This window comes from Acomys minous, assembly GCF_964271855.1.
Source record: "Acomys minous genome assembly, chromosome: 19".
NCBI lineage: Eukaryota > Metazoa > Chordata > Mammalia > Rodentia > Muridae > Acomys > Acomys minous.
This window is the reverse complement of record NC_140499.1, coordinates 20,334,393-20,406,481: the sequence shown is the minus strand read 5'-3', so window position 1 is coordinate 20,406,481 and position 72,089 is coordinate 20,334,393.

Genomic DNA, 72,089 nt, shown 5'->3' with positions numbered 1-72,089 from the left:
CATAAGGAAGGATGCTCAGCATCTTTAGTCAGCAAGGAACAACCAAGCCACAGTGAGGCGTGACTACAGAATGGCTAATATTAAAAGGCTGGCAAGGCCTTCTCAGACTGGAGATTGTAAGTCTACATGGTTTACAGAGAGGCTTTCATTTGTACATGGACATATTATACAGCAGTTCCTGCGAAGAACGAAAACAGTCCATCCTACAGGGAAACTTCCTAAGACAAGCAAACAACCCAAAATCCTTCCAGGAAGTCCTGGAATGCACTAAACACCTCCCTCTAGTTGTGGTGAGAATGGAAAGATGGCCCACCTTCTGAAAACTCTGTGCCATCTCCTACAAAGGTAAAGCAGGCCAGCAAAATGACATACAAGGAAAAGCACCTGCTACCAAGCATGATGACCAGAGTACAATCCCCGGGACCCACATGCTGGAAGGTGAGGCCCTTGCTCTTCCAAATTGTCTTCCAATCTCTATCACACATGCGTTCCCCACCACTGTGCTAAATAAATGAAAAGTAATGTTTTTAATTAAAATGTAATAAAGCCAAGCAAACGAGGCTTAGGATATTCCTTAGTGGGAAGATAAAGGTTTAGTGGATTTCAAGGACTTCCGGAAGGTATTTTCAGTTGTTTACTTCCTGTCTAGCATTCTCAAGGCCTTAGATTTTAACCTCCAGCAACACAGACAAACAAATACAATACATAAATAAACACAAACATACATGTACCATATGGCCCACCAATTACACTTTCACATTTACCCGAGACACGAAAAACTAACATCCCTATAAAAGCCAATAGCAAATGTTTTAGCAGCTATCTTTGTAATAGACCCAAACTAGAGGCAACCCAGATGTCCTTCAATGAATGAATAGTAAAAAACAAACTAGTGCACCACAGCACAGACATCCCTCAGCAGTAAGCAGAAACAACCTGCTCCCGTGTGTGTATGAGTCTCTAGGGATGTGTGCTGAAGGAAAAGGGTAGCGAAAGGTTTCGTACCACATGCCTGCATTTATGCAGCCCTGTTGAAATGACAAAATTACAGACAGGGAAAATAGATCAGTGGCTGCCAGGAGGTAACAAGGTTGTCTAGGCTGGAGAGAAGGGCGTGTGGCGATGAAAAACAACAGGAGAGACCTTGTAATGACCAGGTTTCCATCAATCTCAACTGTATCCATGGCAGTATCCCAGCTGTCATGTTGTGCTATAGTCGGTACTGTGGAGGAAAGTAGATGGAGCGAACACAGGCTCTCCCTGTTCAAACTGCATGGGCATCTACAATTCCATCACGATTAGACGTGTGATTTACAACACACACACTGAAATGTTGCTAAGAATTAGCTTAAAAGGCAAAGGGATCTATCCCTATGTCAATCAAAGGAGTCAGGCACATGAAGGATTCACCGGGCCGTGGGCATGTTGATGCATACTGCCGAGACCTCTGCTCTATGGGAGGAGAACAGAAAGTTCCATGCCACAGAAGAGGGGCAAGCAGAATTGCACAGGTAGAGAGACCAGAGAAGCTGAGATGAGAGAAAATACACCCACCGCCCTTTACAAATGTTCTCTCTGAGCCAGGAGTGGTGGTGCATGCCCTTAATCCCAGCACTCAGGAGGCAGAGGCAGAAGGATCGATGTGAGTTTGAGGCCAGCCTGATCTACAAAGTGAATCCAGAACAGCCAAAGCTACAAAGAGAAACCCTTTCTCGAAAAACCAACCAAACAAACAAACAAGCATTCTCTCTCTAGAGTCTGGTCTCTACACAGATGAGCAAACAGGAAGAAGACAGTGCACTTTCTGTGGTAGAGACCACCAGGGACTTCCTGAGGGCAACAGGAAACTCACCTAAATTTTATTTAATAGGATTTCTCCAGTCCAGTGCTGGAGACCCCACCCTGCATGCCCTCTACGTTCCCAGAATCCCCTGCAGGCCTCCCTCAACAGAGCAAAGCACTTCAGTAGTTACTCAGTATGCTCCTGCCCCACTTCCTGTTGTGGGGCAAGTCTACTAGGTCAGGCTGCAAGGCTGCAACATTCATCTTAGTTTTAAAAACATGAGAGGGACACTGTTGGCAAGGATCCAAGAGTAATGAATTCTGTGTTCTAGAAAAACAGAGAAAAAGAACTATTTTCAACTTGAAAGTAAAAGCTGGCAGGGAACCAGCAGAGTGGAACCCTCTGGGGCCAGTGGAGGAGGGGGGGGGGGGAGAAGCAAACTGGTTAGTTAACTTCTAGGTCTCTAAAGTGGGCAGATTCCACCAGAGCAAACAAGGCCCTTTCAGATTTGAAGAGATTTAGTTGCCATCCAAGAACAAGAAAACCAAAAAAATGTTACATAAAGGCCTTCTCAGGTGAGGATTCCGTAACCCAAACACTGGGACTCTAAAGCTAAGCCTAAAGGAAAAGAAAACAGGAAGGATGTGTGTTTATTTAGCTATATATTATAATACCAACTGTTTACTGCATCAAGATATGAATTTTCTTTTGCACCATGAGAGACAATGGTTGATGCTTTTGTTTGTTTGTTTGTTTTCTACACAGGGTTTCTTGTGTAGCTGTCCTGGACTGACTTTGTAGACCAGGTTGAGTTGATTTTTTTTTAATGTCTATATCTAAGAAAACGCAGAGCCAAGAATCTTTAGTAGGTAACAAAGTAGGGACCTTCTATTTTCCTTGATAAAATGACAAACTTCATTTAGGTGTTAAAACTAGGGAATTCATAACAGCTTAATAACAGTCTCGATCACTTTGGTAACAAAGGAAAAAGATTAGCATATACAAGTAAAATTCGAAGATCATCATCATCACCATTGTCATCTCTGATTTGTTTGATCCTCTTCTCTCCCCAAATTGTTAGCTGCAAACCACGAGCAAGGCACACAAGAGCAAAATCAGGATCGTGGCGGCTAAGCACAGTGATGTACATCCGCTAATTCCAGCACTGAGCGGCTGGATGAGGGTGGACCAACCCCAGTGGTTGGTATCTTTACAAGAAAGTGGAAGAGACTGTGGGGGCGGGGCAGGGATGGAACACAGGAAGTCACAGAGAGACACCAAGAGGGAGCATCAGAAATGAAGTAACTCAGCTACAGGGAAAGCGAAGGGCAGCCCACCCACAGCTGCCCAAAGCTAGAGTCCTTCTGGCCTTCAGGGGGATGAGGGCTGTGTTGACATCTTGATCTTGGACTGAAATAATTAATTTACATCACTTGTATTGTTTGTTTTCCAGTCAGGTCCCCTGTAGGCTAAACTGGCCTCAAAATCTCTGTGTGACCAAAGGTAACATTGAACTCCTGCTCTCCGTTTCTCAGGTGCTGGGATGACTAGCAAGTGTCAAATACTGGGCTACATTCATATTGTTTTAAGACTCCAAGTGTATGGTAAAGTTTATATTATAGTTGGTCAAGAGGTGCTCCGTCCCCTGTCTGTCCCGTTCCCTATCTGTCTCTTGTCCCTTCCCTCGGCACTGGGACTTGAACCCAGGGCCTCCTGATTATTAGGCAGGCACTCATGGATGAACCCTATTCCCAGGCTCCCACGCCGCCCCCCATACCCATTTCTTTTATTCCTGTTATTTTTCATTTCGAAACAGGTCTCTAGGTTGTCCAGACTGGCCCTGAACTCTCTCCGTAGCCCAAAGTAGACCTAGAATTTCTGATCCTTCTGTCTCAGCTTCCTAAGTAGCTGGGGTTATACATTTGTGCCACTAGGCCTGGCTCAGCCAGCAAAACTTAATGGTCAAAACAAACAGACAAAAACCCATCTCAATTTTGCTCAAGGAAAAAAAGGAAATTATTGTAAAGCACTTAAGCGATTTTAGGGAGCCCAAAGGCAGAAATGCCTCTGAGCCTCTTGAGGGTCCAGAATCAGTGGCCTCCAGGACTTGCTCTTCACTTTATATCTGCTTCATTACCCCTTTCTTCTTCTCCCCCCCCCCACCCCCCACTTCCCCTCTCTTCCTCTAGTTCTCAGGATCAAAGCCATCAAGAGACCTGGAGTTTGCCTTTGACATCCAAAAAGAAATCGACTGCCTTTTCTCATTTGCAGCTCTAAAAAGCACCAAGGAAGAAGCCATGGGCTTCTTGGGTGAGAATTCCACCAGCAGTTAGTGGTCAACAGGTGTGCTCTGATACTCTGAGATTCTCACAGAAACCACGGGCTGGAAAGGAGAAGGGAAGGAAACCACTCACCCCTCTTAAAAACCCAACTCAGAGCCGATTGATCGTGGTGGTCATGGTGGCACATGCATTTAATCCCAGCACTCGGGAGGCAGATTCAGGTGGATCTCTGTGAGTTCAAGGCCAGCCTTGTCTACAAAATGAGTCCAGGACAGCCAAGGCTACACAGAGAAATCCTGTCTCAAAAAATAAAAATAAAAAACAAAAAACAAGACAAAAACAAAAAACCAACAACAAAACAAAAAACAAAAACAAAAACAAAGAAAACAAAACAAAACCAAAAACAAGCTGGGTATTATGACACACACCTTTAATCCCAGCACTCTGAACTGCAGAGGCAAGCGGATCGCTGGGAGTTCCAGGACAGACTGGTATACAAAGTGAGTCTAGGACAGCTAGGACTACAACAGAAACCCTGCCTTAAAAAACAAAAAACAAAAAGCAAAAGCAAAAAACAAAAAACAAAAAAAAACCAAAAAAACTAAAACCAAAAAAACAACCCCCAAAACAAAATTAAACAAAAACTTACTTAATATGTACAGTTAGTTTCAGTGTCTATATGAAAACGTATATATTAATGCATCTTGGACCTCAGTGTATGCAGTTCCTGGATCCAAACCATACCTTGCCACATGACATAAAATAGAACAGCCCTCTCCAGCCACCACCCCTGGACCTGAATCTTAGTGCCCAGGAGAAAGTCTCTCCCAGAATCCTAGCTGTTCACAACCATGGGAAAGAGCGGGAGACAGAGCAGGTGGACCTATGAGAACAGAGCGTGAGCTTTCTGACCAAGCTGCAGAGGAAACGCTAAGAGATCAAAGGCTGATGGCTGCGTAGACAATCTAGGCTTCGGAAGGGAAAGTTAAGGAGACACAAAGGTCCCCTAAAACAGCTAGGCCCCCTATTAGGAAACAAATCAAAAGTGTTGGTCAGTTGCAAGTTAGTGGACTTAAGACCTGCACCCTTGGCCCCACTGCCTTAGGCCACACCCAGAAACACTGAGGTTGACGGCTGCTGCTATTTAGTTTTGAAAAGTGTTTCTAAACTTTGCAAAATCAAAGCCCTAGAAAAATTTTGTTAGTTTATAAATTAAACATACATTTTATAGATGGGGCTAAATTTAAACAATCATTTTAAGAGGGCATTTGATTGATGTTTGGTCACATTTACAAATTCCCTTAATTGGCCTACTTTAAATATTTTAGCTGCATTTATAAATTTAATATATTCAATTTATTTTGTTGAGTACTTCAGTTATGTGACTAACAAATTTCTGAGTACTTAAGTGATTCACATATAGCCAATAAATTAATCTTATAAATATGTTAATCTTACATTCTTATACATGTCTAATATTGCATTTACATTTTGAAATAGTTCCACTTGAAATCACAAATGTAAATCAATTACTTACATTATACATCTTAAATAAGGGCTGCTTGTCTAACATATTTCAAGAGGCCACATTCGTTGAAATATTACAAATACTTGAATCACTAAATATACAGATTTCTTTACACAAAATACTAATACAATGTGTGTGATTTACTTAAATATTTATATAGTCATCATAAACCTTCCCAGTGTTAAAAAAAAAGTTATTGGTTTATTTTTAAGTTTATTTTTCAAGTTATTTTCAAATGTACTTGAATTGTTCATTAAACCTGAAGCCACAGACTTATGGGGTAATGACAATGGCACTATTGCCAGTATAGGTCTTTTCTCCTGTTCTCTTTCTTCTCCTCTCCCTTCCCCTCCTCTCCCCTCTCTTCTCCTGTTCCCTCCCCTCCTTTCTATCCTCTCCTGTTTTGAGATAAGATTTCACCATGTTAAGGCTGACTTCAAACTTGCAACTCTCCTATCCCATAGTCCCAGGTACTAAGAGTGTAGGCACCATGCCTGGCCCACTTATTCTGTCTGTCAGTCAGTCTGTCTGTCTGTCTGTCTGTCTGTCTCTCTCTCTCTCTCTCTCTCTCTCTCTCTCTCTCTCTCTCTCTCTCTCTCTCATCCTGGTTGTCCTTGAACTCAGGCAGTTTTGAAATCCTAATTCTCTTGAGTGACCTCCTGAGCGGAGGTGTGCCACCAAAGCCAGCTCATCCAGTGCTGTAGATGGAAACCGGGGTGTCAGGCAGGCACGCACCAACTCCCTCCCTCATACTATATATATATATATTTTTTTTTTTTAATCACCAGAGATGATTTTATTCTGTAATAGTATTTTTTTAAAGACTGTGTCCAAATGCAAACAAAAAAGCAAGAAGTGTTGGTATAACAGGAGTGACCTATCAGGAGGGCCGTTACTAAACACGTCACAGAGCAGTGGACAATCGGCATAGTCCTCCAGCCACAGAACCATCGCAAGCATAGACTAGGCTATATGCCATGGATAGCGTTTAAGTCTGTCAGATCATCAAGTGTACAGCACTTCCGCCTTCTACTCTTACCGTGTGGCAAACATAAGACAGACAGGACTTATAGGCAGGCTCTGGAAAGGTCCCCCGTGACTCTCACTTGCCAGCCGCCACTCCCTGGGAGGACCTACATAACCAAAAGTGCATTGTGGGAGTGGCTGTGAATTTTGAAGTCAGGTCCTAAATGACACTGCTGCCTATGCCCTGTAGTCTTAGGTCATTTGCCCCTGTGGAGGCTGGCTGCTCACAGCCCTGTGGCATGGTCAGCTGAGGAGACTACTCCAACCCAGTCAGCTTCTGCGTGACTACCACTCCGGAGAGCAGGTCTTCCAGCTCCAGGCAAGCCTTCGCATAGGCATAGCCACGGCCCACATCCCAACAGTGGTCTCACAAGAGACACCAATTCAAAACTGACCAACTTTATCTCCTTCACCCCTCCCGAGATCCCAAACAATGAACTTCCCCTAAATTCTTTATCTATAGAAGGCCTGTCTACATTTGGGGTTCATTTATTACATAACGAAAAATAACTGATGAATGGTCACATCGGGCTGGCTAGAGGCTCCGAGGGCAAAAGCTGTTGCCACCAAGCCTGAGGACCTTAGTCTGATCCCTAGTATCCACATGGTAGAAGAACAGAGACTTGCAGGTTGTTGCTGACCTCAAACACCTAAAAAGGCTTTAAAAACGAGGGCACACTGACCTCTACACAGACACCATGGCATGGGGGGTGGCACCTCCACACAGGCACCGTAGCATGGGCGGGGCATCTCCACATGGACACTGTGGCATCATGGGGCCACAGCCACACACACATCTCAGCACAGCACAGGGGAGGGCTACACAGAAATAAAAAGTGCACATCCCCAAATCTAAAATTATGTATTTCTTTTCTAGGTAAATTAGCCCCTATAAACCTTCACTCACACACTAAAACCATTTACGTGATTAAACAATTGCCCAGGCCTTGGGTGCCCGGCCATGCTCGTGATCCTAGCACTTAGAAAGTGGCAACCAGAAGACTGTGGGTTTAAGGCCAGCCTGGGCAGCATAGAAAGACCCTCTCTTAAAAATCAAAACTTTGGTTTGGGTTGGGTTGGGTTGAGTGAGGGTCTGTATATGTAGACCTGTTTGGTTTTAAACTTTAGCATAGAACTCTACATATTGCTGTCTTTTAGAAAATTAAAAAACCTTTAAAAAATTTTGTCCTTTATTCACTTTTTCTCCTTCTGAGTGTACAAGTGTCGCAGCAGGTGTGGAGGTCAGAAAACAGCCTTCGGAAGAGACTTCTCTCCTACCACATGGGCTCTGGAGATACAGCACATACCATCAGGCCCAGCACTGGCCTTCTTTTCCTATTCTTTCTATCATAACTGTCCATAATTCCAAAGAAACACAAGATTATATTGGATTTGGAATCTTAGAAACCTAATTTTGACGCTACTACCAGCCTTCAGTGGTTGATAGTTTACTGGCCTCTCTCATTACAACAATCCCACTGGACCAGATTAAGGGATTTTATTATTTTATTTTATTTTATCCATTTTGGCGTTTTTGCTTGTGTGTATATCTATGTACCACTTGTGTGCCAGGTGACCACACAGGCCAGAGGACGGCATAGGATCCCCTGGGACTTGAGTTACAGATGGCTGTGAGTCTCCACATGGGTACTGGGTACCAAATCTGGGTCCCCTGGAAGATCACTTAAGGACTCGTAACTCAGCTCTTCAGTTCCAAGACTGTATGTTTGAGTGGGAAATACTTTTGCAAGAAATCTACTGCGAACATGTCCATTAGTCCAGCTGTTGTCACAGCCTTCTACATAGTAAAAGATAGCTTTGGATCACTCTCAACTGGAGCCAAGCCTTTCCAGTAATCTACATACTGTGAGTGACATCATCACCCACTGTTAGGTTGCCTATGCCAAAATCTTTCTTTATTGAGACAGGGTTTCTCTGTGTTACCTTGGCTGTCCTGGACTCCCCTTGTAGACCAGTCTGGTCTCAAACTCACAGTGATCCATCTGCTTCTGCCTCCCAAGTACTGGGATTAAGGACGGGGGCCACTACTCCCGCCTCTGCTATGCCAAAAGTTTAAGAGACATTCTTTTGTCAAGAACGTTTTTATTACATTTGATTTATTTACTTTGTGTGCGTATGTCTACATGGCATAGCACTTGAGTGGAGGTCAGAGAACACCTTTGGGAGTCAGTTCTCTTCTTCCATTATGTGAGTCCTAGGGGTAAAACGCAGGCCAGCCAGGCTTGGTGGCAAGTGTCTTTACCTGCTGAGCCATCAGGTCACCCCCCCCCTTTAAAATAGAGGGTCTTATTTAGCCTAGATACAACTTTGCTATGTAACTGAGGATGACCTTGAACTTCTGATCTCCTTGCCCCCAAATTCTGGGATTTCAGGTATGTACTACCATGCCTAGAGTACATGATACTGCTAGGGTTGAACACAGAGGTTTGTGCATATGAAGCAAGCTCTCTGTCACGGAGCCACAGCCACAGCCCCATCTCAATCTTTCTTTTCTCCTTATGCCATCATCAGTGCCCTTAGATGCTGTCTCCAGAGCACATCCAGAGGCCAATAGGGTCCCTTCATCCCTCTCCTCATGGCCTTAGGTCACACCTCATCACGGCTACGACCTCCTTACTGAACTGTTGTTGTAAATAAAATGACTGTGAATAGTTACATAAAAGTCTTCGGGTGACATGTTTCATTTTTCTTAGATGGCTATCTGCGACACAATTACTAAATTCAGTGGTAAATACCAAATTTTATAAGAAATTGCCAAATGATTTTTCAAAACAATTATCACTTCTTATTGTGTCACCTCCAGCAATACATGAAGGCGCCAACACTTTCCTGTCCTTTCTAGCTCTTGGTATTGTTTTTGTCTGGTTTGTTCCATTATTGCTGCGGGGCGGGGGGGGGAGGGCGGCAGGGGAGAATTTTAAAATGTGTTACGTGTGTACCACAGTACATATGTGGAAGCACAGCACATGTATGGGGACCAGAGACCAGCTTTTCACTTTGCTCCTACCAGGTGGGTCCCAGGGATAGCATTCAGGCTGTTAGGCTAGGCACCAAGCACACCTTTACTGAGTGACCCATCTTGGTGGCCCTTCTAAAATATTTTAAGTCATCTCAATATACTAAGTTTTTTGTTTGATTTGCTTTTGGTTGAAGCATGTATTGAATTATTCTGATCCTAAGTATACAATTTGGAGTTCTGATGGTCATTCGTGGTGATGAATTAAAACGCAAAACATTTCTTTTACCTCCCCCCTCAGTCCCCTAGTTATTTGCCCTCTGTAATAATTGCTGTTACTTGTCAACTTGACAGAACTTAGAATGACCTGGGAGACGGGCTTCTGAGGAATGAAAACCTGTGGGAGGTTACCTTGGTTAAAGTAACTGAGGTGGTGCCAGTCCTTGGCAGGACACCCTGAATTATATAAATGGAGAAGGCAGGCTAAGCAAGGGCGTGGATCTATCACTCCCTCTGCTCCCTGTGTGGGCATGCAATGTGACCACCCAGCTTCCTGCTCCTGCCTGCTGCCCTGTCTTTTCCACCAAGATGTGTCCTCCTGGAACCCTACTGCCTTTAGTTGCTGTTGTCAAAGCGTTTTATCACAGCAACAGCAAAAGAAATGGAGACACCTCTTTCAGTCATTCCTCACAACTAAAGGCAGCAATTCTATTCCTTTTTCTTCTCCCTCCCTCCCTCCCTTCTTAGGTCCCTCCCTCCCTCCCTTCTTAGGTCCCTCCCTCCCTCCCTTCTTAGGTCCCTCCCTCCCTTCTTAGGTCCCTCCCTCCCTCCCTTCTTAGGTCCCTCCCTCCTTCCCTTCTTAGGTCCCTCCCTCCCTCCCTTCTTAGGTCCCTCCCTCCCTCCCTTCTTAGGTCCCTCCCTCCCTCCCTTCTTAGGTCCCTCCCTCCTTCCCTTCTTAGGTCCCTCCCTCCTTCCCTTCTTAGGTCCCTCCCTCCCTTCTTAGGTCCCTCCCTCCCTCTCTCCTTCCCTCCCTCTTTCATTCCTTCGTTCCCTTCCTGTGTTCTACCCTCTCTCATTTGTCTGTTTGTTGTTGTTGCTGTTGTTGTCATGTCACAAGCTGCGAGTTCTAGAATTATAGTTGTGAGCCACCAAGCCCTGCCAGCTTCCCCTCTTCTCAACATAATGGTTTGGGACCCATCCATGTTACTTTACATGTGACTAATTCTTGCATTTTGCTGTGGAGTAATATTTTATTGCACGGGCATGACATGCTTGTTTGTTTGCCCTTTGGGGGATTTTTCAAACTTGCTTTTTAAGACAAGCTCTCAATATGTAGCTTTGGCCACCTTAACACTAGCTGGCCTCACATTTGTGGCAAGCCTCATATGTCAGCCCCCCAAATGCTGAGATCACAGGCATGCACCACCATGTAGAGTGGGTTTTTCACCTCTTGCTACTGGAATGCTACTAAAATTTCATTCCTAGGTGTTTATCAGAGAGAAATGAAGTTATTCGTGGTATGTACCAAACCTGAAGGCCTGAGCTCACCCAGTAGATCCCACATAGTGGAAGGAAAGAATCAACTCCTGTAAGTTGTTCTCTGACCTCATACCCTCTGTGTGTGTGTGTGTGTTCAATCTGCAAGCACAGACAAACACACAAAATGAATGTAAAAAGGATTTAAAATAAGAGCAAAGAGTAACTTGCTTCTTCTCTGTCTTTTGGTTTTCTCTTTCTTTCTTTGTCTTTTCATATGGTGCTGGGTTTGGACGCAGGCCTCATGGTCGGGTAGCAAGCATGCTACCAACGAGCCACATTCCATATCTCTGCTTCTTGCAATCCAATCTTCACAGGGCAGCCAGAGTGATCTTTTAAGAAAATTTCTCAAGTCTCATCTCTCTTCTGCTTAATACCAGTTCGTGGCTTCCCTTCCTACCTAAAAGGAAATGGAAACTGCCTACCTCAGTAAGTACAATCAGGACCTCAGTAAGTCCCAGTGTTGTGGCACAGGGGAATCTTGGGGGAACCTTGGATCAAGTGATTTGGATTCTCTGGAGGAGGTCTGTGGGTCTCTGCAGCTCCCCGGGAGATGCACAGGCCGTGGCATGTGGCCTGGCCCTGGCTGCCCTGCTTTCTCATCACACCTCAGTCCCTCCTCCTGGTCCTCTGAACACAGCGACTCTGTTCCCCACATCAGGGCTTCACACTCATATTTCTTCTCTTTGCAATGTTCTTTAGATGTTAGTGTGCCTGGTTCTTTCTTGTGATTCAAGCTCAACTGTCATCTGCTCAGAGGGGCTTTTTTTTTCCCCACCTGGTCAAAAAGAGCCATACAGTTCCACGGTAGCCTGTCACTTGTTCAAACACTCCATGTCACATTTGCTTCTCCTGTTGCTTTGTTCACCACCCCCCTCCCCCTGCCCCCCTCCATGTTTCTCTCCAGTGAGAGCATGGAATTTGTCTGCTCGCTCACTATGGCATCTCTAGCATTTATAACCATGCCTGCCACACAGCAAGACCTTAATCAATGTTTGCTGGCAGATATGTGTTTGGGTGTGATGTGTCTTGTCTGGCAGGAAAGCAACAATCCAGAAAAGCTTTCCTAACTGCCTTTCCCCTGATGTTCGTGTAAGACAGTTAATTTTCTGGAAAATGGAGACTCTAGCCTTAGGGGACGAAACCCAAGTAATAGAGCTCATTAAATCTTAAAAAGGAGGGACATTGCTTCAGTTCTCAAATTAATGGGAATTTTGTCCTTGTTGTTTGTTTGTTTTGACAGACAAGGTCCCATGTGGTCCAGGCTGGCCTTGAGCTTGCTATGAGGCTGAGGGAGATCTTGCTCTTCTGATCCCCCTGCCTCCATCTCAGGAATGCTGGAATTACTGGGATATGCCTGATTTTTTTCCCTTTGAGGTTCTTTGAGACAGGGTTCCTCTGTGTAACAGCCCTGGCTGTCTTAGAGTCCCTTTTAGAACAGGCTGGGCTCGAACTCACAGAGAACTGACTGTCTCTGCCTCTTGAATGCTGGGTTGAGTGGTGGTGGCAGGTGCCACCATGCCTGGTTTACTGGTGCTGGGGATAAACCCAGGGCTTTGTACATGTTGAAGCACCCTATCCACTGAGCCACACTGCCCCCCAGGCTCTAATATATTATCTTAGGATCAAGCTTGATGCCCTGCGCGTCGTAGATAGTCGCTGGGTGTTGTTTTGTTTTGTTTGCTTGTTTTTGCTTTTGCTAGCAATGAGTGGTGATGACTGTCATCTGAGATCTGGAAGAAGAGGGGACCTCAGTGTTCTCTTCTACTGTACTTTCTCTTTATAAACAAGGTAATGTGTTACGGGCGTTTAAAAAGGGAAGAAAGAAATCAATGAGACAGAAAGGAAGCTGGAAAGGAAACAGGAGAATTAGAAGGACTCCCTAAATGCCAGATACTGTGCTGTGTGTCTAGGATTCACTTACCCATCATGACTTTATGTTAAATACATATAATTATTTTTGTTTTGCAGGTAGGCTGCCTGAATTGGACTTAGATAAAACTTGCTTTTCTTCTAAATGTTTCTATCACTTAGCTGCTATAATTTATAAGAGTGGACAAAACACACACAAGCCATCCTCATTAAAACAGTAACAATGGAAAGCCATCTAATGAAAGAATGATTGATCAGCGCTTTGGGTCGATCTTGTCCGGCCAGTCCACTGGACTCAAGCCAACAGCCAGACCCGACACACTGGGGAAGTGGAAATCCCACAGTCAGCTGCACACGTTGACAAAGAGAAGAAACTGGTTTGGCTGGGATTTGTGTAAATACGATCTTGTGGATTTAGCTGAGTTCTTGGCCACTGCGAGACAACAGAGACCGAAAGCGTGACAGGCACAGCTCTGTCATGACCATTTTCTCAGGACTGCACTTAATGTATTTGACTTCTCTGGCACTTGGTGTCAGTGCCATTTTGAACGTTCTCTCCTCTCTTCATTTCTGTTCCGTCTGGTTATCTTTTATCCCCGAAGCAGATTGTTACTAACGCTACAACTAACGATTTAACAGCCTTAACTTATTAAGTGTCCGTGTTAGCTAAAATATTTACCATATCTCATCTGCCCCCGGAATAACACTAATGAAATAGATATAGTTGTTTCTCCAGCTTTGTAGATGAGAAAACAATGGCGTAGAAACATCTAAGTGACTTCCTTGTGACTCAGTAGCTAATAAGAGTGTCCACCTCAGTAGTGTGCCTACAGAGTCGTGCCCTTGTCCTAGGCACTCCTCAGTCCTGCTCTGTGGCCCTCAGGGTTTCTTCTGCCTCCTGTCAGTGTGCCTCAACACCCTGGGCTGTGGTGTCACCAGGAAACGTGGGACAGCCTCAACTGGAAGTCCACACCTGCTGTTGACAGCTGCTTGCTCCGTAGCGCCACCCTCCTTACTTTCTTCACTTTTGGAAGTGACCTCTCTAAGCTTTGGTGGCATCTGGACACTGGCCCAAGCCTGGCTCCCCCTTCTCACCCCCCCCAAACCAAACAGGATGCTCCCTGTCTTTGTCGAATAGCTTAAGCGCTGGGAGAGAGTCAGCTGAGGAAGGACCACTTGATTTCTTTTTTCCTGACGCTGGGTCTCATATATCTCGGGCTGGCCTCCAACTGGCTTTGTAGTTGAACGTCTCATTCTCCTGCCTCCATTTCCCAAGTGCAGAGATTACAGGCTTGTATCATACCCAAGGTTTAGCAGGACTAGGGACAATGCATGTGAGGCAGGTATCTCTCAACAGAGCAACAGCCCCAGCCTCCAGAAGAATTAATTAATGGCTAGTCTCTCTTTGTCACATCAGCATGTCTGTGCATGATATTAGGTAAGATGGGTCTCTTGAAGCCTTTAATAATTTTCAAGTGTTTGAGGGTTCCTGAGACCAAAATGTTTAAGAACTACTGCCTAGCTCATTCTAGGCTTTCCTACCATCATGGTTATTAGGGACGTTTCCTAAAAGGGGTTTTCTACTGTTTGTCTTGATACAGGAAACTTTGGGGAGTCACCTTGGTGCTTGCTGAGTGATACTGGAGAAGTCAGGATCTTAGTTTCATTAATAAGAGAATTCTAAAATGGACGCAAATGGAAGCTTGAGGATAATTTTATTTGACTTCAGAAGAGTAGGCAAGATGTCTCAATAGCTCCTGGGAGGAAGAAAACGGAGAAGGAGGGAAGGAAGCTGTGTGTTTGAGTGATGCTGGCGAGGAGGCCAGTCACATTGCAACAGGAAGCCACACAGTGGGGAGAGGGACAGTAGAGAAACAGTAAGAAAGGCAGAGTGTTAGGCGTAGTTAAAGTGGAGAGGAAAAGAAAAAGAAAAAAAAAAAGAAGAAAAGTTAAGCTTTTCCAAGTAGGTTAGAAAAGAGGTCTTGCCATCCTGAGGGGTGGTTCTGCCTTCCTGGGGATGGTCTTGCCTTACTGGGGGTGGACTTGCTTTCCTGAGGGTACTGCTGCCTTCCTGGGGTACTCCTTCCTCCGGGGGGGGGGTGGGAGGGTGGTCTTGTCTCTCTGGGGGTGGTGCTGCCTTCCTGGGAGCTGATGTTGCCTTCCTGGGGTGGTTCTGCCTCCCTGAGGGGTGGTTCTGCCTTCCTGGGAGGTACTGCTACCTTCCTGGAGGTGGTCCTGTCTTCCTGGGGCTGGTCCTGCCTCCCTAGGGGTGGTTCTGACTCCCTGGTGTCCTGCCTTCCTGAGGGCACTCCTGCCTCCTTGTGGTACTCCTGCCTCCCTGGGGGTGGTCCTGCCTTCCTGGGAGTGGTCACTGGTTTCCACCCAGGCCAGAGATTTCAGTCTCTGGGTGACCCCCATCTCTCCTCCTCCTCCTCCTCCTCCTCCTCCTCCAACTTCTTAACAATACAACCCAAGCAGGCACAGGAAGCTGCCTCTGACCATCAGTGGAATTTACCTTGGCCTTTTATGCACTTCCAAAGCCCCACTTATCGCAGCAGTTATCTGAAAGTACAGTGACTGCTTGTTTCTTAGTATCCCCACTAGACAATGAGCTCTTTGAGGACTGGGGTGGCATCCTCCTGCCTTTGTCTTGCTTGCATTGTATGTGACCACAGTGTTGGGAGCTTTAGTGTGCTGAGAGGTACCCAGCAGTTAACTACTTCTAAGGTGTTTTGTTTCTGGGATGGGCTCCACGTTTGGAGGCGTTTGCTTCTGCGGGGATTGGCCTTGGGAAAGGATGCTATTTACCATCTCCCCACCTTGTCACCTCAGCACAGGGTTACTTAAACCGTCCTTGTGCTCTCTGGAGTCCCAGCCTCTTCCTTCTCTTGGAGCTGCATGCCTGGAGCCAAGGCCTGTTGCTTTCTTCTCCACTCTGAAATTAATTTTTGCTAGCTGCCTTCTACGAGAAGCCATCATGAGCTGTGTGTGCTTTGTGGCATTCTGTGGGTTTGCTTTTCTGAGACAGGGTCTCTCTACAAAGCTCTGGCTGTCCTAGAACTCACTAGGCTGACCTCAACCTCAGAGAGATCCACTTACTGTCGCATGGGACACCACACACTCAGCAGATGATGTGTGGTTTTGTGCCCTTTCTTCCATTTTAGATAAAGATAACATGCCAAAAAGCTCAGCTGTGTTTTGAGAATCCGTGCCTGCCATTTAGATATGACCAGTAGCGCTGGGCCCTGTCCTGTGTTTGACACAGTCTCTAGTCTGTGCACGTGCTAAGACGTCTTCAGGTAAAATGATGAATAGTGATTGTTATGACTTACACTCACCTCGGCTGCAGAGTCCTGGGAAAGTGTTTCCAGAGAGATATAACAGGGGAGGAATTGCTACCTGGAATGTGGGTGGTGCCACCCGTGGTGCCCAGGGATGAATAGAGAGAGCGAAGTGGCATTCATTTCTCCCTGTTCTCTGGCTGTGCATGCAAGGTGGGCAGCTGCAAGAAACTGCCATGGCAGTTTCCCTACCACTGTGGACTGTGTCTTTTCTTAAACAATAAGCCCAAGGGAACTTCCTTGCTTGAGCTGCTTTTGTCAGAACAAGAAGAGCAGTAGCTACAGAGGATAAGAAGGTGGCAAGTGGTAAGAAAATAGGACCACCCTTATGCAGATTTTACCCCAAGATCTCACTCACAATGTAGCACCTCAAAAAAGACAAGAAAATGTTGCACTGGAGAGACGGTCCTCAGCCACTCAAGGCTAGGCTCACAACCAAAAGGCAGTAAGTACCCTCCTACCCCTGGCAGCCATTTACCCACTGACTGTCCCGGTGAATTTTCCTGTTCTAGGTTTTCCTACGAATAGACTCATGTCACACGTTGTTCTGTACGGTCCAGAGAACGATCTATGATAGCCATGCATTTGGTGTTGAATGAGTGAGGCTTATTAAGTACAGCAGCAAAAGTAAAAGAATAAATAGCACTGGGTAGAGAGCATCATCAAATTGGAAGCTTGCAATCCTTCAGCAGAAATAGACTGGGGAAACCCTGGAACCGTCATGCTGGGCTGGGCTGGGCTGATGAGCATATCCTCTCCTATGACCTCCCAAGCTGGGGAGCTTCCGGCCATGTTTACAGTATCGGGCATGAATTGACTCCTGTGGGACAGTCCTCAAATCTAATCAGACAGCAGCTGATAAGCTCCTTAACTTTCCTGCTGTTATTGTACCAGTGGGCACAACTTGTCTGGAAAGTTACAACCAACGTGTGTTGTGTCTTTGGCCACCAGGTCTTACCAGTGTAGTTCTGGTGGGCAACTGTGGTGTTCTGAAGGAGAGTGTCCCTTATAGGTGTCATGTATTTGAACACTTGGTTGCCACTTAGTGGTCTTGTTCGGGGAGACTTAGGAAGTGTGCCCTTGCTGGAGGAAGTGTGCCACTCAAGGCATGCTTTCTGAGTTGGCATTTCAAATTTGCTTCCATGGCCCATGCTTGGGCCTCAGGATCAGAGCTCTCGGCTTGTTCTTCCAGCCATCTGCTTGTTTCCATAGCTCTCCCCCGTGATGGTGATGGAGTCTTATCTCTCTGGAACCATAAGCTCAAATAAACCCTTCCTTCTATAAGTGCTTCACAACAATGGAAAAGTAACTACTGCAGCAACCAAAAGCAATGGCTACAACCTGTATTGTTTTTTTTTTTGGAGGGGGCGCTCTGGAGCTGTCCTGACTAATAACTCATAGGGTGGTATCCCACCCCGGGCCCTAAGATTTTTATTTAATAATCTGTGTTGTCTGGAGGTGGGGGGGAGAGCACTATTTTCCAAAGCATAATACCTGTGTTCAAACTCCATTTTAAAAAAACAGTGTATGTGTGTGTGCACGTGCACAAGGATGCCTGCTGAGCCTCTGGAGCTGTAACTGCCCAACAGGCATGCTGGGAAACAAACTGGGAACCAAACCCTGGAAGAGCAGCAAGTGCTCTTAACTGCTGAGCCATCTGTGCAGCCCCAAAATTCTGTTTTTTTAAAAAATTACATGCATATTTAAAAAAATCTTAGATTATATTTTTGTTGGGGAGGTATGCTCATGTGGAGGTCAGAGGACAGCTTTGTCAAATTAGTTTTCTTCCCACCTTTGTATGGGCTCCGGCGACCCAATCAGCTCATCAGAATTCCTTGGTAGTTAATCACTTCATCCTTGTTGAGCCACCTCTCTGGTCCTGTTGATTTTTTAATTTTATTTATTTATTATAATTTATTCATACTACATCCCGATTGTAATGCCCTCTCTTGTATCTTCCTGTCCCCACCCTCCCTCCCTCTTCTGCCCTATTCCTTTTTCCTAGACCTCTGACAGGGAGTCCCTCCTCCCTCATCACCATCTGACTCCAGCCTCAGTGTACACGCGTGTGCATGAAGGTGTGCACATGTACGTGTGTTTGTGTGACTATGGAGACTAGTTGTCACTCTCCACATTTTCCTTATTGTTTTACTTACTTGTTTTTGAGGCGAGAGTTCCAGGGATTCTGCCATTCATCTTACCATTCCAGAGCTGGGATTGTGGATGTGTGTCACCTGGCTTTAAAAGCACCTTGGACCCCTCCAAGACAGACTTACAGGAATTGTGAAGCCATGCGTTGTGGCTCCTGGGAACTAAACTGGAGCCCCTTGGAGGAGCAGCAAGTGCTCTTAATGGCTGAGCTGTCTCTCCAACACTACGTCCGGTTTTTTACGTGGGCACTGGGGATATGAACCCAGGTTCTCATGTCTTGCAACCAGCTGAGCCATCTGTCTAGCCCCATAGACAGTATTTCAACACGTCTTAGTGTTGAAACTATTAGTGTCTCCTCACATTCACATGGGCAGTCTCAAGAGACTGCTTTTTTTCCTTTTGAGCCAATGATATGTTAGCACAGAGACAGCTAAAATAGTGCATTGTCTAGTTAGATGTCCATACTGAAGAAATACCAAGATGGCCCTTTGGACACACAGGAACTTCATCTAGACCTATGCTCTTAAACCCAAATGCTTCTTAGGTACCCTAAGGTAGCCATTAGCTGCTTGTGAAACAACCTTAGAATAGCTTATTGTCATGTAACGAGACTTGCCTCATGACTAGCAGTTTTGAAATTCTGCTAAAATGTTCTTCAAATATGTAGCTCAAAGTATAATTCTGATCAAAACAGTTTTATTTGTCAAAATTCACCACTGAAACTTTTTTTGAAACAGTACACATTATTTCCTTAGCATCTGCTTTCATTTTCTTTTATACAAATGACTTTAAATTGAATTTCTAAAAATGCTTAGACATGGGCCATGGATTTATATTACTTGGTAGAGGACGTGTTTAGCATTCACAGGAGCTGGGTTTGATCCCCGCGCCGCATACTCCAGGCAGTGTGATGAGTGACACGTGGAATATTAGGACTCAGGAGCTAGATGGAGGAGGACCAGAAGTTCATGCTCACCGGCAGCTGCCTAGTGACTTTGAGACCAACTTTGGCTACAGGAGTCCCTGACTCCAAATAGAAATAAATAAATAAACCAACACATAGATTCTTATTATAACTTTTACCAGACTCTGCCTTACACAGTCGGGGATATTTTCGTTGTTGTTATCTATGTCTGTTTCTCCACTAGATTTACTTTGCCTCAAAGTGATCACAATTACATGGATTTGTTTTCCCCATCATTTCTTGGTGTCTACAACATAGCAGATAGCCATTAAATATGTGCATTGATTGTTAGGTCTATCAACAAGTTGAACGCCCACTTCTCTGGTCAAGAACTGGAATCCTCACACTAGGTCAGTTAAGGAGATATATCACACATCATAAATCTCCAGAAGCAAAGCAGAAGCAAAGCGCCCCTAGGATGAGGCATAGACCACGACACGCAGAATCCACAGACATCCTTTCAATACCACAGGCACCCTGCAGTCCCTGTGTCGCTCCTTCTTTGAGTTTCTTTGACTAACCGACTTCTTTCATACTTTAATTTTTTTTTCATTGTAACATCTTTATTCTCTGGGAATCTACATTTGCATTTAGCTTTGGTTTGCTGTAGACCTTCTCATGTATCATATAGCAATATGGGATTGGCTCATTTTCACATCGTAATTCTTAATTCCATAGAGATCATCTGACAGAGTGACTCAGAGTAATTGGTCATGAGTTGGAAGGATGTACTAGGTACTGAGAAACCACATAGTAGAGGATCCACAGGCGGGCCAGGCTCTTTGAGACAAAACTGTGGGTAAAAATATTATAACTGATACATTTACTTTAGTCTATCTACTAGAGTTCAAGTTTACACACAGAAGCTGGATGTTAGAGACAACGAGGCTGTAGCTTTGTCCTTGACTAAGAATGGCAAGTATGATGGTTAATGTCAACCTGCCAGATGTAGAATTACCTGGGAGACAGGCCACTAGGGGATTAACGTGATTGCTTTCAATGAGGTTGTATCTTAGCATTCTATTGCTATGAAGGAACACCATGACCACGGCAACTCTTACAAAAGAAAGCATTTAATTGAGGCTGTCTTATATTTTCAAAGGCTTAGTCCATTTTCATTGTTCTCGCATGGAGGCAGACACGGTGCTATTGACATACCTGAGAGTTCCACATCTGGATCCACGGGCAGCAGGAAGAAAGAGACACTGGGACTGGCTCGGGATGTTAAAACCTCTAAGCCTTCCCCCAGTGACACACACTTCCTCCAACAAGGCCACACTCACTTCAACAGGACAATACCTTCTAATCCTCTCAAGTACTGCCACTCCCTGATGACCAAGCCCTCAAATATATGAGCCTGTGGGGCCATTCTCATGCCCCCTGAGGGTGGTGACATTCTCTAAGTGGGATCACGGACTGTGTACATGGGGAAAGGAGCTGAGCAGCACTGGAGTTCATTGCTTTCTGGTTCCTGAGTGTGGATGGGATGTGACTACTGCTTCAGGCTCCCACTGCTTTGACTTTCCCACTGTAGGAGACAGTACATTCTTTTTTTTTAAGACAGGGTTTCTCTGTGTAATATCCCTGTCTGTCCTGGGTTCACTTTATAGACCAGGCTGGCCTTGAACACACAGAGATCCACCTGCTTCTGCCTCCTGAGTGCTGGGATTAAAGGTGTGTGCCACCACTCCCAACCTTCACTTTCTCCTTTAACTTTCTTTTGTCAGAATGTTTATCACAGCAACAGGAAAATAAACGAGGACAGAAAATCTAGTCGGTAGGCTTTTTATTGTTGTTGCGCGCACGTGCGCGAGCGCGCGCACGTGCGCGAGCTCTCTCTCTCTCTTTAAAGAAACATTCTTATAATTTTTTGTTGGTGTTTTTTACGTTATGTGTGTGTCCTCTGACACCCTGAAGAAGTCAGTTCTTTCATTCTATCATGTGGATCTTGGGGATTGATCTGAGGTCCTCAGTCACCTTTACTCAGTGAGCCATCTAATGAGCCTTGGCACTGCCTGTCATAGGGCCTTCCTGTGGTCTTTACATAAAGAGTAGTGACAGTGGCCTTCACGTATCAACTCCCATACCAGGTCACCTACTTCCTTCTCTTCTTCATTCTTCTAGCAAACACTCACTGACTCTGTGGCGTGTTCTAAACAAGGCTGTAAGTATTGCAGACATAATGATATTATAGGACCAATGTGGTTCCTGTTCCAAGAGCCTGCTATAGGCAGGAAAAGACGATCGCTAAGCATCTCCACTAATGAACAAACAGAAGTTTTATATCACTGATGAGTAAGCAAAACATACAGAGATTACCATGAATGGAGAACAGCCAAGGAGGGAAAGGCTGCCTTTCATGGGCAGCTTGGGAGGGTGCTTCCACGAAGCTTTGAGGAAGTGAGGCTGAGAGTTAGTAAAGGCTGGACCATGTGTGACCTCACAAAAAGGCCACTGAAGGACTGAGTGTGGTGCCAGGTGCCTTTAATCCCAGCACTTGGGAGGCAGAGACAGATGGATCTCTGTGAGTTGGAGGCCAGGCTGGTCTACAAAGCTGATCCAGGGCAGCCAACCCTACACACACACACACACACACACACACACACACACACACACACATGCGCACGCCACTGAAGATATACTCACAGGAACACAGAGATTTTATAGTATCTCTCTTTGGTGGCATGACAGAGCTCATGGGGAGCATCTACTGAAGAGATTAGTGTGTAGGTGCTGAGATGTATGGCACAGTTGGCAGAGTGTTTTCCTGGTGTGTATGAGAGCATGGGTTTGACCTAGCACCACATAGACTGAGCGTGGTGGCGCGTGTCTGCAACCACAGCACTTAGGAGGTGGAAGCAGGAGGACCCAAACTCCACGGTCAGCCTGAGCTGCATATGGAATTGGAAGCCAGCCTGGGATATGTGAGGGTCTACCTGAAAAGAAGAAAGGAAACAATTGTCACAGCCGTAACTGTGTTAGCAGCACGGGAGTGGAGAGTGTGTAAGAGTGAAAATAAAGAGTGGACTAGTGGACTGTATGAGAGGAGGAAACAAAGAAGAGAGTCAGCATGAGTCAAGACTTCACATTTGAACAGCTGAGTGGATCGTGGGGCCTGTCTTCTCATCTGTGTCATCCTTGAAAGCAGAGTCACTGATGCTCATCCTTAAGAATTCAGCTTATGCATCAGGAAAAGTATCAACAGAGAAAAGAGGATCTGTCTCAATATTGAAATCTCGTTGTTTTGCTAAAACATTTTATTACATTTATTTATTTATTTATTTATTTATTTATTTATTTATTCAGTGTGTGTGTGTGTGTGTGTGTGTGTGTGTGTGTGTGTGTGTGTGTGTCAGGGATAGCCTGAAGAAGCTGGTTCTCCTCTTCTACCATGTGGGCCCCAAGGACCGCACTTAGGTCACCAGGCATGACAGAGAGGCCTTTTCCTACTAAGTCACCTGTTACCCATTATTGATTTTGTTTGTTTGGTTTTGGTTTTGGTTTTCCAGACAGGATTTCTCTGTGTCACCCTGGCTGTCCTGGAAATTGCTCTGTAGGCCAGGCTGGCCTCGAACTCAGAGATTTGTGTGCCTCTGCCTCTCCAATGTTGGAATTAAAGGTGTGAGCCACTACTGCCCAGCTAGAATTTTCTTAACTTTCATTTGCATAATACTTCAAAACATTTTTTAAAGAGTTACTTGAACATAAAGCACATTTCTGGAAAATTCCAACCTATTTTCTCTCCTCGCCCCTCCCCTTTCTCTCCCGCCCCCCCCCCCCCCTTCTCAGTTTCTTATCCCTGTCTACAAGGATAAGGATAGCTGTATGTGCTTCCTGACAGTAGAGTGACCAGGGCTGCCACTGTGTCTCCCTTTAAGAGATGTGGTGGGAAGGCCTGCGCAGAGGGGCATCTAGTAGAGCACACCCCGGCCTCTTCTCTTCTCCAGGATGTGTGCAAGATGAGACCCAGCATCAGCCTTACTGATGGTGGCGATTTGATCTGAAGCATTCAAATAGGAAATGAATGCTCAGAGGAAGCTTCAAATGTCTTTCTACTCAAAGGAGCTGAATTGCAAAAGCTATCTCTGTCCTGTTAATCACCAGGTCCAGTGTGAAGCCAGCCAACTTCAGAGAGCCAGTTAAAAGAGGTGACTAATGACTCCACTCTTTCCTTATCTCAGTCCCTTAAAGCCTGAGCTCCCCAGACACTCCGAGCTGCACTAGTCACATCAATGGTTTCTCCAGTGTCCCCTGACCTGCGCACTCTCTGTTTAAAAGGGTGTGACTTGGGCTCTGTCCCGCAGACTTCCTGAAACCTTCAAAATACAGTCCAGGGTTGAGGGAGAATTCGAAGTGGGCTAGCTCTCCATAGATGCCAGAGCTTGATCATTTCAGTTTAAAATGGCTTCACAGAAATTTTTTTTTTTTTGTAGCTAGTTCTAAATCAGCCCTGATCTCCCTTCACAGGGTATGGCTAGTACTTATCTTAGAACTAAGCTTTTACAGCTCTCCCTATTGTTTCAACTTTCAACAATCAAAACTTTGTTTTGATTCTACTTTGTACTTATTTTATCTGTCTTTCAGAGCCTCTGGTTATACCAAGCAATCATTACTTCCCTTGGATCAGCAGAAGTGCTGCCCGACCCTGGCTATAACCGAGTGTTATTCTCCACACGTTCCCTCAGAGCTTGTTCTGACGGCTCTCACCCCCAGCGATGTCCACTGTCCTTCCCACACAGGAGGGGCTCTCTGCTTGCTTCCAACAGAGCTGCACAATTCCACCAGGCCCTTTGCTCCTAGTCAGTCAGGTGCTTCGGAGGTAATGAAGTCTTTTGGGTAAAATAAACAAAGGAAATGCCCCCAGTCGATGTCAATGGACTTGTTTAACTATTTAAGGCCACATCTCCGAGTGGAAGTGTGCTGCGGTGTATTTTGTAAAGTAGCGCTTATAATCCACTGAGCTTTCTGAACAGCCCTCTTGCCTATTAAGTCTGCATTGAGAAGTGGATTTAATTTGCCAGAGTAGGTTTGTGTGTGTGTGTGTGTGTGTGTGTGTGTGTGTGTGTGTGTGTGTGTATGTGTATGTGTGTGTGATAATTACAGGACTTGCAGATTAGCTTGAGTGACTTGGCAAGGTTCTGTAGCTAATAAAAAACGCACAGGAAAAAAAATTGTAGCATTCAATTGCTTCAAGGTTCTTCATGAGAGAAACATTAAACAAACCTGATAGGCCAGTTTCCAAGGCATGGAGCACATTAATACGTACTTAGGGAAAGATACCTCGCAAGTGACTCAAGGCCCAGGCGTCCCAGAATTATAGGTATAGTTGTCCTACCCAGAGACCCGAAACTTAAATCATAAGAACAGATAAATGTCATTAACTAGAAAAGATATATGAAATTTTTTAGTTGATTATTTTGCCAGTTTGGTTATACAGCTGTTTGCTTTGTGAAAGATGTATATAAAATACTGTTGTTGTGCACTGAATTTTGGAGCATGTTGCTCCAAAAGCCATGGCTTTAATGAGCTTTGTTTGTTTGTTTGTTTGTTTGTTGAGGATTTCATGTAACGCAGACGGGCCCCAAGTTTCTTACATCCTTGAGGCCAGCCTTGAATTCCTCCTGATCCCGACCCAAGTGATATTAACTACAGGTGAGCAGAACCACGCCCAACTAGAACATCTGTTAAGTACCTACCTCATGTCCGGTTTCAGCCTAGGAACAGGACAAGGTGGAGTCCCACAGATAATCCCCCTTCAAAACTTCTGCTCAAAGACCCCATAACTTGAGAGTCACTGTTGTAACTTCAGACTCGTTAAAATAGCCTTCTAATTACACATGATTGACCCCTGAGAGTTATGAGGGAATCAGTCCTCTGCTCTAACACTTGATGCTCCTGGCACCTGCGCATACCACCACCTGGGGGGCAGGGTCTCTTTCAGTTCAGTGAGTCACGTGTTGTCATTACATTACCCAATCCAAGCTCGAATGCAGCTCCCTTCTGCTTCGGCAAACCCAACTGTTCTAGGCATCTACTCGGGCACAGTTCCCAACTGCTCACAACCCAGCTAGGGCAGTTGTGCTTCCTAGTGCTGCCACCCTTTAACACAGTTCATCATGCTGTGGTGGCCACCCCACCCCCACCCTGAACCCTGTAATTTTGCTTCTCTTATGAATTGTACTGTAAATCTCTGTGTTTTCTGATGGTCTTAGGCAATCCCTGTGAACGAATGCTTTTGTAGTAACAGACACGTTGAGTAGTAGAACAGGGTTCCCATATCTCCTCCATCTGTTATTGACACACTAACATGGGATGCAACAACTAGCCAATGCCAGTACACTATTAACACCTAACGTCCACATTTCCTTAAACATGCCTGTGTTTTCCTTTGTTGCAAATGTTCTTTCTCGGGTCCAGGAGACCACGTTGCCTTGAGCTGCTGCAATCTCCTTAGCTCTTCTTGGCTTAGACAGTTCCTCAGACTCTCTCTGCTTTTGAATACTTCGACAAGCTTTTGTTTTTTTCCTTTCCCTTTTCTTGTTTACATTTGTTTATTTACTTGGAGGGTGGGCATGGCACAATGTGCACAAGGCAGTCAGAGGACAGCTTTCAGGAGTCAGTTCTCTCGCACTGTGTAGGTGCTGGGGATTGAACAGGTCGTTGGGTGGCAGAGAAAGCTTTTACCTGGTAAGCCATCCTATGAGCCAGACGTTGGTAGTTCGAGGAGCATCGGTCAGACGCATTAGCAAGTACTTTTCTCTTGGAGCTCCTCTCATATTTCCCCCATGATTAGATGAGGATATGAGGTTTAGGACAAAGGTCAGTGAGATAGTGTTTGCCAATATTATCTATCTATCTATCTATCTATCTATCTATCTATCTATCTATCTATCTATCTATCATCTACCTACCTACCTATCATCTGTCTGTCTGTCTATCTACCTACCTAACCAGAAATACAGAACTTCACTCATGACCTCTTATGACTCTTCTGCCTCAGCCTCCTAAGGGACTGTAGGTATATGCTACTGCAGTCATCTACAGTGCCATGTACATTTGGTTATAGCCTGTAACCATGACAGCTGTGCTGCTTTTTGCCTGGCCATGACTTTTTTTTAACCCCCTCTTCTATACTGTATTCTTTCGTTGGTTGTTTTTTTTTTTTTCCCTTCAGTGCTGGGAACCAAACCTAGGTTCTCACATTAGCACTGAGCTAATGTGATTAGCCCCAGCCTCCTGAAAGGGCTAATGGCTAAGACTGAGTATGGACACAGGCTCTGGAAGATTACTACACGTTAGAGGCAAGTCTGGGCCACACAGTGGACTCGGAAGGCAGATGTAAAAGGGGGCTTTGTTAAGGCAGAGTGGGATTCAACTCAAGGAGCTTCATTCTGGAGCCCCTGTTTTACCCTCCATTAAGTAGAGAGCTTTTAGTTGGAGATTCTTATGGTACAGAAGGGAGACTGAGACCCAGGGAGGTATCATGGTTTTCTAAGTTGCAAACCCAGTCAGGGTAACCCAAACCTGCAGGCACTTGGTTCAGCATCTGATTTGCAGTACAAGTGTCTTTCCATTCTCTGCTCTAGGGCAGCAACTCTCGGAACTGAAGGAGTGGGAGGCCCATGTGCCTCACAATGAGCAGAGGGTTGCTAGAAAGTATTCTGTCTGTTAGTTCATTAATTTACTCCATCATTTATTTATGCCAGCACTTGGACATTTACGTGTTGAATCATAAGCCAATACAACCTTTTGCTTAAATTACTCCCACATTAGCTACGGGACTTCCTCAGTCTTCACATAATCTCTATGGCCATCCTCTTGCCACCTCCCCAGCCCATAAAAAATCAGTTTTCTTGGTTCTGTGTGCTTTCGTTTGGGGCTATGTGGATGAGTACAAGCCTGAACTTCTGGCCCTCCTGGCTGTACCTCCTGAATGCTGAGATTTTAGGCATGGACCAACATGACTGGTTTTATTCAGTGGGGGGAACTGATCCCAGGGGTCATGCAAAGAAGAGTTTTGTTTATTTTACGTCGTAGATATCTGAGTCTAGTTCGTTAACCCTTGTGGTGAAGATGCCAGTCAATTCAGACTCATTCAAAGGTATGAACTATTCCTGCTTACCCTCCTCCTTTGCCTGGGCATAGAAAGATGAGTTAATGCTATTTCTCAGTGCAGGGTACACTATGATCATTACTGTGTCTAAGCAACTGCTTTTATTCGTATTCCTTCTTAATCCAATACTCCCTTTGGACGCCCTTCTCCCTGCCTCCAGAATCATTGTATACAGCATCATAATACCATATTTGCTTATATGTATTCTTAACTCTGTGTGTGTGTGTTGTATGCATATATACATGTTTGAATGTGTGTGCACACATGCATTCAAAGGCCAGTGGCTGGCACTGGGTATCTTCCTCTGCTGCTCTCTACTTTATCCCCCCTCCCCTTCCTGGAGCTCACTAATTTGGTTACCCTGGCTGGTCAATGCATTCCAAGGGTCCTCCTGTCTCTGCTCTCCAGATGCGGGGCTTACCCATCTTTATATGCAGGAGTTGGGAGCTGAACTCAGGCCCCCATGCTTCTGAAGTGGGCATTTTACTTCCCCAGGCCCTGTATGTGTTCTTGCCAAGTAGCTACTGGTTTCGGCCCAGATTTTTCTTTCTTTTCTAATTTTTTTTTAAGTGGAATGATGTTGCGTTATACCATTCACTCTTAGCACATGCATTAAAGTGACTGCATGTGCACTGGTTCCTGGCCTCTACCTGTGGACCACTGCTCTATGGATCACCTGTTCACTATCAGATAAGTCTCTGTCTGTCCACGACTAGGAAGAACGCCGCAGGGAATATCGCTGAGTGGCTCTGGGTAAGAACTTCTTTGAGATGCACATCTAGGAACAGAACTGCTGGATCCCAGAATATCTTTATACTTAATTTAACTAAATAGAGACAGATTGCTTTCCCAGAATACACCAATCTGCCTTCCACCAGCACACACCACCACCACCACCACCACCACTTGGCTTTAACCAGCTACTGTTTTCCAGGCTACTTGCTATAAAGCGATACTTTGATATTTTTATTTTAATTTCTTTAGGGCCAATCTTCAAGTTCTCTGATTCATCTCCCTATATGTTGCCTATTTTAATCTATGTTCAGATTTTTCTTTAAGGTTTTTGTCATTTGTCAATTTACAAGTGTTCTTTGTATATTACAGATAGACATCTTTTTATAAATGGCAGTAATGACGAGATAGTCTTTACTCTCCACTGTTTTGTTTTTCCTTTTAATTCTAACTCTTAGATAAACATGCCTTGGTATATATGCTTTAGAATATTTTAGAATGTTTTTTAATAGTTACTTTCCCCATTTTAGTAAACACAAATATTTTTCCTTTTCTTTTTTTATTTTGTTTTGTTTTCAGTTTTTCGAGACAGGGTCTCTTTGTGTAGCCTTGGCTGTCCTGGACTCACTTTGTAGACTAGGCTGGCCTCGAACTCACAGTGATCCGCCTGCTTCTGCCTCCCGAGTGCTGGGATTAAAGGCGTGTGCCACCACCGCCCGGCTATTTTTCCTTTTCTATTTTTGGTTTTTGGTTTTTGGCTTTTCAAGTTGAGAGTTTCTCTGTGTAGACCAGGCTGGCCTGGAACTCCCAGCTATTCCATGTGCCTCTGCCTCCCTGAGTGCTGGGGTTAAAGGTCTACACCACCGCTTCAGCTCATAGATTCTTTTCTATACAATATAATCTGAGTACAGGTTCCCTTCCCTGTGCACCCCCTCTCCCACGTGGACCCCCCCCTCTGTTTCTCAGTAGCAAGGAACAGGCTTCTACAAGAGAACGGCTCAATGTAACAAAATAAATTATAGTAAGATAAAACAGGAGTCACCATATCAATGTTGGACAAGCCAAGCTAACAGAAAAATAAAAGATCCCCAAGAACGGGCACAAGAATTAGAGACCTCCTCGCTTACACATTCAGGAGTGCCAGAAACCGGAAGCTGTGCGCAGAGGCTGTGTGCTTGCTGCTTTAGTTTCGGTGAGTTCATATGAGCTGTGCTCAGTTGTGGTTAACTATTCTCGTGTTTTACCAGTATAATGGTGACATCATATTTATATAAAAATGGATGTCCATACCTTTTTTGTTTGTTTGTTTTTGGTTTTTGGTTTTTGTTTCAAGACAGGGTTTCTCTGTGTGGGATTGGGTGTCCTGGACTCCCTTTGTAGACCAGGCTGTCCTCGAACTCATAGCGATCTGCCTGCCTCTGCCTCCCAAGTGCTGGGATTAAAGGCGTGCGCCACCACGCCCGGCTATGTCCATACTTTTAAGAGACACTGTAATACAGAATGTAATATTATGTCAAAGCTAAAAGAAAAAAAAAGAGGAAAAATTTAGTGAGTGGGAGAAAAAAACATTTGGAACAGAATTTTGTGAACTTAAAAATCTGTGTGATAACTGCATGGAAGTCCATAATTCCCTTCTTCGTACTTTGAACACATTTAAAACCAAATTTCTTTCTTCCTTTCCTTCCTCCCTTCCCTTCCTCCCTCCCTCCCTCCCTCCCTCCCTCCTTCTTTCCTTCCTTGCTTCTTTGGACAAAGTCTATTGTATCCGGCTAGCCTTGAACTTTCTATGTATTTGAACTTTGTGACCCCCACCCCCACCCCCACCCCAACCTCCTGAGGGCTGGCATTACAGGCCTGCGCCACCACACCTGCTTTATCAGGCCCTGGGATGGAAACCAGAGCTTCCTGCATGGTAGATAAGCACTCTACCAACTGAACTACATCCCTGCTCCCTCCCCCCCACCCCCCCACCCTCCACCCCCAGCCTCCTATGTGAAATGTGAAATCTTTTTTTCTTTTTCTTTCTTTCATTTTTTTTTTTTTGTTTTTTTGTTGTTGTTGTTTTGTTTTGTTTTTTGAGACAGGGTTTCTCTGTGTAGCCTTGGCTGTCCTAAACTTGCTTTGTAAACCAGGGTAGCCTCGAACTCACAGCGATCGATCTGCCTGCCTCTGGCTCCCAAAGTGCTGGGATTAAAGGCATGCACCGGGCCGTGAAATCTTTTAATATTTAAAAATTAAAATCACATTCTTTCTTTATGCCAGACAGTTTCCCATGTTTTCTTTCATTAATTTTACAATTGTACTTTTTTCATTCAGGTGTGGAGGTTTAGGCGGAGACCTCCATGCATTCTCCCTCACATGGTGATTCCCCAAAACCCTTGGCTACAGTTTCTTCTCTTCTTTGTTTTTGTGGAGCCACAGACTTAACAGCAGGGAGCTCCTCACGCTGGTGTTAGGATGGCTGCACTGCTATGAAGACTAAGAAGCCGTCACAGGAGGTTACTTCTTACAACTCCCGGGGTGAAAATCCAGGGCAGCAGCCGACTGTGTCTGGGTCCTCACGCATGATCATTTTCTCACCACGGGAATGTGTGATGGAGGAGGAAGGGCTTTTCTTTCCGCTCTTTTACACCAGCTGTGGTCCGATTCACGAAGGCTCTTCCCTATTTGCCAAAACACCTGAAAGTCCTTGCACCTCAGCATCTTCACCTTGGGGTGAACGTTAACACTGGAACCCTGACCGCCTTAGTTGTTTGGTTTTTGGATTTGTTCCTGTATTGACCTTTACTACTACTAAGTCTTTTCTTCTGATTTGAAGGGTTGTTTTTAGTTTTTTAACTGTGAGGATATGTATGTGTCTGTGTGAGGGTCTGTGCACCTCAGTGCAGGTGCCTGGGGAGCCAGATGCTGGATGGCAGAGACCTGGGGTTACAGTGGCTACGAGGGGAACTGGTACCGACTTTTAGCAGTCACACCAAATCCTCTGCGAGAGCAGCGAACGCTGTTAACCACTGAACCATCTGTCCGGCCCCTGTTATTAAGTCTTCACACACTTATTAATATCCCTTTGCTCTTATTTTTTAAAATCAACTTAGCTATTCATGTATCTTCTTCATATAAACTATAGATATATTTATCAAGTTCTTAATGAAATCCAGCTGCATATGTGGTTAGATTTATACCGAGCACATAGATACAATTAGGAAGAACTGACAGATGTATAACCACTTTGCGGCTCTTTTCCTAACATACTGACTTAATAAAGGAATAAACCTGCGGCTCTTCTCTCAGGATCTGGCCAATGCATGTTATTTATCTGACTATTAACGAGCTAGAGTGTAATTGAATTGCAAAAGTGGGTAGAGCTGGTTTCCAAATACTAAGTGGGTGGCAAGAAAATCAGAAGTCAGAGTCATAAAAAGGCATTTATTAAACTCATAATTATTCATGTTGCTATGTTAGATCCTGTATCAAAGGGGGTGGGGCGGCTCAGTGTGTGCGTCTCCTCATTGAGAAGCTTCACGGTGAAGCAGCCAGTGTTGAGCAGATGAGCATGCGTAAGATTTGCCACTAATTAGGGAACGGAATGTGCTGCTAACTTGCAGAGGTGCAAAGTAGATGCCTATTAGGGGTGGGAGGCAAGAGCTTTAGAAAAGGGGGCTAGCCAAGGCGGAGGAGGTCTTCAAAGATCTCACAACTGATTTGTACTTGAAAAACAAATCAGCTCAAGAATATACAGAATCAAACGTCATTTGTGAAAGTAGGGACGCGGGGAGGGGGGGGGTGCCCCCGGAAGTGTACTTTTTCTTGTGAGTTGTCTAACCTGTGCCCGGAAGGAAGAGCGCGGGGAAACTCGGCTACGCTGGTTGGTTTGCAGGATCAAGAAGTAATGGTTTAGAACGGGAACCGGAAAGGGCAGAAAGGCTTCTTACTATTTATGCTTACATTAAAAAAAAAATCAGAATACTGTAAATTAGTCAAAATTAAAGAAACAAAACTTTAAAATTTGATGAGTATTTTTTTAAAGCAGTGCTGAGTGTAGTAGTATACACCCATGATGCTCCGGAGGCCGAGGCAGGAGGACCACGCTGACGGTGAACTTGGGCTTTGTAGAGTTTTGGACAAGTCTGAGTTACGTGGAGAAAGTTTACCTCTCTGCTCCTCAAGCCCCTTGCTTTCCCCAGATAAGACAGGAAGGAGGAATAAATAGATGAAATGAAGCAGAAAAGGTCCTCGATACTTATGACATAGAATAATAGGCATATGGACATGCATATTTGCTTCTATTCGGCACTGTAAGTTGAGGGGAAGAGGTAAATAGTGCAAGAGTGTGTTACAGACCCCCAAATCAGCCACAATACCAGGGCAAAGCCTCCATCGCTGAAGAGAGGCCTCAGTCACTCTCACGATTTAGAGGTCTCTGGAGTATTAAAAAAAAAAAGCATTTCATCACGAGGCAGTATCTCAGCAGTCTCCTCTGTATCCCATGCCGTGAGGCATGCTGGGAGAGCATACACGAACAGCTTTTTCCTCAGCTGAGAAATGGATACACAAAGCCTAATGATGGAGGATTGGTCTGTGGCATGTAAGAACTGATAATCACTCACCTGTCCCAGCAGATTCATCGCCAGTCAAGTTATTGTTCCTAGCAGCAGAAATGGCGGGCTTCTCTTCAGGCTCAGCAGGCCTCAGAGTGACAGGGACTCAAGGGCCCTCTCCTCGGCTCCTCCCGGGGAAACCTGAACACTGCGCTGGTAATCCTTCTCTGAGTGACAGGTGATTCCGAACTTGGTTTATGCCTCTGGATGACATGCTTGCTGCCACCAGCCCAGGTGAGGCTGCCACAAAATCTTGACAGCTCCCTGCTCGTGGAGCATCCCAGGACACTCACGTTACAGCTCTCCACGTCTGCACTGAAACTCTTCTAAATTAAATTTTGCATATTGATTTCTAAGCTCACTCATTTAATTCCAGCACATACATGCGATTTCTTGGGAGGTTTGAGGTCTACAGAATCTCCTCCTGATTTTGTTTTTGTTTTTGTTTTTAAGCCGGGTAACTTACACCTGCGATGCCAGCACTTGGGAGGCCTGGTGAGCCTCAGGCCTGTGCTACTGTGTCTAACCCCCTAGTCTCAAGGGGGCTAAGGACGTAGCTGAGATGTAAGCTGGAAGTCCCTAAACCAGATCTTTAACACCAAGCAGAAGAACCCAGCGTCGTGGTGTATGTCTCTAAAAGGTAGAGATAGTCAGAAGTTCAATGTCATTCTTAGTCACATAGCAAGTTTGAGGCCAGCTGTACTATCTGAAGCCCTGTGTTAAAACAAAGAAACAGGAAATAAATAAAAGCTCTAATATTTATAATTTTCACATGAATCCATTTTCTCGGAAAGCTATAATTGAGCAATTATCTTATATGCTTTACTGCTACTATTTAAAAAATTATGACTCTTAGGTAGCCTTCATTATAACTTTAGTGGTATCGTGATGTAAGCAAAGATTTAGTCATAAGGATGTATTAGTCATTATGTACACTGGTGGAAGTTAGCTATGTTAGCAATGCGCTTTAGGAATTGAGGACTTTCTTCTGTTGTCAGGGCCACCTCTTTCTGGCTTCCCTGTGCTCTTCCCCTGTCCACAACCTGAAGATATCAAGTAGAAATCTTGAAATATGATTATGGTTAGACAAGGTTATTCTAGGTTACTAATAGCTTTAATTTCATCTTTTTCCTCCTGTAACAATGGGGCAATAAAGTATATTTAAAACCTGACTATTGGATGTGGCTTTACACACCTGTAATTCTAGCATTTGGGAAGCTGAGGCAGGAGATTTTCAGGTTTGAGGCCAGACTGTGCTACAGAGTGAGACACTGGTGACAAATAAACAGATTATTGGGATGACATTCCCCCATATTGAGAAGATGTGGTCCTGTATTTTTAATTGTTAATTACTGTGTAGGCAGAGAGCTAAGTGTTAGCAGGATTCTGGTAATTTCTATGGCACACCATCAGTTTTCTATATGTAAATGCTTGTCCTTCCTCGCCTGCCCAAAAGACGATTCTCTGAGACTATCATATGAAAAACCAAAATGCTTTAAAAGAAAAAAAAAGAAAGAAAGAAAGAAAGAAAGAAAGAAAGAAAGAAAGAAAGAGCTGGGCGTGGTGGTGCACACTTTTAATCCCAGCACTCAGGAGGCAGAGGCAGGTGGATCACTGTCTAGATCACTAGACAGTTTGGTCTACAAAGCGAATCCAGGACAGCCAAGGCTACATAGAGAAACCCTGTCTCGGAAAAACCAAATCAAACCAAACCAAACCAAACAAACAAAAAACCCCCAAAACAAAACAAAACAAAAAAACACTCCAGTTATGTTTTAAACCCAGGTTTTTGTTTTAATCCCAAGTGTGGGCTATGGAACTGCCTTACTTTGTCATGAGTAGCTCTACACTTAACTACCAGAGGATTAAAAAAAAAACAACCAAGCCAGGCGTGGTGGCACATGCTTTTAGTCCCAGCACTCGTAGGCTTGGTCTACAAAGGGAGTCCAGGATAGCCAAGGCTACACAGAGAAACCCTGTCCCTGCCCACCACCACCACCAAAAAAAAAAAAAAAAAGACATCCTACAGCTGGTGAGGTGGTTTGGTGTTTGTGGCAAAGCCTGATGACCTGAGTTTAAGCCCCAGGGGCCCACACACATGATGAAAGTTGAGGACTAGCTCAAGTTGTCCTCTTACCTCTCTATAAATGTACAGTAACACACACACACACACACACACACACACACGCACACACACACACACACACACACAGGAGGGAGTGGGAGGGAGGCATACATATGCACTCACAATAAAAAGCAAACAAAAAACTCCAACCAAACCCCAAAGAGACAAAATGTCAGTAAGATCCCAGAACAACTGCTTTGGCTTCATGATCACCAAAAAAAAAAAAAAGAAAAAAAAAAATCAACCAAAACCCATCTCTCTGATCTTTTGTTTTCTCACTTGAAAAGTGGGCTTGAAGTAGAACATGCCCCCATTTTGTGACAAAAAAGATTTATTCATTTTTATGCACATTGGTGTTTTCCCTGCATGTATGTCCGTGTGAGGGTGCCAGATCCCCTGGAACTGGAGTTACAAACAGTTGTGAGCTGCCATGTGGGTGCTGGGAATTGAACCTGGGTCATCTGGAAGAGCAGCCAGTGCTCTTAACCACTGAGACATCTCGCCAGCTCATTAGAATAGTTTTGATACAATAATTTCAGCTACACAAATAAATAGCTATTTCTACCCAATTAAATAATGTGCAAGTCTACCATCTGCAGTACTTGAGATACTAATTACTGTCTCTCCCTTTCTGTCTTTTCCTCTCCCTGTCCCCCCCCCCCCTTTGTTTTTGTTTGGTTGGGTTTTTCAAGACAGGGTTTTTCTGTGTAGCCTTGGCTGTCCTGGACTCACTTTGTAAACCAGTCTGGCCTCGAACTCACATCGATCAGCTTGACTCTGCCTGATTTCTGCTGGGATTAAAGGTGTGTGCCACCAAGTCCAGCCCAGCCTTTCTTCTCCTTTAGAAGCGTTCTGGCTCTCCATCAGCAGCAGCACACAGGGCGAAGCACCTGTGTTGGATCTCATTTCCCCAAAGAAAAAAGTTAGCTCCAATTGTACCTAAGCTAGGTTTCCACAGGGGACGCAGGTCACTCCCCTCCCCCTACCATTCCAGTTCTTGCTCTGATTTTTCTCTTCTCATCTTTAACCAGAGGATAGGTGATACAAGAAGCCAGTTGGGAAGGAAGAGGCAACTGGTCCTGCAGAACCGTGACAGCTTTTCCCAGCAGGATGATCAAGCATCCCAGTCAGGGTTCCATGAAGCTAAAGAGAGACAAGACATTCACCCAGTAAAACTGTTAGCGCAGACGCTCCTTCATAGGGGAAAACACATCTTGATCGAATTCTGAGAACTTCTTGCTCTCTTCTCATGGAGGTCACATGCACCAGAGGGGACAAAACCAAAGAGAAATAAGCTACCTGGGCCTCAGAGAAAATGAAAAGACCAAAATTCAGCGGGGAGAGGAGAGAGGCTGTTTTTCTGAAGAATGAGATTTGACAAAGAGGTAGGAGGAGGAACAGGCGTGGAGATGAGAAAGGAGAGAGCTTCGTATCCAGGGAGAAGCGTGGGAGTAAATGTTAGGTTTAGCGGATGGCAGTAAGCAGGGTTACACTTTGGAAAAGAGAAATAAAGGGTGGGGATCTGGGCTCCCACACCAGCCGGGCCTCAGCAAAGTCTCTGCAAGCATGGGGACCTAAGTTCGATCCCCAGAGTCCATATAATGAAAAGCAGGATGTGATGGCATGCACTTGAGCCAAGCACTGGACATCAGGCAGACAGGCAGGCAGGCAGGCAGGCGTCCTCTGGGTGTTCCAGACCATCAGGAGACCTTGTCTCAAAAAAGAGGGTAGAAAGCACCTGAGGACCAACACTGGAGGCTGTCTTCTGTTTTCTACATGCAGAGACTAGGGAAGGAGGGGGGACAGAGAGTGGAAGGGAGGAGGGGAGAGGGGATAGAGAGAGGGAGGGAGGGAGAGAAGGAGGGAGGGAGAGAGAGGGAGAGAGAGAGAGAGAGAGAGAGAGAGAGAGAGAGAGAGAGAGAGAGAGAGAGAGAATGTGCCACCACATACGCACACATACACAGAAAACAAAGGGCAAAGGAAAATATCAGAGGACTAAAACCTTAAATTCATGAAATTGAGAGGAAAGGCCGCTTTTCTTTTTTTCTGTAAGGTTCCTACACTATCTGAAAACTGTGACAAACCAGGGCGATCTTGCTGACATTTGTCCCTCCATCCTGTTTCCACCTTTTCTGACACTTATTTTTAATTCAACTAGGTTACAAGTCACCCTTGTGGGCCCTTGCCAAATTGTATTTCGAAAGTTTGTGAAAGACCGGTCCCTCCTGGAACGGAGTCCTGAGGTTGCCCTGTAGGTCATACAGATTCCTCCTTCCCTGCATAGCCAGGGTAACAGTAGGCAAGTTGCAACTGGGCTCCCAGGTTGGAGGCAGGGGTTCAGGTTACTTCCTCATGTGGCCCAGTTGGCCCTGCTTTCTTCTGTGGCAGCAAACTAAATTGCTAACCCAGCCAGCTGTCAAAGCTGCCCATGGTCAAAAGACGTTCCCAACTCCCAATATAACTCAGGGTCCTTGCAAGGCACACCTCAGGCAAGACAAGCTCCCCAGCCTCTCAGGGGCGAGCCAAGGTCGTCCTCACCAGGCAACAAAGGCTCTCAGTAGAGGTTGCATTTGAGTAGTTTGCGCAAACTTGTTGGGCTAAGAAAGTTTTCTCCGCCCCCGCCCCCGCCCCCGCCCCGTTTCTTGCCTTGGATAGATTCCTGCTATGTCCTGTTTCTCCCAAGCCCTCTGTGTCCTCTCTCCCTTTGATCTGGAGCTGATAATATTTCCTTTCTTGTGGTAGTTTTTATGGATTAAAAGGGCTTTGGATTTTTGTCACCCAAGACAGAGTTTCTCTATGTTAATAGCCCTGGCTGTCCTGGAACTCTCTTTGTAGACCAGGCTGGCCTGGAACTCACAGAGATCCACCTGCCTCTGCCTCGGGAGTGCTGGGATTAAAGGCATGCACCACCACACCCAGCTGGACTATGGAATTTTAAAAACACGTACAATTGTCATAAAAGTGGAAACCTCCCAGGGAATCTGTTGCCTAGCTTCATCAGGTAATCGACACAGAGCCAGTTTTTGTTTTTTTTGTTTTCAGCTGTGTCTCTGTTTATAATGCTTGGTAGCAGCTATGTTGTTTCACTGGCACATGGTTCAGTGTTATGTTGAAAGGATGAGGCCTTTTTAAAAAGACATAATTACCATAACCTCTTACCTCCTGCTCTCCTCTGTGCTGGAGGTTGAATTCAGGGCCTGGGTAGTATGCCTGAATTGCAAGTGCTGGGAAAGTGCTCTACCACTGAACTCTAGTGCAAAAACTTAATTGCTTTAAAGATGTTTTTATACGTGTTTTGTTTTATCAGTAGTGTTCTGGAATGTGATGTGTGTGGGGGTGCATGTGCCATGGTGTGTGTGTGTGTGTGTGTGTGTGTGTGTGTGTGTGTGGAGGTGAGAGCACAACCTTATGGAGTCAGATCTCCCCTTCCATTTTTCGTATGGGTCCCTGGAATCAAACTCCTGCTGTCAGGCTTGTATCACTGGGTGGCAGCTGCCTTTATCCACTGCGTCATCTCATCAGCCCGTTAATGTCTTTGTATCTTCGCCTACGTGTCTATGCTGCCCCAGCTGTCTGCATTTGCTTCTTTATAGTCTCTCTATCTCTGAATAAGATTCCTATATTGCAATTGGTTAACAGTTCTGTCAGCCTCCGGGCTGTCATCTTCTCATCGCTATAACTGTTTCTCCTTCTGTGTGTATGCACAGGTCTGCATGTGTGCACACATCTGCAGGTCCACATGGAAGTCAGGGGGCCAATGTCAGGTGTCTTACTGCTTTCCTCCCTTCTTGAAGACTGGGTTTCTCAATGAACCAGCAGCTCGTAGACTCTTCTAGACTTGTTGGCCAGGGACCCCCGGGGATTCTGCTTCCTCTGCCTCCCAGGGCTGAGATTATATGTGCTGCCCCGACAAGCAACTTTCACATGGGTGGTAGGGATCCATCTCAGGTCCCCAAACTCGGAGGATAGGCACTGCATCTAAACTGGGTACCTTTATCAACCCCTCTCCCCACCAAGGCTCAGAATGGGGGCACAGAAAGAATGTAAGAGCCAGAGAAGGGGAACAAGGATATGAAATGCTGTCTTCTGGGCACAACATGTGGCTAGTGCTCTCATGTGCTTATAGCAGCTGTAGTTACCTGCACAAAACCTACATAAGATCAAGTCAATGAAAATTCTGGTATAGATGGGGAAGGTGTGCTCCAGGCCCCATCCCCATGTTGTTTCACTGTTACATGGTTCAGTGCTATGTTGAAAAGATGAGGCTGAGGAGATGTATATATAGTTGCAGGTGGAGGAGGGAGAATCATTCGTTTTGAGATTGTGGCCACTGATAGGTTTCCTATGGTCCAGTGGATGGCCTCATACCCATGTACACATGGGCAGAAGCAATTGGACTTATAGGGTTATCAAAAGAAGAGAAATGCAAAAGAGAAGGAGAAGAAGAAAAAATAAAGTTGAAAGGTGATGTATTGGGAAGAGCATGGGGTGAGTTAGAGGGTGTGGGGGGGGACGGGAATGGGAGATGGTCATGACTATACCATTGTATACGTGTACAAAATTCTCAAGAGTAAAGAAAAAGTATTTTAAAATATATGTTCTGGCCTGGAGAGATGGCTCAGCGGTTGGGAGCACTGACTGTTCTTCCAGAGGAGCCGGGTTCAATTCCCAGCACCCACATGGCAGCTCACAACTGTCTGTAACTCCAAAATCTGACACCTGTAGGCATACAATGCACATAAAATAAAAATAAATAATTAAAAATATATATTTGTAAAATATATGTTCTACTGATCTAGTATTTCCTTTGAAATAGTACTTGGGTCTTAGGGCCTCATCAAACTTTGTTGTTGCTAAAGTGACTTCAAGGGTGATGTTTCATACGTGGTGAGGGGCACATGTCACTCATTCACTGGTTTCTCCTGTGCTATCATCAGATGTTGGCAGCCACAACTTAGCGTCAGTAGTTAATGAAGAGCTATAGCCAGGTGTGGTGGTGCATGTCTTTGATGTCAGCACTCAGACGGATCTCTGTGAGTTTGAGGCCAGCCTGGTCTGCAAAGTGAGTCCAGGAACAGCCAAGGCTACACAGAGGAATCCTGCCTCAACTTGCCTCCCCCACCCCAAAGTTATGAGTTTTTTTAAAATGTACTTCATCATTAGCTGGAATACCTTTAGGTATACTGGCATGTGGATCTTGTGGAAGGCTAGGGTAATTCTTAATTCTTTCTATTTACTGAATTTTAAACTAGCCAGTTTCCCATTCCATGTTTTGTTTTGTTTGTTTGGTTTTTTTTTTCCCTTGGTTTTTCGAGACAGGGTCTCTCTGTGTAGCCCTGGCTGTCCTGGAGTCACCTTGTAAACCAGGCTGGCCTTGAACTCATAGCAATCTGCCTGCCTCTGCATCCTGAGAGCTGGGATTAAAGGCGTGCACCACCGCCGCCTGGCTCTCCTTCTGTTTTAAAATAGGATCTAAGTTGTTAGGCTAGCCTTGAATTCATTCAGTAGCAAGGCAGGTCTTGAAATTTATAATCCTCCTTCCTCAGCCACTCTAAGAATGCCACCAGCTCTGAAGGATGCAAATCCTTCCCTCATTCTCATTTTCCTGTCGGTTGAGTCCATAAACCAACATTCTAACCCTGGCGGCAGGTGAGGTCTGCTATGGGTTTTAGAAACTGCTGCCTACCTGGAGCTCTCACAGTGTCTGAGCAGCCATATTGTTGCCCAGCCCCTGTCGAATAAGCTCCTTATTCTGGAAAAAGAAGACTCTAAAGCAAAACTTGGTCAGTATTTTTTACTCACCGTGAAGCTATGTTTGTTTGTTTGTTTGTTTTGAGACAGGGTCTCTCTGTGTAGCCTTGGCTGTCCTGGACCTGCTTTGTAGACCAGGCTGGCCTCAAACTCACAGCGATCCACCTGCCTCTGCCTCCTGAGTGCTGGGATTAAAGGCGTGTGCCACCACGCCTGGCTGTAGCCATGTTTACTTTGTAGGTGCATAATTTTGATTTTAGCAGGTCCAGCTTCTGTTCGAATGACAACCATTTGTTTGCAATTTCATCTTAGAAAGAGACACAGACAGCTAGCTTCCAAGTATTAGTCTTATCATGGAGCCTACAAGATGATGGGCAGCTCAAGTGAAGTAGCTGCTAGTGGGAAGATCTCAAGCGCTACATCCTGAGGCTTCATAAATGCGGAAGTAGTAATACGAGGTCTGTTTATCATGAAAGTCTCGCCTACCAGCTTTCAAGCATGGTTGACTTTTTTTTTTTTTGTAAAGTTGTTTACAGAGATTGTTGCACATTTGTAAAACCTCTATGGAGCATAAATTTTTACTGTAAACCACAACACAGTAAGACCCTTGGGGTGACCTGCAAACAGCACAGCCACAAACGCTGCACCAAAGAATGCTTCGGTTTGCTCCGTTCATTGTGATGTGACCATTTGTCGCTGTTGTTTTCAAGGTTGGTTGGACGCCTACCTGGGAATGATCTGGGCTACTGAACTAGCATAAGACAGAACCTGGAATTTTGGTCTCCTTATCCTGCCAAATTAAAATTATCAGCCATTGGGATGACACACGCAGGCTGACATGGTCCTGGGAACTCTGATTTTGGTGCACTGAGATTTCTTCAATGAGGAAAATTTTAATCTAACCTTGTAGCACAGGGAACAGGAAAGATGAACAAAAGAAAGATACAGGAAGAAAATGGAAAGAAAGTCTCTTGACACAATGTGACGTATCCCTAAAGTGCACAACGTACAACTTAGACTCGAAGGAACTAGAGACAATTGACTGCCTTGCTGTGTGTTTTAATGAAATACTGTAAGAGTATAGCAGCAGAAAGGACCAGGCAGGCAGTGTAAGAAACCAAAACAAATATTTAGACAGTCTGCGCATCCCCCTGGTGGTGATGTTTTCTTTGGTCAAGTTACCAACTCTATGGCTGGGGGAGGGGAAGGGGGCGGGTGAGAAGGATGAGAAATCCCCAGTCAAATTTAATGGCACCTTGGTAAACCTCAGTTTGACAATTTGCACACACACGTACACGCAAGCACAAACACACTCTGCTGCCCTGGGTTTTTAGTGAGGAGAGGGTTGCTTAGAGCTTCAGAGAAAGCCCACATTACAAAGACTTCATTATTTTACACAATATGCACCGAAGGACATTTACTAGTGCACTGAGGGCTATTATCATAAATAATTAAAACCCAACTAGTCTTCTCTGGATAAATGTATAAAGTACACTGGGTTCAGGGAACCGAGCTTTCCCAACCTACTGCTTTGTACCCTGGGAGTGCAAGAACCCAGTCCATTAAAATCAGACTCCTGCTTCTTCCGTGGAGCCTTTATGAGGAGGTTTGGATGGGGTACAAGCACTTAGGGTGCTGCTGTCCTTTCTTCTAGTTGCTCGTTTTTCCTCTTCTAGTAATTATTTATAAGAAAATGAAAATGTTTATAGACATCTTTTAGTGAATGACTCATGATTGCATTTTACACAAATACTTTGATACATAGTTCAAAAGCCCGAGTGTTAAGCAACACGGCGTTTCTCAAACGTCTCTGCCTATTATGGAAGCCGTTATTACTGAGAGGTTTCCTTCTCGAGTCGTCCAAAGAACGTAAAACAAAGAGCCATCTCAATGTGGCGACAAGGATTTTTTTTTGAAGTCCTTCAACCTTGTGCCCATTTGCTGGGAATCAAAGCGAAAGCTTTGGACATGATACAGAAGCTCTTTACCACTGAGGTAAACCCCTGGTCCTGGATACCACATTCATGGTACGCTACATTAGATGCCTAGTGGCTTTCTCTGGTTGGCTCCCTGTGAGTTCTGAGGGAAAATGAGGCTGCCTTGAGTATGAGTTACTTCTTGAGAGCTTGAGAGTCAGGATACGCCTTAGGCGTTCCCCTGACTCATTGGCCTGAGACTCCACGAGGTGGGCGGGTCTTAGGAGGTGGGCGGTTCTTAGGAGGTGGGCGGGCCTTAGGAGTCCGAGTGCCCTTGAGGTCTCTCCAAAACATTCTCAGGGCTGAACTTAATTCAAGGGCCACTTCGAGAGAACCTAACCAAAGTTGTACCTCTGGGAATCTTTAAACAGAATCAGATCGCTCCTTTGTCCATTCTGTCTAGAGCTTTAGGCTCAATGGGAATCTGCTGAAGAGTCTAGGCTGTGAGTTCCACAGCTGGGCAAAGCAAGGTCTGGTGGGCAATACTGAGCAACCCCCACATGCAGGAGAAGCAGGCTGCTCCGAGACGTCAGCAAAAGTCATGTCAGGAAGATGTCCTCCCAACAGATCTGAACAATGAGGAAACACTGGTGAAGATAGATGGGAGCTACCTACCTGCCTTGGTGCTGTGCAAATCCCTGGCAAAAACAAGTCAGGGAAAGAGGGTTCATTTTGGCTTATACTATGGTTGGTTTCAATGCCACTTTGCCACAAATTAGAATGACCTGGTGAGGGAGCTTTACCTGAAGAAGTGTCCTGGTCACCTAGATCGATGTGGGAAGACCCACCCTGGTTGTGGTCTGCACCTTGTAGTAGCAGCCCAGATTTTAAAAAAGGTGTGTGTGCTGCTGCTGCTGCTGCTGCTGCTGATGACGATGATGACGATGACGATGATGATTCCTTCACTGATACGAGAACCAGGTTTTCCAAGCTTTCACTGTGGAGTAGGGACCAGCTGCTCCTCAGGAACCTTCCAGGCTTCAGGTGTCCATTGAAAGAGCTGAGGTAACTACTCTGTGACCCTACTGGCTGTTGTTCCTACCATGAAAAATGAGAGATAACCGCTGAGGTGCCCAGCTTTGGAGATTAAATAAACTACCAGACTCCATAGGATTTTGCTATTGTTAGTATCTTATATGTGATTTAATAAACTTGTGTATGTATGTATGCATGCATGTATACGTGTATATCCCATTGGTTCTCTGTTTCTCTAGAGAACCCTGAGCCAGCTCACAGTTTGAGTGCAGTCCATCACAGATGGGAAGGCATGGCTGAAAGAGCAGCCGTCGTGGTAGGATGCCGAGGCAGCTGGTCACACAGCATCCATTGTCAGGAAGCAGAAGGGGCTAGAAGTGTGGGTTCTCAGTTCCCTTTCTCCTTCTTATTCAGCCCAGGACTTTAGCTCACATGTGACACTCACTTATGGTGACTCCTCTCACATTAATTAACCCGATCTAGAAACTCCCACAGATACTTCTAGAAGTGTGTGTACTCCTGATGATTCTAAATCCTTCAGGGTACCAATCGAGATTAACCTGTACAGTCCGAAACCACTTTATTTTATTTTTTTTTTTTAGTTTTATTTATTTTGAATTTATTTATTCATATTACATCTCAATTGTTATCTCATCCTTTGTATCCTCCCATTCCTTCCGCTTTCACTCTATTCCCCTCCTCTATGGCTGTGACTGTATAATGTTCATTTTAATATTATAGTGCACTTAATACTAGTATGATAATTATTAATATTTCAACTTTTCTGTTTCATTTTACCCATTTTTAACCCAGGTTAAACAAATACTGTTTGAACCATCATCACTTGATGTCATTGAAATATAATGGCTTAAGTAGGCGCATAGGTATATGCATAGTTATTCTTTATAAGCCACTTCCTGAATCTAGAAGTTTGATCCAGCTTTGTTATTAACATGTCCTAGTTTACTTTCTATTGCTGTGATAAAATACTGACAAAAAATCAACATGAGAAGGGAGGGATTTACTTTTGCTTATAGGTTGTGGTCCATCATCCAGGGCAAGAGTTCAAGGCAGGAATCCTGAAGCAGAGACTGTGCAGAGATGCTGCTTACTTGCATTTTATGAGATGTTGAGCCTGCATTCATGTTCAGCCTAGGACCGTGTGGTCCAGCAAGGCATCGCCCACAGTTTGCTGGCCATTAGTCAAGAAAATGCTCCCATAGACATACCCACAAGCCAGTCTGATAGAGGGAGATTCTTTTGTGCATCTCTCTTTCCATGTGATTCTAATTTGTATCAAACTGACAAACCCTAGCCCGCATCCTCCCCCTCTATATGATCATAGGGTATCAAGTCTCTTCTTGGTAGCCTGCTATCCTTCCTCTGAGTGCCACCAGGCCTCCCTTCCAGGGGACATGGTCAAATATGGGGCACCAGAGTTTGTGTGAAAGTCAGTCCCCACTCTCCACTCAACTGTGGAGAATGTCCTGTCCATTGGCTTGATCTGGGTAGGGGTTTGATGTTTACTGCATGTATTGTCCTTGGCTGGTGCCATAGTTTGAGCAGAACCCCTGGGCTCAGATCCGTCTGTCATAATGTTCTTCTTGTAGGTTTGTAGGACCCTCTGGATCCTTCTATTTCCCCATTCTCCCATACTTCTCTCACCTAGAGGCGCAATAGCATGTCCTCACGTCTACCTCAATTTCCTGGTAACTGAGGTCTTTCATGGCATCTGCCCATTTGGGCTAGTTTCCAATTATAAGTGAGTATACAGCATTTGAGTCTTTCTGCTTCTGGGTTAACTCACTCATTATGATTCTTTCTAGTTCCAACCATTTGTCCACAAATTTCAGGATTTCCTTGTTTTTAATAGCTGAGTAGTATTCCATAGTGTAAATGTACCACAGTTTCTTTATCCATTCTTCTATTGAGGGACTTAGGCTGTTTCCATGTTCCTGAACGCACTGTTTTTGTCTTTCTTTTTTATTTTGTTTTATTTTTTATTAATTTATTCATATTACATCTCAATTGTTAGCCCTTCCCTTGTATCCTCCTATTCCTCCCTCTCTCCCACTTCCCCCCTTCTCCCTTCTCCTGTGTCTGTGATTGAGGGAGACCTCCTCCCCCTATATATGCTCTTAGAGTATCGAGTCTCTTCTTGGTAACTTGCTATCCTTCCTCTGAGTGCCGCCAGGCCTCCCCATCCAGGGGACGTGATCAGAAAAGGGGCACCAGAGTTCGTGTGAGAGTCAGATCTCCTCCACTCAACGGTGGAGAGTATCCTGTTCATTGGCTAGGTCTGGGTAGGGGTTCAAAGTTTACTGCTTATGTTCTCCTTGGCTTGTGCCTTAGTTTGAGGAGGACCCCAGGACCCAGTTCCGCCTGTCATAAAGTTCTTCTTGTAGGATTCCAGGACCCTGTGGATCCTTCTATTTCCCCATTCTTCCCTGCTACTCTCACCTAAAGTCTCAACAGGATGTCCTCTCCTCTGACCCACTTTCCTGGTAAGTAAAGTTTTTCATGGGACGTATTCCTTGGACTAGTGTCTCGACATAAGTGAATATATACTATTTATCTCTTTTGGCTTCTGGGTGAACTCACTCATTATGATAATTTCTAGTTCAATCCATTTGTCCACAAATTTCGGGAATTCCTTGTTTTTAATAGCTGAGTAGTATTCCATAGTGTAAATGCACCACAGTTTCTTAGTCCATTCTTCTACTGAGGGACACTTAGGCTGTTTCCATGATCTGGCTATTATATAGCTGGGTCTTGAGGAAGCCCTATTCCCGTTTTTCTGAGAAAGCACTAGATAGCTTTCCAAAGTGGTTGTGCTAGTTTGCATTCCCACCAGCAATGAAGGAATGTTCCTCTCTCTCCACATCCTCGCCAACATGTGGTGTCACTTGAGTTTTTTATCTCAGCCATTCTGATGGGTGTAAGATGGAATCTCAGTGTCGTTTTGATTTGCATTTCTCTGATGACTAACAAGGACAAGCATTTCTTTAAGTGTTTCTCAGCCATTTGATATTCCTCTCTTGAGAATTCTCTGTTTAGTTCTGAGCCCCATTTCACAATTGGGTTGTTTGGTTTTGTGGTGTTTAATTTCTTGAGTTCTTTATATATTTTGGATATTAGACCTTTGTCAGATGAAGGGTTGGTGAAGATCTTTTCCCAGTCTGTAGGCTGTTGCTTTGTTCTGCTGACAGTGTCTCCTGCCTTACAGAAGCTTCTCAGCCTCATGAGGTCCCATTTATTAATTGTTAACATTAAGGCCTGGGCTGTTGGTGTTCTGTTCAAGAAGTTGTCTCCTGTGCCAATGTGTTCCAGGTTCTTCCCCCCTTTTTCTTCTAACTTATTTAGTGTCTCTGGTTTTATGTTGAGGTCTTTAATCCACTTGGACTTGAGTTTTGTACATGGTGACAAATATGGGTCCAATTGCATTTTTCTACGTGTAGACATCCAGTTAGACCAGCACCATTTGTTGAAGATGCTATCGTTTTTTTATTGAATAGATTTGGCTTCTTTGTCAAAAATCAAGTGAGCAAATGTGTGTGGATTCATCTCTGGGTCTTCAATTCAATTCCATTGATCCACCAGCCTATTGCTGTGCCAGTACCATGCTGTTTTAATTACTGTTGCTCTGTAGTACAGCTTGAGATCAGGTATGGAGATTTTATTGTGTAGGATTGTTTTTGCTATTCTGGGCTTTTTATTTCTCCATATGAATTTGAGAATTGATCTTCCTGAAAGCACTTTTAAAAATTAGTTTAATTTTATGTGTGTGGGCAGCCATTTTACTTTTATCTTTGGCTAAGAGCGGCATTGCTGCAGTGCTAAGAGAGGCTGGATGAAGGCATCGGATCCTCTGGGACTGGAGTTACAGACAGTTGTGAGCTGCCAACATGGGTGCTGGGAACCGAACTGGGATCGTCTGGAAGAGCAGCCAGTGCGCTTAATGGCTGCCCTGTTTCTCCAGGCCCTGAAGCTGCTCCTTAGCACAAAGCTTACTGTCGCTAGGCAGAGAGCAGAACAAGGCACAAGCTTTCAGCTGCTCCAGGTTTCACCGCCCCCCCACCCCCCACCCCGTGCCCCGGTCTGCTCTCCACATCTCCAGAGAGTGGTGGTTATCCCAGGCATGAATCTTGTGCTTCTTCCTGAACTGCATCATCTGCCACCAGCTAGAAGGCACTGGACAGCGTGGAGCTTCGAACCATGTGACAATCTACTCTGGTCTGGATCCCTGTCTGTTCTTTCTACTCTAACACAAAGTGCTAGAAAATATGCAACTCTGTGGAGACACCAGAACCAGAAAATGGAGCAACCTAGCTCGTTTAAAAAGTAACAATTGACATAATTGCCCGTATCTTTTATAAGATGTTCTATGATCTATCCCAGTGTGGGATCCAAACAGAAAAAGGTACCCAAGCAGAAAAACAAGGCTTCCAGGACACATAATTAGAAGCCAAAGTACAGGCATGGTGAAATTTTAGACGCCCTGGCAAGCCTTCTTAATGCAGTCTAAACAACTTTCTCCTCCTCCACCCCTCCTCCCCTTCCTCCACTCCACCTTCTTTTCTCCCTCCTCCTCTTCATCCTCCTCCTCCTCCCACTGCCCCTCTTCTTCCTTCTCTGTCCCCCCCCCCCACGTCCCCCTGCTTCTTTTTTGTTTTGTTTTTGGTTTTCGAGGTAGGTTTTTCTGCGTAGCCCTAGCTGCACTGGACTCTTTTTGTAGACCTGCTGGCCTCCAACTCACAGAGATCTGACTGCCTCTGCCTCCCCGAGTGCTGGGATTAAAGGTGTGCGCTACCACCAACCCCATCTCCCGGGCTCCCCTGTTTGTTTTTTGTTTTCTTTTTTGGCATTTGAACTTTATTTTTATTTATTTTTTATTAATTTGTTCATATTACATCTCAATTGTTACCCCATCCCTTGTATCCTCCCATTCCTCCCTCCCTACCACTTTCCCCCTATTCTCCTCCCCTATGTCTGTGACTGAGGGGGACCTCCTTCCCCTCTATATGCTCATAGGGTATCAAGTCTCTTCTTGGTAGCCTGCTATCCTTCCTCTGAGTGCCACCAGGCCTCCCCTTCCAGGGGACATGGTCAAATATGGGGCACCAGAGTTTGTGTGAAAGTCAGTCCTCACTCTCCACTCAACTGTGGAGAATGTCCTGTCCATTGGCTTGATCTGGGTAGGGGTTTGATGTTTACTGCATGTATTGTCCTTGGCTGGTGCCATAGTTTGAGCAGAACCACTGAACCCAGATCTGCCCATCATAATGTTCTTCTTGTAGGTTTGTAGGACCCTCTGGATCCTTCTATTTCCCCATTCTCCCATACTTCTCTCACCTAGAGGCCCAATAGGATGTCCTCACATCTACCCTAGTTTCCTGGTAACTGAGGTCTGTCATGGGACCTGCCCTTGGGCTAGTTTCCAATTATAAGTGAGTATATAGCATTTGAGTCTTTCTGCTTCTGGGTTAACTCACTCATTATGATCATTTCTAGTTCCATCCATTTGTCCACAAATTTCGGGATTTCTTTGTTTTTAATAGCTGAGTAGTATTCCATAGTGTTAATGTACCACTGTTTTTTTTTTTTATCCATTCATCTACTGAGGGACACTTAGGCTGTTTCCATGTTCTGACTATTATGAATAAGGCTGCTGTGAACATGGTTGAGCATATGTACTTGGTTTTTTTTTTTTTATGTCCTCCTTGTACCCCTCCTTGTCCTTCTGGTAGGCTCTCACCGTGCAGCCCAGACTGGAACTGGTAATTCTGCCTCTAACTCCCTGAGTGCTGGTACAATACACAGGGCGGGGAGGGGGAAGGTCTACCACACCCAGCTCTAAACTTTCTTTTAGCTTTTAGTATTACATGTATGTAGGTGTATTTGTGTGTGCATGCATATGTGTGGGCACATGTACTGTGGCGGGCATCTGGAATTCAGAGGACAACATTCGAGGCTTGCTTCTCTTCTCCTACCCTATGCATTTTAGGGGTCAAACTCAACTCTGCACCCTGTATGACATTTCACTAATCTCAACCTCTCTTTCTTTACTGGTTTCTCCTTCAGTCTGCCACACAGCTTGCAAATGTCCACTTCCTCCCCATAAGCATAAGTTGGGCTTAGCTGGTATGCGGCACCATATGCATATGTGACCATATATGGTCATTCCCCATCCTGTTCTCAGATAGACAGAGAATCCGCTTGTCTTCTGTTTTGCTCATCCCCTGCATGGCCATACGACGCTTCTCAGTCCTCTCGTGAGAGCCGTGATCAAACGCTGCTGTTCGTCTTTTAGAAAACAACTGTGTGCTACTCTGAGGGTAAGGCCCGGAAGTCTTTGAAACTAAATGAAATATTAGACACACTGAGATGCTGAGGTATAGCCCCTCAACCCCGCCAAGCTCAGTGTCTGTGTCAGTTGATTGTTAGAACTGATAAGATGCTAAAAGGTTAACAGGAAGGAAACGTAGGAACATGAATTTGGAACAAGGAGCAAAATATCTTGAAAAAAAGGAAGACTCAATTGCAACATGGACCCTCCCTCCCAGTGCTGTCTGGGAGCAGTTTTTGTAATGCAGTGCGTTTTTCAGGATGGCACCAGTTAACCTTCCATCCTTTTGTTACCCTTAATCAGAGAGCAGGATATGATATGTGTTGTTGTGAATATTTCAGGTGTAGCCAGAAAGGAGAGATCAGGAAATGGTTTTATTTTTAAAGACTTCCTGTTTATACCTCCAATGTTGATTCTGTTCTGCCAGGGAAGGAAGGAAGAAGGCAGCTGGCAGGCAGGTTTGGGTGACAGGACAATGTGGCCAAAAGGTGGAGTACTCAGTGTGAGCCCCTGTGACAACCAGGGAACATTAGCACAGTGATCCCAGTGATGGGCAGAGCAGGGCTGCTTCTTCTAACATGTAAAGTCACCAAATACCAATACCATGCCTGCATTCTGGGTCAGTCCACAGGACTAGGATTTGTCCTCAGGTCAACTTGTCATTTCTGTTTTCTGCACTACATTTTTTTAGTAATATGAATTAAAGTCTAGTTAGCCCCCAGCTCCCAAGGGAAACCACAAGCCACAAATCCAAATAGTCCTGAAACGAGACAGCTGCTTGCTCAGTTCAACCAGTGTATTGCTTGCTAAACAAGCCACGCCTCTCCAGGGGGAAGAGAATGGCTTTTCTGGGTGATCTGTGTGACTCCATGCCTAAAAGTGATTTAATTCCTGAGAGATGTGTGCTAAGCTGGGCCCCGCTTTGTTCACTTGACAACCAGGTCACCAGATCATGGGAGATGATGTGCTGACTAAACTGTCTTGTGACACACCCCTGAGGAGTCTGGAGAAGCAGCCCCTGAGGCCTGCTGGCTTCTATACAGGACTGACTGGAAATGGAGGCCAGAGCAAACGCAAACTACCGACCCTGTTGGTTAGTGAGGAGAGGGAAAATGTTAGACACACCGACAATTGTTCCTGTCTCTTTTGGTCGCCTCCATACTTAGTGGTGTTTTTTGTTTGCAACGCAATGGTCAGGCTACCTCTGGCACTAGAACACTTGAGGACAACTGTAGAACATTGTAGGGAGTGACAGAGAATAGAGACCTGTCTCCTGCCAGAATTTTAGTCAGGATCCTCTGAACCTGTACTCAAAAACCTCCTCTCAGTGAGGTTCAATCAGGTCCCTTTTAGTCTGGCCTGTAGTAAGAACCCTGCTGAGTCAGTTTAGGAAGAGCTCCTCCCCAGCCCCTGGGGATGCACTGTTGATGTCTTATGCCTGCAGCAGGCCTCCTGTTAATTTCGTGAGACAGCCTTTTCCCTTGATGGCTCCTCTAAGCAATCTCATCCACTGATGATCTCTTTAATGTTGATCGTCGGCTGTGGACCCCACTTGTTCCTGCTGTATTCAGAACTGAGCCCCACTCCAGTGTGCTGATATTACAGGTGCGTGCAACTGTCTGGGTTCATAGAGTGCTTGGGATCAAACTCAAGGCCTCAAGTATGCCGGACAAGCACCCTACCACCTGAGCTACACCCTCAGCCACACCGAGAAACTCCGGATGCTCCTCGCACTCATCCTGAGTAAAGTCTCATCATTGTCAAGTGTCAAAGTAATTTCCCCCGGGGCCATGGTTATCACACTCATCTCTAGGCTCTGGATCTTCACCCTGAGTCAAGTGTGTGCCTTCCCTGGGTCTGTCTGTACCTATGACCAGTTTCCTGGGATCCCTTTGGTGAGTCAGCCTCTTGAGCTGCTGAGGCAGATCCCTGAGGTGTGTGCTGTGGGGACAGATTTTGACTCCTAAGGTGCTGGGTGTATTTTGTGTGTTTGTATCTCTTGGGCCAGGAATCCTGCCTGGCTGTTTCAGGCATGGGCCTCACTCCCTAAATGCTGGGAGGAGGCCTCGATGTTTTGTTTGATCTTAGCTTCCCCCCGCCCCCGTGGGGGTGGAGTAGGCGTGGCTGTGGGGCACCTCACAGACACTGTTCTTAAACTCCTGCTCTTTTCTGTTCCATTATGGCTGCGCAGACCTGTACCTCTGTCTGTCCTTTCTTCCTTCCTCCCATCTGCCTCCCTACTTCCAACCACTGCCTCCCCTCCTGGCCTCCCTCCATCCCGTCTCCTTTTGCTTTCTTTCAACGAGGTCCTCCCTGTTTCTCCCCCTCTCTTTCCTTCCTTCCTTTATTTTTAATTTTTTTTTTCTTTTGGTGTCTCATGTAGCCCTAGTTGGCCTCAAACTTGCTACGTACTAGATGATCCTCTTGCCTCTGACTCCCAAATCTGGAATTATAGACATATTGCCACCAGGCCCAGTTCGTAGCGGGGCTGGAACACAGGGCTTCTACCGTGCCCAGCAAGTTCTCTCTCTACCATCTGAGCTACAGCTGCGACGCTCTGCTGCCTTCCTTGTGGTGGGCTTCTACTAAGCATAGCCTGGGACTTAAGCTCTCCCCAGCTGGCTGCTCCTCCTGTGGTCCCCACACTCCCTCACCCCTTTTACTGTCTTGGCCTCCTCCACTTCCTTGAGTCCTGTGGTTCACCCTTTCAAGGCCCTGCTGCTTGCCCCCTCCATGCAGCATAGGCCGGCCCTTCCCCACCCCATGTGTGCAGCTCAGGCAGAGTTTTAGGCTCTGGCCCTACTGGGGCTCTCAAGGCACTCAGAGACCCCTGGAAAGCACTGTCTGAAGCCACAGAGGAAAAGGACACTGTGTCATCTTAGCTTTGAGGACATACAAACAGCCACTTGATCTCCCCAGCCTTTGCCTGAGCCGTAGGCCACAGCCTTTGTAAGACGGAGAGAGAAGAGCGTCCAAAAGCTCCTTCTACAAACACTTATAAAAAGCTTGAGCCCTCTGCTGTGTACTCAACCTTAACATGTCCCATTTGCCAAAAACATAATTCAGATAAAAATATAAACTGGAGCAGAGATGCGTGCCAACTATTTTTTATAAGCTAAGTAGTTGGGTATTGTTGCATTTAACTGATTCATGGCTGAATTTCAGAGCAAAGCTATGTGAGGTCTCTGCATCTTTTTGAGTGTGTATATACATATATGTTATCTGTGCATTTTTTATACCTCTAGATAGTATATCAAATTAATTTCTAAAATATCATGAAAGTTTTAGATGTTCCAATTAAGCATACTTAGATATGAATATGTACTTATAAAGATGGAAAATGATCATAGCTCTCAGAAATACAGAAACTAACAAAATGTTTCTAAATCTACATGTTGAAAGGAAAATCTCTGATGAGCCTTACTCGGCATTATTGGTTTAAAAGAAGTGGGCAGGCCTTTTGCTTTTCAGTACTAACCATAAGGCAGGCATGTTTCTGTCCCCGTGGAGGTTACTGAGGAATAAAGGACTTTCTATGTGGTGTTTAAATATCTAAAGTATAAATTTAACTTTGAGACAAATGTGCAGGTAAAGATATAGGAAAGATGAATTGCAACATTTCTTCGTGTATGGCAACCATAGCAGTAAGATAAAACTCTCAGGCATTTAGCCCATTTAGGTTTCGGTTTTGAGTATATTTGTCTGTCATGTATATGTGGTTTTTTTAAAAAACCAGTTAATATATAGCATCATCAGACAGCATGAACGGATGGCTAGACAAGGTCAATGACTTGCCTTCCTGGAAGTTTCCAAAATCTTGTTAATGACTTGCAGCCTTAGAATTATGCTATATTTCCGGGCAATCCCAGTATCTGGGAAGGCAGAGACAGATGGATTTCTGTGAGTTCGAGGCCAGCCTGGTCTAGAAATAGAGTCTAGAACAGCAGAGGCTACACAAAGAAACCCTGTCTCAAAACACAAAAACAAAAACACACACAAAAAGAGTTATGCTAAGTTATGGTAAGTAATAGATGTTCATTAAACAGCTAGATTATTTATAAGTAAAACACAGCATAAAAACATATCTATTTATTTATAAAACAAAAGTCTTCCTACAAATTCCATGTTGACCTTGATCTTAATCTGTAGATCAGATTGCCCTTGACCTTTTGTAATTCTCCTGCTTCTGTTTCCCAAGTGCTGGGACTATAGGCGTGTGCCACCAGGCCAGTTTAAACAGCTCATTACTATGTACAAGAATAAGTTGATATATTTATTTGTCTTTAGTCTTTTGATACAGAGTCATGTGTAACCCAGTTTGGCCTTAAACTTACTGTGTACCCAAGAGTTACTTTAAACCCCAGATCCTCCTGCCTCTACCTTTTAAATGCTGTGATTACAAGCATGAGGCACCGTGCTTGGTTTTTTATTTTTACGTGACAGTGAGAGGATACTTTTAGTTGGATCTGTTAATAAACATATTCGTTTGCCACATTGGAAAGCCGTACTGTAAAGATGCACACACCGAGAAACATCATCAGACAGTACACGGCCCTCTGATCTACTAGCCTGCTGCAGAAGGCTGGTGTGTTAACAAACAACTCACACCTTGCATACCTTGTAGTGGTGAAAAATGATCATCAATAAATGTAAATAAAAATACTAGAAAAAATAAAAGTGCAGAGAAATAGCTTCATAAGAAAAATCATTCAAAGAGTAATTTTTTTCAGTGCTTGGCGTGGTGGCACACGCCTTTAATCCCAGCACTTGGGTGGAAGAGACAGGTGGATCACTGTGAGTTTGAGGCCAGCCTGGTCTACAAAGTGAGTCCAGGACAGCCAAGACTACCAAGACTATACAAAGAAACCCTGTCTCAGAAAAAAAAATGAAAGAAAGAAAAGGAGTAATTTTTTTCCTTAACTGAAATGTCTGGTTGATCCACAGTAAGAAGGAGAAAGTGTAGAGCAAAGCCTGGATGCACAGCTAGTGTGGGATTTTGGAAGATATTATTCTCATGTGATCAAATAAGATGACCGGGAGTGGATGGATTAATTTATAAGGTTTTTTCTTTAAAGGGAAACATTGCACAAAACAATGGCGAAGATGGGCAGCAAAGAGCGCTTAGCTGGGAAAGCAGAATTTGATTTTCTTTCCTAAAGATGACGTTTCCTTATGTCTTGGTCCTTTTTCCTATTGCTGTGATAAAATGCCCTGACAAAAGCAACATAAGGGAGAAAGGGTTTGTCTAATCCATAAGTACAAGTTACAGTGCAGGAGGCCACAGCGGCAGAAGTTCAAGGTCATTCTCAGGCTTTGTAGTGAGTTTGAGGCTATTCTGAGCTTTAAGAGACCCTCTCTTAAAAAATAAACAAAACACACACACACACACAAAAGCAACAACAAAATAAAATGTGTTTCAGAGAAATAACTAAGTTTCTTATTTTAAAATATCATTAACTCATACATTTTGTGCATATGAGTATGTTGCCTATATGTATGTGTGTGTGTCACATTCTTGCTTGGTGCCTCAAGAAGCCAGAAGAGTTCATCAGATGACAGTCACCATATGGGTGCTAGGAATTGAACCTGTGTCTTCCGGAAGAGCAGCCAGTGTCCTTAATCTTTGAGCTGTCTCTCCAGCTCCATAAACCCATAAACCTCTCTGTCTCTGTCTCTGTCTCTGTCTCTGTCTGTCTGTCTGTCTGTCTGTCTGTCTGTCTGTCTCTCTCCTTCTCTCCCTCCCTCCCTCCTCTCCTCCCTCCTTCCGGCCCTCCTTCTTTTCTTTCTTTCTTTCTTTCTTTCTTTCTTTCTTTCTTTCTTTTTCAAGACAGGAGTTCTCTATGTAGCCTTGGCTGTCCTAGATTTGCTTTGTAGACCAGGCTAGCCTCGAACTCACAGAGATCCACCTGCCTCTGCCTCCCTGAGAACTGGGATTAAAAGCATGTGACATCGTGCCCAGCTCCCGTACACGTCTCATTGAACAAACTCATTACATCTTTAAGCATGACTATGTTAAAGGTTTTTGCCTTGCACAAATAGTTACTGTCTTACTCTGGCTATCTCCGGCCAGCACCTGCAGGCAATACTTCACAAAAAACAACTGTCAGGCAGCCGGCAAGGTGGTATAAGCCTACAGTGTCAGGCACTCAGAGACTATGGTGGGAAGATAAAGGGTTTGCAGCCAGCTTGGGATGTACACAGAATTCCAGGCCGGCTTGCGCTAGAGAGCAAGCTCCTGCTTTTAAAACAGGGAGTGTTTCAGAGACTCAAGGAAAGGAACCTGCCAGGCACTCAGCGTGCCCAGCGTGGTAACTGAGAGGCTGGCCATTGCATTGTCAGGACTTCCAAATACAGTGAGAAACTGAGTTCACGAAGCTGCTGACTTGAGGTCAAGCAAGGCAAGCAAAGGTTAACTGCCCTGTGCTGGACAACTGATGAAGGGAGATTATTGTTTTTTGTTGGGCACTTCCTAGTTTTTTGATGTTTTGTTTTTTTTGGGTATAGGATCCTTTTTTTCTCTTAAGCAATCTATAACTCATGGCAATGATTATACCTTTGTAAACAGAAATGAAACACATTTTCTTCTTTGCTCGAGCTTTTCCAAATTCAGAAATTCTGACTGAACAGTCTTATTTCCGTGGTAAGCTTATTATGTGCACAAGTTCAGTATGAACATGTCCTCTTTGTGATAGAATAGGGCAGGAAAGGGGTAGAAACATCAGACATGACCAGATGGTTTTAATAACTGTTGCTGCAGAAGCGAGCGAGGTGACATTAGGCCGGGGTTTGCCTCCCCGAGAGCACCTCGCAGACCAAGCACCAAGCAGGGGTCAGGAAGGTTAAGGGCGTTTGGAAGTGCATGCAGCGGAAGGACAGTACACCTTTTATGCCAACTAGGAAAACAGTGCAGAAGCATTCAAGATCGAAGGGAAGAACTAGTCCTAGGCCTTGATCTGGCTTCTTGGCATGGCTTCCTTGTTCCAGGAGGCTTCATGTATAATGTTTGTGTGTGTGTAGTATGCATGTGAAGGCCAGAAGACCACTTGTAGAAATCAATTCTCTTTCTACCGAACTCAGGTCATCAGGCTTGGTGGCAAGCAGCTTTGACCACTGAGCCATCTCTCCGGTCCCACATCAGTTCTAAGACTGAACCTGAAACTCACAAGTCTGACTGTGTTGGCTGGCCAGGCAGGTCCAGGAAGCCTCCTATGTCTGGCCCTTGCCACCCAAAAACTGGGACCAGAGGCACAAATTACCTTGACTACCTCATACACGGATGCTGGGGACCGCAGTTTAGGGCCTCATATTTGAATAGTAAGAGCTTTATCCATGAGCCATCTCCCTAGCCTCTTAAGAGACCTTTAATCTGGATCCTTATGGAAAATACCAGCAGAGAGAAAAAAAAAATCCCTCTAAAAAGCCAACGTGGCCCTTTCCTATTCTTGCTTTATTAATGTAGCGATCAGGACAAATCTAACTAGGGCAGATATATTTCGTAAACAGAGTGTCAGAGTAGAGTGACCACAGAGAAACTTATGTGTCACAGTGAAATTGTCCCTGGGCTGCATTGTGTCCTCCTGCTTTGAACAAGGGGAAGGATGAACAAAGGTTCTCTCCTGGCCTCAGCTTTATACTTAGTTTTCTGTCATTGCTCTGTCTCTCTCTCTGTCTCTGTCTCTCTCTGTCTCTCTCTCTCTCTCTCTCTCTCTCTCTCTCTCTCTCTCTTTCGAGTTTTTGAAACAGGGTTTCTCTGTGTAGCCTTGGCTGTTCTGGACTCAATGTCCAGACTAGGCTTGCCTTGAACTCACAGCAATCTGGCTACTTCTGCCTCCCGAGTGCTGGGATTTAAGGCATGAGCCACCACTTCCCGGCTGTCAACTCTCTTCTTTAACAGTCCTTGACCTCAGTTCCTGACTTGGTCTTATTGTTCTAAGAATTGAGTTGAGTCCATTTAGAGGCAGTTGGACTATCTAATTAAACCCCTCACTCTGTTCTCTGATAACTGTGATCCATATTCTACAAAAGTCTTACGGAGTCAGTTTGACTAGGATCCTCTGATGTAATTTTCCATTCACTGGCTTTTCTGTTCACAGAGGCACCCACTCCTTGATTATGAATCCTGCCTTGTTGCTTTTGGAGGAGAGCCCAGTCTTCTTCCCCCCTGTAATAATCTTGACACTTTTCTCAGTGGTTCTGAACAAAGTCTTCCTTACGCTTAGCATGTGTCAGTATTTTCTTCAGCGGCACTTTGGGTCCCTAACCTACAACTCAACACTCAGTCCATCATGTCCTGTACTAACCAGGGAAGTGACAAGTCTCTGTGCCAGGAAGCTAAAGGTACCTGGGTCCGGGTAGAAAGGGCACATCAGAGGCCTTGGGAGCATATGCAGCTGGAAGACATTGGCATAGCAGCATCAAAAACCTATGAGGGCCAATGGCTATCCAGGCAAAATAAAGGGGCCTGAAGAGGAAAGCCAGGAATGGAACAAGACATTTGTTCTGGAGCACCTGAGGTAGTCTTCTGAGAAATTTCCAGAATATTTTAAGCAGAAGAGTCAGTAATATTTCAGTTTCAAAAAGTAGGGTTGACTTCATATATACTGAAGGTCTTTATTATGGAGCGAGGCACCTGTCCATTGTGAGTGGCGCAATTTTGGACGGTTGTCATTACTATTCCAAAATGCAGCGAGGAAAAAACCATCTACTGTCATTCACTACTCCAAAAACCAAACAGAATGCTTGCAGGAATTAGCAACGCAAGCATTAGAGAGTGGACAAACTGAGCTTTGTAGAATGTCTTGTTTATTGTATGGATGCAACGCCTGTCAATTAAAAAAAATCTATGGTCTATAGGAAAGGGTGGACTAGAAGCTGGGACATCTGATAGGAAGAAAAATTCTGGGATAGAGCAAGGTGCAGGGATTTGCAGAGGGATTCTGAAGAAGATGGATGTATGAAGCTGAGCAGAGAGGTAATTGTCCACATGGCAAAACTAAGAATAAAATAAATGGAATGTTAGTTAAGAAAAGTGAGGGAACATGTCTAGGATTTTGTAAGTATATTTAAGCCTCAGAGTCATTATTACAGGAGCTTGGAGCCGGGAGGAGAAACCCATGCAACAGAGCTTCACACTTCATGAAACTTAAAAATGTCTTCTTCACGTGCACTAGGGAAGTGTTCTACCCCTGAGCTGCAAACCCAGCCCCAAACTTGAAACTTTTGTGCATCAAAGTAAAAAGGCAACCTATAGGATGGGGGGAGATATTTGCAGAACATGTGTCTGATAAGGAATGCATATTTAGACTGTATAAAATGTCTAAGAGGAGAGAAGGGGACTTAGCGTTTAATGATATGGAGCTCAGTACAGTTGGTAAAGTACTCCATAGTGTTCTGAAGGTGAGTAATGGTGAGAGCTGTGTCAACGTGAATGTACTTAACGCCACCCAAAATTGGTTATAATGGCAAATTTTATGCTACATATGTTTTACTACAATAAAAATGCCAGAAAAATCTAACCACTCCAAAATCCTGAATTTATTAACCCAATAAATTAGGAGATGGTTATTGAACTATAAATGGATTTGTCAATTTTTAAAATGATTTCCTTTAAATTGAATTCTTTCCTAGAGCTTTATTGTCTCTTCACAAACCATTAAACACTTGTTAAAATGTTCAGAGAGGGCAGAGATGGAAGAGGAAGTGGAAAAAAAAGCAAACTTAGAAGGGACTTCCCCAAATGATTTCTACTAACAGGCTTCTGGAGTATTCTGTTTATATAGATTTTTACAAATGTTTCATTTGAGGAAAAAAATACCCCGTAGATCATACATAGTACAATGAGCTTCCTATCCCTGCCATTTAGGCTTATTAATTTTTAACAAAGTGTACTACTTTTAAAAGCAATCCATTTACTGTTGGGGAGGATGAAGGTCAGAGGATGCCTTGCAGGAGCCTGGTCTTCCCCACGATGTGGATTCTGGAGATGGGGATTCAAGTGGGGTGTCAGGCTAGCAGCAAAGGCCTGTCCATACTGAGCAGTCTTATCCGCCCCCACTTTGTTACTTTTGATGATCTATTTTGGACATCATGATTCTGTAGCCCTAAGTAACTTCAAGGGCTATGCAATCAACTTAGGAAATTGAACATGTATATACTTCTATTCAATGTATGTACAAATTCCTTGTGTCTCCTTTTAATGTAATTTATAGAAAAACCAATTCTCTTTCATATCTAGAGTTTAACCAAGGAACATGCCTTGCATTTGGTTTCTATGTTCTCTACTCGCTTGTCTCTTGAGAGAACATCAACCTTTCATGATGGGTTGAACAACTTTGATTATGTTGCACACAAATGCAGGTATCCAAGGAGAAGAAGCCAGAGGCACTGAATTCCCGGAGCTGGAGTGGTAGGTGGCTGTCAGCTGCTGTAGGTGGGTTATGGAAACTCAGCTTGAGTCGCTTGCAAGAGCAATAAAAACTCTTAACCACTCAACCACCTCTCCAGTTCCCCTACTAATTAAAAAAGTTTTACTCTTATTGGGTGTACTAGTATGGGTAAGTGCATGTGTGTGTGTGTGTGTGTGTGTGTGTGTGTGTGTGTGTGTGTGTGTGTGTGTATGCACAAAGGGCAGAGGATCACTTTGTGAAATGAGTTTTTTTTTTACCTTTGTGTGGGCTCTGGGGACTGAACTCAAGTTGTTAGGCTTTTGTGACAAGTGCGTTACCTACTAAGCCCTCTTGCTCACCCTTGCATGTTATTTTAAATAACAACAAGTCAGTACATTCTTTACATTAACTGATACACCAGAATAAATGTGTCCTATTAATGTTAATATGCAAAAGTACGCTGATTTTTTGATCTCCACAAACAAGTGGGCAACTATCCCGTATTCTTTACAAAAATGGGAGCTTCTTTTGGATACAGCCGAGTAGATCAGTCTACACAACGGAAGCCATGTCTCCAAGACAGGTACCTGAAGGGTGACGGGAACGCTTTAAAGGCGTGTGATTCTGAATGCCCACCCTGAAAACAAACAGGTTGCTAACAACGAAAGATGACTGAGGATAAAAGTGGGCTGCTTTTCAGTACTTAACTCGTTAAAGTTTATTTTAAGAATTAGTTTAATGGACTGGACAGATGGCTCAGTGGTTAAGAGCACTTATTCGTCTTGCAGGGGACCTGGTTTGCTTCCCATCCCTCACACGATGGCTCACAAGCATCTGTAACTTCACTTCTAGGGGAACTGAGGCCTCTCCTGACCTCTACATACACATAGTGCACAGACATGCACTCAGGCACATGTACCCAAGATGAAACAAATACATATATGTACAAGGCCATAGGACTGTCGACTGTGCTAATCTCTTAGACTTTCACGGCTCCAGTGGTCTGAAGGAAGGCACAAGGCATTCAACATATGTAGCTCCCACTTGCTGTCACCCGGTTCAGTGGTCCAACTAGGCAGATACACCCTAGCCTCCAGCCTCCAGCCAACTGCACTCAGACAAAATTCATATCATTCTTCTATGTGTCAACATGCCTGTGCTCAACCCATCCCAGGCTTGGACAAAGTCTTGGGAAGCCAGGTGATCTCTGCCTGTCCTCCGGGACAGCCATGTGACCACAGTAGTGAGTGCTGACAGATCTTTCTTCCAAACAGATATGTGTCCACAAGAGTTCCCACTTTTCAAGTTCAATCATCCTAATCACTGCAGTCTCCTTTGACGAGAAAATTCTATCTTCTGAGGTCGCAAATACGGCCACTATGTTGAACTGACCTACATCTATGCCGCGCAAGAGCATCAGCAGCAAATCCTTTCTTACACACATTCCTTTAACACAATAACTTCCAAAATATTTTGGAATAAATTTCAACATGATTTAAGAGGGGAGACTTAGGAGATCATGCCAAATGGGGGGATCCTTAACATTATTATTTTTTTAACGTTTAAAGGTGATAGAATTAATTTCTGGCTTCCATTTGTGAGAATACCCATGTGCATCTGCACATACAGATGTCAGCACACATGCGCCCACACACACATATGGATGAATAAACACAGACACAAACAACAAATAAATACAATTAAAATGGGATAAATAATTATAATTGTTTTCAGTTGTTTTAATCAGGTTAATATTTTTTCTCTTTACATCTTTGAGCGTGCTAAATCCTTTTTGTTTTTTCTGTTGCATATCCTTGAGTGCTGCCCAGGACCTGAGAGGTCATTACTCACATAAAGGCAGGCTATAGTAATTGCATATAATAAACTTGAAACATCCTTAGAAGCTGACCCTGCAAGAAAAAACTTATTAAGGAAAACCACTTACCTCAGTGCTTCTACACCCTGATACTGCACAATAAACACCGGGGGCCCTGGAAGCTGCTAGTTGCTGGCATCTCCTTAACGGCCTACACTAGCTAGCAGGGTGTTTGCCCTAGTGTGGCTAGGATGCAGAAACCCTCCAGAGACTGTAGTGTATAACTGAGTAAACAGAAGCTTTCTGTCCCTCTTCCTTCTCCTCGAAATAGGTCCTTATGTATCCCAGGCTTATCTAAAACTTCCTGGACATTCCAAGTGCTGGGACGGCATATGTGCACCACCACATCCACTTTATGTAGTGCTAGTGACCCATGGCTCCTGGCATTCCGGGCAAGCACTCTACCAACTAGCCGCATTGCCAGCACTCCTGGGCATGCTGTTTTCAACATAAACCCACGTTTACTTTCTTACCCAAAGTCCTTGGGATTTGGCCCAGGGTTTCTTTTCTGCAGCTGTTTCCACCTGCTCTACCTCTGCCACTCTCAGAGTCCTTCCTGTAGGGCACCCGTAAAATAAATGTTTCCATTTCTCGTTTCCTCTCCTGCAAAGAGCCCCTTCTATTTTAAGAATTATGGCGCAGTGAATGAAACAACAAAGCGCACACTCAAACTATAAATATTATGAAGATTTTGGTTAATTTTTCAAATTCCTGTTGTTTATTGAAATATAAACAAAACTGTACTTGCTATTTTCCACTCTGTTCTTTGACAGAATTAGGGAGCGATTCTCTGCCCTTCTGTTTTTTTGATTGCTAGATCTTAAGTTCACTAAAAGCCTTAATCTTTGATAAGGGTCCCCATTCTCCCCACCCCATTTTCTTCTTAGAGGTCTTGAGGATTTCACTAAGGCAAATGTATCAATGCATATATTGATATGCATATGTATGCATGTACACACACATATGCTAGTTATACATAGCAAGGCTTTCAGCTGCCTACAGACTCCAGAGGAAGTGGTTTATGGAATCTTAAACTTCCCAGTTTCACACAGGAAAAAATAATCACCCCATAGGCCCCTGTTGCTGTATGCTGAAAATCATGACATGTAAAAAGATGAAATAAATATAGAGTTAAAATATAAGTAGTAGTAACTTGACCAGTAGCTAGAGTGTTTTCATAAAATGCTTCTAAGTCTCGGCATAAATTATAAAATAAAACTTTTAAGTAGACTAGTGCTGTGAACACTTCCCTAAATATGAACCATAACCTGAACATCCAGTTTTAACCACTTGTATTTATTTAAGTGAAAATGTTGGGAAACTATAATTCTTTAAAGTCTAAAGCAAAAAGAGATGAATTAAAATAATCTGTTTTTAAAAAAAAGATTTACTTTTCTTTATGTGTCTGTGTGTCACGTGAGTCTTGGTGTCCATGGAAATTGGAAGAGGGCATTGGATCTCCTGGAGCAGAGTTACAGGTGGCTGTGAGCTGCCCTGTATGGATCCTGGTCCTCTAGAGGAGCAGCAAATGTTCTCACTGCTGAGCTAAGTCTCCTTCCCAATTATTAACAATTGATTAATTAGGGCTGGAGAGATGGCTCAGAGGTTAAGAGCACTGACTGCTCTTCCAGAGCTCCTAAGGTCAATTCCCAGCAACCACATGGTGGCTCACAACTATCTATAATGTGATCTAATGCCCTCTTCTGTTGTGCAGACATACATGTAGGCAGAACACTGCATATGTAATAAATAAATCTTTTTAAAAATTGCTTAATTAATTTTCATGCGTGTTTGTATGTGCATGTGTGGATATATACATGACTATACTATGGCACACATGTGGAGGTCAGAAAACAGTTTGCGTGAAACTACTCTCTTCTTTACCATTTGGGTCCCAGGCACTGAACCTAGGTACATTCTAACACAGAGTTTGATTTGGTCAAATAATTCTTGTCTTTTATTAGACCAAAGTATTGTTGCTCTAGCCACAAGGAATGGTCCTGGATGGTACTTGTTTACCATGGTTACTATGCAGGAAAGATTGGCTCTCACCACTTGATGGATGCAGGTAATCAGTTGATGGACATGAGGTGACAGACAGAAGCTATGAATAGTCTTGGAACTGAGTCATTTTTCATCTAATGTGCAAGAAACCGTTTTCTTATTCAGGCTTTCTCTACTTCAAAGAGCAAAGCAAACAGTAAGATTACACCTAAGCTATCCACGTTTATTCCTACTTCTTTCAAGATGACAGTGTGACTTACGTAGCTCAACAGTTGCTTGTGCAGTATTGATTATGTGGCTACAACTGAACAATGGAAGATGTATCATGCCTCTTGTAAGAGTCTGCAGTTGGCTTGTTTAAATATGAATCACAGGATTGGTTCCTCATTTTGTTTTTGTTGTTGTTGTTTGTTTATTCTCTGTTGTTGGTTTTTTTTTGTTTTTTGTTTTTTAGTTTTTTCAAGACAAGGTTTCACTATGTAACCTTGGCTGTCCTGGACTCGCTTTGTAGACCAGGCTGGCTTTGAACTCACAGACATCCACTTATCTCTGGCTCCCTGAGTGCTAGGATTACAGACATGTGCCACTGTTCCTGGCTTCCTCATAGCTTTAAAATCTTTTCTATTCCATGATAACCTTCATCTCACTTGATATTTCTATTTTCACACAGCAATTTGGTATGGGAATGGACTTGTTTCTTGTTTTGGTTTTCCAGAACTGGGCCCATTCTGAATTTGACATATTTCCTGTGGTTGACTTGTTCCCACACAATTAAATGCCAGACATTCAGCATTTCAGTTGGTAGAGTATGAAACTTTTAATCTCAGTGTTTGAACCCCAGGTTGGGCACCACTTATAACTGGGCTTTTTGGCTACTTTATTGGGTTCCTATGTCTACCATCCTTCTCTACCCCAATCCATTCCAACCCACAACAATAGGTAGGTAAGAAAGGTTAGAGGAAAAGGAGGGTACATACCTCTTTAGACTATTTCCTGCTGATTAGGAGACTTGAGTTCCTAGGGGGCAAACCCAAGCTTTATTTTCGGAATACCAGCAATTAGCAATCCAGCAATCTAGCAAACTGACAATGCAACAATCCAGCAATAGCAGTAACAGGAACCAGGAGTAGCAGGGACAGCAGCCGGGGGAGTGCCCGCTGCAACAGGCCCTCTCGGGGATCTCGCATTTATACCCTCTGAATTCCAAATGTAAACTATCTTCAGCTGGCAAAAATCTCATCCCTCCTAAAGGATGAGACAATCTGAAGCAGCCCATGTCCCTCACCTGGGATTAAACAAAAAAACATATTCATATAACATAACTGTTTTTTTAAAGCAACGAAAATTCTCACTCCAAAACACTAGACATTCGTAGCTGGGCGTGGTGGCACATGCCTTTTAATACCAGCACTTGGGAGACAGAGGCAGGTGGATTGCTATGAGTTCAAGGCCATCCTGGTCTACAAAGAGAGTCCAGGACAGCCAAGGCTACGCAGAGAAGCCCTGTCTCTGGGTGAGTGTCGGGGAGAGACTAGGCATTCAGAAGGTGAACTTGGATCTAAAATGCTCTTTAAAATTCAGGAGAAGGTTTACCCCAGACTTAATCAGTATAAAGGTACGTACTAATTTTGAATAGAGTGTGAACAGAATTAGGTAGCTCACTGAGTATGAGCTATGGACTGGGCAGCTCAGCTGATAACATGTCTGCTGCAGAAGCACAAAGGCTTGAGTTCAGATTCCCAGCAATCACATTAAAAAGAAAAAAAAAAGTCTGGGAAGGGTACTGTGCAGCATCTATAACCCTAGTAGGGGGTGTCGGTAGAGACAAGCATCTTCCCAGAGCTCACTGGTCAACCATTCTAGCCAATAAGTGAGCACGGAGTTCACAAAAAAGATCCTGCCTCAAAAGATGACCTCTGGACTCCACACTCATATATGCACACATGCATATGCAGCTGAATGCACATGTACATACAAACATACGTATCACACACACACACACACACACACACACACACACACACACAAACAAACACAAACACAAGTAAATTAAAAAAGGAGTTAAAACAAACAAAAAATGTTAGAAGAAAACCTCAGACACCTAGAAATAAAGTCACTGGCAGGAAGCGTGGATTCCTGTTAGGGGCTTGCCTCTATACCTGGTCCCTGACATTTGCCGCCATCTCTGAGGTGGTACAGGAGCATCTTTCTCATACTGTTCTTACGGTTCTTGACCTTTCTTAACACATTCATCTTCCTTTAAAGGCCTCAGCTGCACATACAGTGTCAGGTTTTCATTCGAGAAAAGTGTATCTGAAGAGTGTTTTGCTTCGCTGCCGCAGGACCACACAGAACTCAGACAGGTGCCTTGTAATCATCCCTCAGCTTCTGGGCAATGTGACAGTCCCTGATCTAGGACAGGACTGGCTTTCTATCCATTGCTAGGAGCTTTGAACATAAAGCATGTGGAGGCTTTTGATAATAGATGGGCTTCCACAGAGACAAGGCTGATGCCGCACGAACAAGGTTCAGTCGTAATAAATAGCATCAAATGCAACTGTCTTGTGCACCAGAAGAGGCCAGAGCTTGTTTGAGCCATCAAGTCAAAAGATAGCTTCTAAGCTCTTCCAGTCAATGCGACAGAGGCCGACTCAAGCTTTTGACGCCTTCTAGATATCTTATTCAGGCATGAGGGAATAATCATTTTCCAGTTTTTAAATTTTATTTTTAAAAGGAGATTATTGTGCCTATGAATTAAAATATCGAACTTCAACAATTGCTGACTTTTTTTTGGCTAGTCCCGGGGAAGAAAGAATGTTGATACTAGAGTGCTGCAGTCATTCAGACCAACACAATGAAAATAGGGCAAGCTGACTTGTAAAGCTGTTTAGGAGAGCTAACCGGATGGCAGTCAATTCCTCGGCAGTGGGTTTCAGTTGGCTTTGCACCTAGTGGTGGCCCACACTGGGGAGTGCTGCGCGGTGGTAGGGAGAGTTTTCAGTTGTAGCGACTGCTGTGAGTGTTCTGACACCCCTTCTTGGAGAATGGCACGGTCCATCTTCCAAGACAGCTGCAGGGCTCAACTCAAGAGATGGTAAGCATGAGAGAGGACCAGGAAAAGAAGTCTTCTCCCAGAGGCATTCTGGGATGGGAAGGATGCAGAACTTGACCTCTCTTGGAGCTGCCTTTGTATCTGGTGACCATTCATAGAGCAAGAAGCCACTGTCAAAGTCAAGAGTTGTAGAAAATAAAAACTAATACCAAACAGAACCAAAGGGCTGTGGAAAGAAACTATGCAGTCTCAAAGGGCATTAAAGAAAGGCAGATGAAGGCTTGACACTGATGTCCGACTCAAACCGAAACTGAACCCCACATGGACCACCATAGGAGATAGAGGAACAAGTTTAAAGCCAGAAGAGGGCAGGGGAGTGCCTAAGTGAGTAGAACGGTGACCTAACATGAACAAAAGCCTTGGTTTGATCTCCAACCCCCCCCCCCAAAAAAAAACTGGGCATGGAGGCACAGTCCTGACTGAGATCCCAGCACTCAGGAGGGAGAGCTAAGAGCATCAGAAGTCAGGGTCATCCTGAGCTTCATAGTAAGTTGGAACCAAGCTGGGATACATGAGACCATCACTAAACAAACAAATGAGAAACAGACACACTGCACCAGGATCAGGAGGGGCACTTCTTACGGGAAAAAGTGAGCCAGTTTAAACCAGTTTCTATAACAAAATGTTATATAAAAAGAAAAAAAAAAGATGAGCTCTTAGGAACTTGAAAAAAAGGCAAATCTATAGAAAACTCTCTACCAATTGTGAAAAACATCCAGAAAAACTATAAATGCTTTGGGTTCCCATATGAAGGAACCATTGATAGTTTGTGAAGTATATTAATAATATGGCGATTTTATCCATTTTGTCAGAAACGTTGACAAAGCTGGTGGTGGTGGCACACACTTAATCCCAGCACTTGGGAGGCAGAGGCAAGTGTATCTCTGAGTCCAAGGCCGGCCTGGTCTACAGAGTGAGTTCCAGGATAGCCAGGGCTACACACAGAAAAACCCTGTCTCAAACAATGAAAACAAAAGCAAAAAATATTGACAGAATATCAGAAAAATGACATAATATCTGAGATATCCCAGCAATAATAAAGAGAAGAAGGAAGGGAAGGAGGAATAAAAGGGGACAGAGAAAATTGTCTTAGGGAGTGTTAATTGTCAAATTGACACGGCCTCCAGTCACCCGAGAGGAAGGCCTGGAATCCATTTTCACCTGACCATGCTAAGTAGAAGACAGCCTTGACACAAGCAGCCATGACACCAACCACAAGGGCTGGAGGAATCTGAAAAGGAATAAATAGATGGTTTCTCGATCACAGTGGTTCTCACCCTGTGCGTTGTATCAGATACTTCCTAACAGTAGCAAAACTGCAGTTACGAAGCCGTAACAAAAATAATTTATGGTTATGAATTGTAATGAAAATAATTTTATGGTCGGGTGGGTGGCATCACCACAACATGAAGAACTGCATTAAAGGGTCGCTGCATTAGGAAGCTTAAAAGCCACTGTAGCAGACTCCTTGGGGTGGGGGAGCATCTTAAGGTCTCCAGGCAAAAAGTAGAAAGGGAATGCTATGCGTGTAAGATCCTCAGATCTACCAGAGTGTAAACTTTCTCTGCTCTGAGAAATCTAATTTGCTGCTTCTTTCTTTGACTCTTGCTGCATCCTTCTTCATGAGGACCCACAAGCAGAGAGACAGCCAGAACAATCACATCTGGGTACCCACCACTGAACTCGTAACTTAAAGTGGTACCCAGCAGCTCCCTTCCTCACTAACCCGGCACTCACTCCTCATCTTCACTGAAAGCCACGTGTGTGCTCTCGTGCCATGTTTTCTCCACCTTTAAGTGTTACATAAATAGGCTCATGTAGTGTGATGTTCTTACGTCAGCGCTGCCTGCGGCATTCACCCGCAGCCTGGTAGCTGTGTTATTTCTGTTACTGAAAAGTATTTACCGTGTGCTTTCTAGTTCTTACTGCCATTGTTTCCATCTGTGGAATTTTGTGAGCAGCGATCTCAAGAGTTTCTGCAGTGCCCTTTGGTGCACCTGTGGGTGCACATCTGTTTGGCATATATGGAGGGCATTTGTTTTAATAAGACCTAAGAGTTATTAGCGCAGAGACCTATCTTCTCTATCTTTGTAATGCCAGGACTTTGCAATACCTGCTACTTAAATAGATACTCAACGAATCTCTGCTAAATGAGTGACTGAGCAGACATTGGGTGTGGGGTTTCCTTCAGGACTTAATGCCCTGCTGTTCACAGTGCTGCATTTTTTTCCAGTGTGCCGAAGTCTTTCTGTTTACAAATTTGTCAAGTTCCTTTGAGGCAGTTTGATCACAGCTCTTCTGCATCAGGTGAGTGATGTCCTGCAGATACTTCAAGCAGCATCATGCATATCAAACTTGCCCTTTGCCTGGACTGTTTACAGCTGCCTTTTTTTGCTCACCGAAATGCCTGACACTTCAGCTCAAAGAGCCATTTATCACGGTGGGTGCATTCCGGTGATCTGCACATCTTCCCCAGCACCCTGAGCCATCGCTAGATTTCTTCAAACTGCCCGTGGTTATACTACTAGCTCTCAAGAGTCGTTCCCATAAACTTAAAAGAATGGACTTTAAAATTCCTGACTCTTATCTCTTTGCAGCGTAGGCTTAGGACAAAAAAGGGCGTGCTCGGAAGGCTGTATTTACATGTACTTGGAAATGCTACACGCAGGTGCTGCAGGTGCTGTTGCCAAGTCAGAAGAAATGGCTGGCAGTGGTAGGACTCTGCCTCGCTCCGTTTTCTCTCCTTTAGAAGATACACAGTTTTCATCACGGGTGGCATTTGGTAATGAGGGCAGCGAAAGCATTGCAAGCTCTTCCCCGAGTGTAGCACACTGGCCAAGTAGGTAGCCAGGTAGGTTTTCAGGCCACTGTGCGTCTCCTTCCATTAGCAACCGTCCTGAGCAGAAACCTTTGCTCTGATTCTAACACTAGAAGTGGCATACAGCTTACCATCCGTTTTTACTAAAGATTAAAGACCTTCATGAAGACACTGGCTCAAAGGCATCAGCCCCAAGTCTTCCGAAGGGTGTTTGAGACTGCCATGCTTCATAGTGTGTTCCAATTAACTCAGAAATATCCTTGACGTTTCTCATCGGTGAAGAAAGGCTTTGCGTGACAGCTTTCGTGGTGCACTTCCTCAGGGTTGCCTAATTTTCTTTTTCCTTGTTTTCAAGTCTGGCAGGGAAATGGCCTTGGCCGTCAGTTCTGCAGTGCGATGCCCTCCTTACGTGTATGCAGCTATGCTCTGAATGAGTGTACTTGAAGTTGCCCCCGTCCCGCTCCCCCTTTTCCTAATGTCCTTTCAATAGCTCATTTAAACATTTCTGCTCCTCAAGCCTGGGGGTGCTGAGTGCCTCAGAGATGGAGGCCTCACCCATCAGGAGCAAGGCTCCTGGCTTAGTCCCCAGCACACACACACAAAAGGAAAAACAAGCACAAAAGCCACATTTCTGATCTGAAAGGGCTCCTCCAGTGTGGAAGACAGAGGTGCTCCCTACCTACCTACGCCAACAAGACTCCTTGCCAGTTATCTTTCAGATGACTGATTACAATCAAAAGAAGAAAAAGTAAAATAAACTTTAAAGAGGAGAAATCCAAACCATTTAAATCAGTGCCATAAAGCTATTTTAGAAAGCCAGCTTTCTATATTTTAATGCTTTCCATGTCTGAGGCATCTCTCCAGACTTTGGTGCTATAATTGTAACACCATCTTGACACTTCTACTTTTAAGCCACAAAGTTTTTTTTTTTTTTGCCTTTTCCTTTTTCAAAGGAAAAAAAGTGGAGCCAAGTGACCATTGTGCACACGCTGACTCAGGTTGCTGGAGCTGGAAAGACAGGTCTGTGCTGAACACTGGGTCTGTGGCTTGGGCTTCCTGCTTGTATATGGCACGGGGTAAGGACCAGGGAACGGAAGGGAGGAGAATAGACTTGCTCTGACCAGGTCTGATACATACTTCCTTCAGGAAGAAGGCAGCAGACAATCCTTGTAGGGCAACCAGAAGGGCCTTACAGTGAACTGCTGTTTTCTGGGTGACGTGTTAGAAAAGGTCCAGATCTTTCTAATGATGTCAGAGGGTGTCATCTTAGACGCTACCTTTCTCCAGCCATGAGCAGATGCTCTTTGGAAAACACAACCCCTGGGATCACATGTTGTATCACAACTTCATGGCAGTCTCGCCATTTATGGCTTCTCGCTATCTAGCCTGAAGGGAGTGTTTGTTTGGATGACTCACCCCAGATGACCTTTGTAACAGAGTCATAGGATTCCAAGTGCTGAGGAAGGTTCACCTGGTTCACATACCCCGAACTGGCCTCAAACATCCTACCTAGCCACAGACTTAGACTCCTGAGAAATGGGTGAGAAAAGATGGAGACGGACATCTCAAGCCCATCTTAGGGGAAAAAGGGTTGCAGTAAGCAGAGCACAGGGAACTATTTATAAGAGAATAAAGGAGAATCATAGTTACTCAAGACTTCTACATCAGGGATTGTATTCTAACAAATATTTCCCATGAGTCATCACAAGCAGTAAGCAGTAGGTGGTGACTGCCAAGACTGTGAAGCTGGTAAGTTGTAGAGCTGGCTTGCTAACGGTTCAACTCTTAGTGGCAGATGTCCCCTCTGTCTCCTTTCTC